The sequence below is a fragment of the Amblyomma americanum genome, chromosome 1 (genome assembly GCF_052857255.1).
Source record: "Amblyomma americanum isolate KBUSLIRL-KWMA chromosome 1, ASM5285725v1, whole genome shotgun sequence".
In the NCBI taxonomy this organism is placed as follows: Eukaryota; Metazoa; Arthropoda; class Arachnida; order Ixodida; family Ixodidae; genus Amblyomma; species Amblyomma americanum.
This window is the reverse complement of record NC_135497.1, coordinates 235,455,214-235,527,302: the sequence shown is the minus strand read 5'-3', so window position 1 is coordinate 235,527,302 and position 72,089 is coordinate 235,455,214. Positions and strand designations below refer to the sequence as shown.

Below are 72,089 nucleotides of genomic sequence, written 5' to 3'. Positions count from 1 at the left end.
ATATCCGATCCAACGGGAAAGTTCACCACGAAGCACAAGTTTGGCAGAAGAAAGAAGCGATCTCATTCCAGAAGCGTGCCATTCCTTTAGAGGGCATCGAGAACAGTCCGCCGCCACCGGCAAGCGATGCCGAAGACGCGGACAGTGCTGAAGTAGGCCTAGCCAGCTCGTCGGCGAGTTCAAGTGTTGCGAACAGCGGCCGCATTCGGCATGACACTGCAATGTTGCAGCGTGCGGATTTGGTGCAGAGAGAATTTGAAACACAAGAAAGACTTCAAGTTCTTGCTTCAACGCCCCCAACAACGCGAAAGCTGGATTTTTTCACTCGCGCTGACGACGATGCGGTCGCGCCAGTTGACATCGAGCCGGGCTTCGTTATCGTCAGCTTGAACTCCGTGAACGCGATGATGTGCGTAAAGTGCAAAGCGTGCGGCGGTAGCGTCACTGCAGGCAGAGGCGAACGTGAATATGGCCTCGCCATAAAGATTGCTATCAGGTGTGCTTGCTGCGGTGATGTTGCGTCGGCGTGGAGTTCCCCCCGCGTTAACGGCAACCAGAAGGCCAACCCTTTCGTTGTGAACATTCTTGCTGCGCGCGCAATGCAAGCCACTAGGAATTGGCAAACGGCGCTAAACGACGTTTTTGCCGCGATGAACATTTCACACCGCGACCTTCACACCAAAACATGGCAGAGGTGTGTGAAGACGAAGTTGGCGCCCGCGGCGGCTCTTGCTGCCGAGAAGCAGACGACGCAGTGCGCGCAATCATTTCGGGAGCTGTACGACGACTTGAAGCTTGGGAATCCCGGAAACACTGCCGTGTCATGCGATGGTTCCTGGATGACGCGCGGCCACTCGTCGCACATTGGCGTCGGCACGGTCATCGAGCTCTTCACGGGGCTAGTTCTCGATTTTGTTGTGCTCAGCAACTTCTGTGCTGGTTGTGAGCATGGGCAAAAGGAAGATGATCCGACTTACAAGGCTTGGAAGGAGAGCCACGCCTGCCAGAAAAACACCACTAAGAAGGCCGGTGAAATGCAAGTTGAAGCCGCCCTCATCCTTTTCCAGAGGTCACTACAACGACATAACCTGAGGTACACCACCCTACTCTCAGACGGTGACAGCCGTGCTTTCCTTGCGCTGCAGGAAGCCAAAGTGTATGGGTATATTTCGGTAGAAAAAGAAGACTGTACCAACCACATACAGAAACGGCTGGGCACAAGCTTGCGAAACCTCATCACAAAACATAAAGGACATGGATTAGAGATCCTTGGCAGTAAAGGCAAACTGACCGCTGACCTAGTTGCAAAGCTGACGCGGTACCATGGCTGGGCCCTGAAGACTCACAAGGGTGACGTGCCAGGAATGAAGAAAGCAGTGATGGCCACTTATCACACAATTTCAAATGACCTGGTGTCAGACCACAGCCACTGCCCACCAGGACCGAGCTCATGGTGGCACCAAAATGCAGCAAGCGCTAAGGGCAAGACAGCTCCTAAGCACCGCTACAGCCTGCCTCCATACATTTGTGAGGCCCTGTTGCCCATTTATGAACGCCTTTCCGACGAGAGACTTCTTGAGCGAAGCCAAAGGAGCAGTACTCAGAACAGCAATGAGTCCCTTCACTCCTTGATATGGGCATTGGCTCCGAAGGAAAAGCATGCCTCCCTGTTCACTGTACAAGCTGCAGTGGCTGAGGCTGTGATGAAATTCAATGCTGGCTTTGAGAGGACAACCGCAGCAATACTGAAAGAGCTGCACCTCAACCCTGGAGCACTGAGCACGAAGCGAATGGCGGAGGAAGACCACCGCCGAGCAGTGGCATCTGCAAAGAAGCGCAAAACCACTTTGGACATGCAGCATACTTTCAAAAAGCGTCATTTGGGTGGCTGTAGTCAGACTGACTACATTCCTGGTGGCTTTTAGCTACATAGGATGCAATATATGGCACTATTTTTTCTGGTTTATGGGGGTTTAACGTCTCAAAGCGACTCAGGCTATGAGAGACGCCGTAGTGAAGGGCTCCAGAAATTTCGACCACCTGGGGTTCTTTAACGTGCACTAACATCGCACAGTACACGGGCCTCTAGAATTTCGCCTCCATCGAAATTCAACCGCCGCGGCCGGGATCGAAACTATTTTTTCTGCATTTTTGATTAAAAGTGGTTTACTTCTATTTTTCTCGTTTTCTCAAAACGCACATTTTTGACTTCTTGCTCATTTGCGGAAGTGATATCTCGGCCTTCAAGGCAGGTAGAACCATAATTTTTGTTGTGGAATATAGCTAAGAGTGCAGAGCACACAATGTTAGGAGCAGATTTTGGAATTTGGGTTCTAAAATTTAGCAGTTCTGCTCTCTCAGACAATAGGGTACCCACGTTTTGAACAGTGAACTTAGGATTGCTCTAGCATCGGTAATATTTGTTACATCAAAAAAGTACTGCTAACATTGTATTCCCTATACTTTCTAGTACCTAGCCATATGTTATTATCAATTTCTGTAGTGCGGTTATATTTTCATTGTTTCTGCAAATTATGAACCCTTAATTTCATATATCTTCATAAGTAATTGACCTATTGAGAAACAAATTATATATTTGAAATCAGTGCAAGAAACTGAATTAGACTGGCAAGTTTAATCAAATTTGGCAAGAAAATAAAAAAATAGCTTTAAGAGCCATGTCCCCCTTAAACTCCTATGGGGTTTTCACGGGGAATGAAGAATACTTCGTTGTGGCGAAAATTTCGCTGAAGCGGGATTCGTTGTGCCGGGATTCAACTGTATTCTTCAATGTGAGGCTTGTTATAAATGTATGAAGCTCTCTTCATTCAAATGAAATTTCCACTTGGAGCCCCTTAGTACACTGGAGTGTAACAACGTTGCAATCACATGACAGTCAGCCTGGTGGAGCCAGTTTCTTTTAGTGCCTGTAGATGACACCAGCATGCAACAACAGTAAGTGATTCAAACAAATAATTGGTTTGGGCAATTCAAACAATCAGAAGATTAGAAGACTGCATTTCCTAAAGGTCTTTTTTTGCTCGTTTAATTCGGATCAAGCGAAAGCAAAAAGCTGTTATGCCATAATCAATATTACATCAAATCTTCCATTTTACATTTTATTATAGCAACTGCATGCTCACTGAAATGAAACATGGTCCAGCCAAATCTTGCATTAAGTCTGTTTTACCCAGTAATTCGCTGTATTAATGCTTGTTATGAGATTCAACTGTGTTGTTAGCATCTACCTAGCATACACAAGCACATACTTCATTTCATACTGTCAGGTGCTGCCAGGTGCACAACGCACAAAACACACCCCCCTGCCGCAGTCATTCCAGATCTGGATGGTTTCTTAGCGTACAAAAGACAATTACGCAATAAGGCTACAGCTAGAAAAACTATACCCTTTCTGGTTTTCTCTTGCTGCTCTACAACTATGTAACTGAAACTTCTAAATATCCCTAGGGGTTTGTTAGCCAAATAAAATTAAGTGCAAATTTAAGAATACTCTAGCTTGCTCTAAATGTGTAGCAGTTTTCCTCAAAATAATAAGCTCATGTGTACATGTCTGGCACTGTGCTTAACCATACTGAGCTGCTGTTGTCACTACCAGTTCCAACTGCATAAGACACATTAAGTAAAATAAACATTTTGGCACCACACAAGGTTTGTACTTGAAGTAACGAGCAACAATTCTGTACACCCAGGTTTGCAAAAGCATCGGATGAGCATTTGGTGGCATCAATTGTCAACTGACATCAACTGTCTAGTAAACAAAATGCAAAACAGCTGTCCATGACATCAAATTTCATTAACATATGGTCACACAATTCCACATCAAAGAGAAAATGCATCAAGACTTCTTCACGTCAATGGGTGTGACCAGTGTCAGAAGCATAGAACCCAAAGTACAGAATCCCCAGCTGTACTCGTTGTGGGAGATTGTACCAATATCGCGAATGAAGAGCCACATTCGTCCAGCCTGTTATGGTGCTCCCACCAACAAGTTATGGCCGGCAATTGCATAGCTTGCAATTTTCAACACTAGATGGCGTTAGTTGTCCACGAAAAACTGTGATGCATTTAGCGGATTTTAAGCCTGCGTGTTTCAAGCATGATTAATGTTAACTCTTCTTGCAAAACAAGTGATAGACCCACTCACTTCTGTTCACAGTAAGCTCCAAATTATGACTGTTGGGATAAATTATACTGTAGTGTTTCAGGCATTATCACATCGTTAAGGGGGGACACTACCCTAATGAGTGAAATTTTGAACCGCTTGCTCGATTTAACTGAAACTTGCAGGGCTGGTTTATATTACTGCTGGGACCATCTGTGCCAAATTTCATTACTCTGGAATAAGTATGAAGCAAGTTATGCAACCTCTATGACAAGGATGACTATGCTTGCTTAGGAAAACTATCGTTTGGAAAATAAGTGTAATCTTACAAATTTTTTCCGTTACGCAGCTTTAGGAATGACCACAGCACACAACTGTGAAATTATTTTGCTTAATTTTGCTATATTTCAAAAGAATGCTGCCTCATAAAAAATGGCATTTATTTTTCATCTCCGCCACTTCTTTCAAACTAGGTTTTTTGACATAAAAAAAATGAAAAAATAGGCAAATTGAGCACACAGTTGTGTTCCTCAAAAAACTTCAATGCAGAAAGTCTGCTACAATATTAATATTATCAAGTAATACTGGAACGATAGTTTTCCTAAGCTGGCAGTTTACTGAAAAAAACAGGAAATGAGAAAAATGGATTCAAAGATTGAAAATCACCCCACTGTATTTCCAAACCTCTAATGTTCAAGAAAACCCTCCAGCAGCATATGTAGGTCTCTCTTCTTTAGCTCTATGCTGCTCAGCAGCAGTGGCTTCAAGTTTGCGCTTTTTTCTGGCCACCTTAGAGCTCTGAAGTGCTCTTGCTCGTGCCCGCAACAGGCACAATTTGGAGTTCTCCTCGATGACCTTGGTAGTGTGCTTGCCACAGGTGATGTCCAACTTGTCTAAGACTCTTTTCAGTCCCATCGGTCCTTCATTGAAGTTTAGAACAGCTAGTGCTGCAGCTGTCTCGATAGTTCTGAGAGATGCAAACTCTGTCTTTGGACACCGCTTCCACACCAACGAGTTGAACGACTCGTTGGCATTCAGAGTCTGCATGCACGAGCAGCGCACAAGTAGGTCTGCTTTGGCCAGCCTGCTATACAGGGGCACAAGCTCCTTAGCGATGTCCCTGCTGAATGCTGGGCGGTGCGCGTGAGCCACTGACGGCTTGCCCGCGGCAAGCAAGGCCTGGTGCCTTCTGTAATGGCACCAGGAGTCCTCGCCATGTGGACAGGCAAAATGTAGTGGCTTATCATCAGTAGAGTAAGAATGAAAAAGGGTGGCCATAACCCCTTTCTGCATCTTCTTCACGTTGAGAGCATTTTCTTTCAATGCAGATGCATAGTATGCCGTCAGTTTCTTGGAGATGACCTTTGTGAGTTTTCCTTTGCCTCCCAGGCCCCTCTTCTCCTTCTTGAGCTTTTTAATTCCAGCAAACATACGTTTGGCGACATGATTTACACAGTCTTCTTTGATTATTTCTTATCATAGAGACCAAGCTTAAACACATGTAAAAAAGCCTTACTGTCTCCACCACTTAGCCCTGTTGTATATTGCATGTTGTGCAGCACTTTGGACCTGCTGAATACAATGCCGGCAGCCTCCACCTCCATGGCATTTGAGGAGCCAGAAAAGTTTTTCTGACAGAGTTCCTTGTGTGCCTTGGCCCATCCTTCATGACTCGCATCACCAGGCTTGGGTCCCAAGCTGCACACATGGCAGTAGTTACTCTGGACAGAAAAGTCGAGCACGAGGCCAGAGTCCACTCCAATCGCAGCACTAAGCCCAAAGTGGGAAGTGTAGCCTCGTTTGTGCCAGGTTCCGTCGTAGCTGAAACAAACATCGAGCAACTCATCGTCTTGGGCTGCCTTTTTTTCCCTAACGGCCTGCGCGGCATCGTGCATGGCGTCGCGTGCAGTGTCCATCGCGGCGCTGTGTATCTGTTCTCCTAGCAGCTGGTAGGTCTTCAGATGCATTGGTGGAGGACTATTCATGCTCGTGAACAAATTCTTCAACTTCATGAAGTAATTTCTGCAGTTCTGGGCAGCCAGTGCGAGACGCACGGGCAGCTCCGGCTGACGGCTCGATCCCACGATGGGAGAATGCGGGATTCTGACGATGTTTCCACACCCACTGCACAAAACAACAAACTGAAGGTTCGCGCCTGCACCACTTTCTGTTAAATCAAGCGACTGCTCGCTGCACATGGGACACAACAGGGTGCCGATCATTGTTCTTACCGCTGCTACATCGACAAAACGGTAGCCAGTCAGCACTTGGGGCCCGCCGCTGACGTCGGGCGTCGCATGTTCAGTTGAGCCGTCGTGGTCGTCGTATTCTTGAAGGAGTGCGGCCTTCCTTTCAAATGCAGTCAGCACATCCTCGTCATCGGGGCTTAACTAAGATGCTTCGGTCCCTGGCGATTGAACGGAGATAGGCGATATCGGTCGTTCCAGCGCTCTCGGTCGGCCTTTGCTGGCTCGGCCTCTCGCTTTCGTGAAGCGGCTTCATTTACCGAAGCTATTCCACGACGCGAACTTCATAGCTGGCATTCTTCCAACAAAAATATATGTTTGAAAAAACCAGAGGAGCAGACAGACTAGATTCAGCGTGGGATGCAATCAAGCGTGGTCTGACAAAGGCCTCGCATAGCGCGAAACGACATTTAAAGCGTCACATGCTGCGTTTGCGGCAATCACAGCTCAAGTTCCGGTTTGCTAGCCAATCAGGGCTTGCTTTTTTCAGATTTTTGCGTTTGCTTTTTTTAACTTTGCTGACGTTTTGCTCTACTCTCGACAGGAGCGCGCGCTCACTGGAAAGAGGAAGAAACAACGCTTCTCCCAAGGGTACTCGCCGCTCGCTAGGCCTAATAGACGCTCCGCGCACGCACTTTGAAAATGGTGATTGCGGGCCATTTTCCTCGACCCGGAACGACACACGGGCGCCGCCGACTTTTCAATAAACGAGAATTTCTGCGTTTCTAGACCACGACCGTGAATAAAATTTTGCCGAGAGCTTCTTTATTAGTCCGGGAATCGAAAACGAGGATAATCCAAAAATGGACTTTTTGGCCCAAAATTGCGGTTTTTTGCACCGTGTCCCCCCTTAAATGGCTTTCATTTCTTATCATCATATGATGTAGCATGCATTAACAGCTCACCTGAAAACGTGCATGAGTGACAAGAGAGGAGTTCCTCAGCCACCCCACTTTTGTTGTTCCTTGGCATTCCATGACAAACCGAGCATCTCCCCTGGAGAGCAGATCTCCTCTGCAAGAGAAAAAAAAATTGCTACAAATAAAAATAAAAAAGAAAGGCTGAGCAGACAGAGAAAATACAATCAAACCCATTTACAAAAATATTGAAGTGCCAAGGAAATACTGTTATAACCTGGTTACGCAAAAGAAAAAGAAAATAAGCAAACTTCAGGCATTTAAAGGAGTATAGACACCTAACTTTTGGGTGCACGTTTTCTTGTTTGCAATGATGCATAAGCCATTATTATACATGGATTACCACGTAGTATTTTCCTACGAGCGCTAAATAAGTTATAATCGAATTTCTTTCTCGTGCTGTTTCGGTTTGAGTTACAACAGCCGAACTATGACTCTGATGTCAAAGTGTGATTACAGGTTACGTGAGGCATGAAAAACCACAAAATAATCCCTGCTTCTACATTCATTGTCATTGCAGCTCTTGAAGAAGGCCAGCTTCAGCATACTAGTGAATTAAAACGATGAAGCAGCGATTCTTTTGGACACTTTTTCATTGCTCACGTGACATTTAACCACACTGTGATGTCACATCATTGTTCGGCTGCAGAAACCGAAACCGAAACAGTGTGACAGAAAACTTCGCTTATAAAGTAATAGCTGTCGTAGGTGAATACCACATGGTGATTCATGCATAGTAGTGTCTCCCGCATCATTGTAGAAAAGAAAACATGCCATAAAAATTAAGTGTCTATACTCCTTTAATGACAGAAAAGTGGCTTTATACACTGACTGCTTTCTAACAATCTTGTCCACATCTCTCTGTAGGATGCCTAAATGCTGCACATAGATGAGTTGGGAGATCTTTAGCAAAAATGAAGCCCCGGAGGAACTCCACTCCTCGTAAGGCCTCTTGATATAACACAAATTTTATAGGTTCCTGTTCGTCGTTGTCCGTGCCAGTGACAGCTGCAATGATCATCTCGTCAGTGAAGTCTTAATTTGTAACAACCGTGTGCAAGAATCGTTTAACTCTCAACATGCCGTGATCACCATCGTTTACCGATGACCAAAGCCCTGTCACCTCTAATTCGGCAGGAGCTTCGCGAGCCTCTGCGTCACTGGCATCCTGAGCGAAGCCCGCTTTCCGGAAGCAATTCTTTATAGGAAATCCTAGAAGCTTGCAGGACTGAGGGAACTGTGACAAAGGACAGGAGGAAGAGGAAAACCACACACGCAAGACGTGTGCACCTCAGTGACTGATTCAGAGTATGTACGGCACACATGGTCAATGCAGCGATGCAACAGCTCACCTGCCCTAAGAACAGCGGGAGGCATGGTAGGAGAGGGCAGGGTAGCACATGTGCTCTCACTGCAAGCCCCCGCGTGTAAAAGAAAGAAAAAGAACTTCTGCCGGAGCAATTTTTTACAAACGGCGCGCCCTCAGAAAAGTTAGTAATGGACTGCTCCATGGAAATAGGCCCCTCCTCTGCCTTGGCGCAAAGGAAAGTGTCTTTTCTCCTCTGCATCACCGTGGCATGCAAGCATCCCGACAGGGCACGTGCCTCCCAGTGCGCGGTCATGAGCTCTTTTCGCTTTCATTGCACCAGCACAATCTGCCGGCTGGCTCCACACGCACTTTTACTTTGTAAGCGTGGTTTGGCTGGTGTGGTCGTAGTGCTTCAGTGGTCTTGTTCCATGCAAAGTTGGCTGTCAGTGACTACATTTAATTGTTATAACCGGTAATGTCCTATGACACCACTGTAATAAACGGCTTATTTTACCATAGAACACATGGTAAACTGGTCACTGCCGCGGTTGTCCACTGTTATATCCAATACCAGGTGTCCCACCTAACTTGAATCAAGGGTTAAAAAATAAACTATTAGAAACAGACGAGCGAAAACAGTTACATATTGGTGACAGCCATCTTGCGCACCACAGGCAATTTTTTGTTTTGCAATTAACTAATAGTTCAACGAAGTTTAATCTAAATTAACAAATACTGACTTTAGACAACAATTTGCATTTGAAGAGTTGTCGAGCACCTTCAGAAACCCCCATTCCATCATTTACAATAAGGAAACCCTCTTTTTTTTCCAGCTCCAAAGAAAGCCCGCGAAATACAAAATAAACCACGTGACTAACGCATTTGCACGCCACGATCGTGCTGCTCTCAAGCGTGGTTCGAGCAAAAGAAACCACCCGCAGCTTTGACTCTACGGCCCAGCACCAGTGGCAGGCTTTAAAATGATTTAAAAACCATTTTGTAAAATACCACACAATGTCTAGGTTATTTAAAGAGCTGCTAGTAGTAGTAATAGTAATGTGAGCAAAAATACTGAAGCTCTGAACTCCAAGCATACTGTTATGTGTGCAATATGATGATATGATGACACACCTCACAACAAAGATAGCATAATCAGAAAAAAATCCAATAGAAGGCCACATAAAATAATATAACATACGTTTGTTTCCATTACACTTCACACATCAGCAATTTTCATACGTAGAATCAGTCAGGTGTTCAAGAGTTTTGCGATTCCCTTCAAATATGCCACAGCTCTTTTTGACTATCAATGCTGGTTGCAGTGATTTTAAAGTTTAGCAAACAGGGTCATTCATGAAGGTAAGGTTCATTTAATGTTTACGACACAGCCCTAGGCAGGAACAGCAGACTGGTGATGTCAAAATGTTCTACCACCAGCCATAACAAAACCAAGGGACTGGAGATTAATAGCCTTGACAACCCACCTTGTGGCCCGTCCTTCCTGCCAAGTCACCATTCTTGCCTGCCCCCAGGCGGTCACTGGTGCCAACTTCGTCATCAGAGTCGCTTTCAGACCTGCTTTCATCGCACGGCAGCTGGTAGAGACGACCCACACGCAACAAGTGGCCAGCCGAGACCGCACGTTTGATGGCCAATCGCAAACGTATGCCAGGGTCCATCCGCAGTGCCTGCCGCACAAACTTGACAATAGCCGGGAAGGTTGAGCCACCTTTCTCCCCCAAGGCACGCACAGCCTCCACTGCAGAGTGCATAAGGTCTTTGCGCCGATGGATGCCTGCGCCAATGGCGGCAGCAGCTGCCACAGCTGCAGCACGAGCCCGTCCGCCACCGGCCGCCGTCGATGACACAAGAGAGGTAGCAGCACATTTTTTCTTGACTGCAAGCTTCAGCGTCTCAGCATCCTTGTACGAGCATTGGCCTTTGTTCATTACCTGCCGGGCAGCAATAAAATGCGAAAAGCCCATCACTGCTTTGCCAACAGGATAGGACCAACATCTCTGCTTCAGTGGAGTTTGAAGGCACAATACTTAAGGAAACACCACAAAACTGCCACAATTCTCACCACTGTCCTCAATGAGATGAAACAATAATAAAGCAGCAACACAAGCTAAATGTTTTCAACAAGACGTGCTTAGCACAGTCACAACTGGTGCTCTCGAGCAGCTGTTACACCGTTTGAATTATGTCATAATGAAGAAAAAAACAAATATGCAAATAAGGCATGCTTCCAGATATAAAATAAACAAAAATGGTAAAACTACTAAACTATTTCTGGACAATGGGAAAAATCGTATTTTTTTTAGGTTCTCTATCATTTTTGACTAAAACATTATTAGTTACATTACCATGCAGCATATCAAAATCAGGCTAAATAAATTTATTATTTTACAGCATGCATTTCAAGTATAAATATTAGGCAGTAATCTAAAATTTTATTAGTCTAACATTAGGCCTTTAATACTAAAGAAAAAATTGGCGGTGGTTTAGCTCTGGTTAAACGTGGAGTGATGCGATAGCTACAGCTGGCCGATTGGAACTTGCTCATATGAATTGCAAAGTCAGTCTTCCGCCGCTCCGTTTCGCTGGGCGTTCCTTCTTCATCTTCGTCCCACTTGACACGGCGCATGCACACAGCTGTAGCAGCTCGGTTTCGTCAGCACACCGCCATGCCGAAGGCTCGAAATGCTACCGTAATGTAGCTATCGCTACAAAAATATTCTCCAAATTCTGAAATATACAAAATGTTGCTTGTTTTGCTGCACAAAGAACCTGAAAGTCTCAATGTTTTGGTTGACAAATACCTTGAGCTACAAAAAATGTTTGCTTTTTCGGAGGCGTTACAAAAGCAATTTTTTCTCCAAATATTTAAACTTATGACATGTGCCCGTGCTTTGTAACACAAGCACACCTAATGACATCTATACTCTCCTGAGTGATAAGATGTTTGAAAAGTAAATACGCAACTGCAGTCCACAAGAAAAACTGTCAAATGGAGAAATCTGGTGATGACAACAAAACTGAGAAAGAAATGCAAATATCATGAAAAAAAACATTGCCTAACATTGGCATGTATCTTGTGCACAAAAATGTTTCGTATTAAAGTAACAAAAGGTTAGGCATAAAAATATAGAGCTGCATCTCAATAACGTTTCCAGCTAAAAAAGAAAATCTTCACTTAGATATTCGCCAAACTAAAACCGGACTATTTGATATCATTTTGTAGTTCACTCCTACTACTAGTATCAAATAAATTTTTGCGACAAAAAGAATGACAAAACTGAAGTGGTTTGCAAGACAGTCCGGATATCCAGGAGTTTTCCATGCTAAGAAAAGCTGCACACCCCGCTCTTCAGTCTCGCGCCAAAATGCACCGCTTTGTAGCGCTACATATTAATTTGAAACTCAAAGTTGATTTTTTGAACTATATAACTAGAGGTTGGACTTTCCAGTTATTTTAGAAAATTTGGTGGTCTTTTTTCTGTTTTTATTTCAAGATGCTACTTTCATTTTATTTCCAAATATTATTTTCAAGGAATGAAACAGACTTTTACCGGTGATTTAATGTAGCAATTCTGGGTGGTCTAAGGTCATTTAAAGTCTATCTCGGCATTTTTGTCATCTTGAACAATTTATTTACCAGTAATTAAAACGCAAATGGTAGTACAGTTAAACCTGGATGTAATAAACCTTGATATAGTGAATTCCTCGATATTACAAAGTTTCTAAATTCCCCAACACTACCCCATTGAAGCGCATGTATTTGAGACCTCCATGTAATGAAGGTGTTGCAGCGGTTGACCTTGATATAACGAACTGGCTACGCCATCTATCTGTTAGCTAGTACCGAGTTACTTGAAATTTGGCTCGTGAAAACTGCATGCAACAAAAACCTGGCTGTAACGAGAAATCTCGGACTTTTTCCAATTTCGTTATAACTTGGAGCTGTGCTTGTAGAAAAAAATTGTTACCCTCATTAAAAGAGTAACTCAAGTTAAATGAAGACAAAACAGAAGTGGAACCTTCCTTCCAAGAACTACGCTGACATGTTATTGTCAGGTTGTCATGCTGCGCACAGCGCGAGGGCAGGGCATCACGTGGTCTGCGTTTTGACTGTAGCGATGGAACTGCCGCTTAATCGTCGTGGTAGCCAAAACATACTTTTTCATGACGCCCATTTGCGGTTTCGAGTCAATGTCCCACATGCATTTGATTAACTTAATTAACCAACTAACTGCTCTAAGCAGGTTATAATAGTGAAGAAACAGTGCTTAGCTAGAAGACAGAAAGGAGGTGATGCTTCCCGGTCTGCAGAGGTATGTAAGCTAGCGAAGCAATACCTAAAATCACCCAACTGCACTGCTTATCCTACAATACCATTGTCTCACCATGCCCCTGGCTTCTCTATACTTAATTTTCAGCTTTAAGTGTGTGTAACTTGCATTTAGAATTTTGCTATCTATACCTTGCAAGCCAAATAAACTGATCTTTTTCAGTTAAAACCGAATTTCAGAAAGTGAATTCGGCGTAATTTTATCGTTTTCTTTTGTTTAAACTGAAAAGTCCAACCCCGTTGTATAACTCAATGCATAACAAATCAGAGAAAGCTCATTAGTACCCTTAAAGGGCCTCAGAAAGGGGCTCTCAATAAAGATGCGATATGTCTGAAATGTTAAAGGACGCTGCTTCACAAGCAACCTCCAGCAAAAATTTTTTTCAATGCATTTTGTGGAAGACAAGTTATATGCAGTCAAAATAAGACCTTCCACATCTTCGCGCCTATCCCCTTCCTCTCGTCAATTTTCCCACGCCAAAACAGCGGCGCTCCTCCGCCGGCACCACCCATTAGACCTTTCCCCTATCTTTTCCGGCTGCCGATGCGTGCAGGGTGGCTATGGCCGTGGTAGCTGCGTGACGTCTGAAAGAATTTGGCATGGGGAACCAATGATAACCCCCAGCTGGAAATGTCATTTGCAGGACATGAAATGAAACTAGAATGCACACTACAAAACACAACTCCAGTAGTAACTGCACAGGAAAAAAAATTCAGGAACTACTGTTAGCAGCAAAAAAAATTGCATCTGATAGCACTGCCAACAGATCAGTGATAAATCTGATGGTTCAGCTGCAATCGTGTGATTCCTCAATGCCTTCCAAATGAGATGCTGCCTCTTTTTCATTAGCAAGGCAGCAGTTGAGTTCACTTCTGCAAGCATTTTTTACGAGCTCTTCCAGCATATTTTTCACAGAGACGACACAGAGCCAAAGATATCAGAAAGGAAATAGCTAATTTCCTTACCCTATTAATCACCCCGGCAACACAGCAGTAACTGCGTCATTTGGTGATATATTGGCCTCCACTGCTCTCAACAAATAGATGTGTGACAGTAAAACGTGGGAGAGCCAAAACGATAACAGAGATGAAAAGCCAAACAGAACATGAAAATCCTCAGCATTTAGAGCAGTTGCATCTTCATTGTAATAGGCTCTGTTACTGCCCCCTGGCTGGATAACAGTTTAATATTCAGGCGAAACAATGTGAGGCATTCCCGAGGGTTTGTGCACCTACAATGTGACACCAAAGAGGCTGTGCATCCTAGCATCTCAATGCTGCTTTCAATAGACCCACTGTGTTTGGTTTATGGGAGTTTAACGTCCCAAAGCGACTCAGGCTATGAGGGACGCCGTAGTGAAGGGCTCTGGAAATTTCGACCACCTGGGGTTTTTTAACGTGCACTGACATCGCACATTACACGGGCCTCTAGAATTTCGCCTACATCGAAATTCGACCGCCGCGGCCGGGATCGAACCCGCGTCTTTCAGGTCAGCAGCCGGGCACCATAACCACCGAAGTGGCAGACTCACTGTGCGTGTGTGTGCGTGTGTGCACATGCGTGAAGGGGGGGGGGGAGAGGGGCTGCCACTCCTCTCTTACATAGGAGGAGCCAGGCATCTGTGGCCACACCACATTTCTGCTGATTTTCTTCATCCACTTACTCCAACTGCTGATTTGCTGCTTCATCCACTTTGTCCAACTGCTGACAGGCATGCATGTGTTGGTGGTTGCTAGTTCAGTTATATGTGTGTGTGTGCTGTTGGGGGATTTATGAAATGGATATGTATGTTAAATCCTGTGATACTACATTCTTTGTTTTTAGCATCAAGATCTCTGCTCCTCCCTTACTTCATCTTTAAAAGAAAGGAGAAATAAGAAAAATGAGTCAAAAGTACTATATTCTGATTGAGGTTATAGTGTTGGCTTGTGAGGCATAGCTTTTACCATTTATTTAAAGGAGGACCGTGTGGCTATTGAATGCTATGGAGAGCTGTTTTCTAATGTGGAATTATATTCACTAGGCATTATTCGTAAGTACATGTGCTGCTTCTTGTTATACATTGCGAGACTCTTGTGGTTTAAACAGTTTCATACAGGCTGCCCAGATGTTAATACAGGCGTTAGAAAACACAGCAACGGTCTTTTGGTAAATGATCCAGACAAGAAACAGAGGTTTCAAATCTCAGGTATGGCTAATAATAAAAAAAACAATAAGGGCTACTGCCTCAGTTTTTAGGGCTGTATAATGAAAAAAAAAAAACTATTAAAGCAGAACAGTAGTTCCCCTTGAACATTTCCATACTCTCTTCCTTAATTACTATTGCTTTTATATATAACAACAAGATATACTGAAAAATAGCATATTTGGCTCTTTTAAGTTTTTATCAACTATAGTGGCCCAAAAAAGTAAAAAACTTTGTTGCAGGAAGTTTGCCTGTTAGTACTAACTTTAAAAAAAATGGAAGAGGTAGGTTATAGCATGTTTTCTAAAATTTCTGGTCTCAAAACAGCACTTCATGCACCTCGTGTTTTGAGACCTTGTGGTCTCAAGACAGCACCAGTCAGGTGAAAGGGTCACCTATGATCTGTCAGGTGACGTGTTACGCCAGTGTCGATGACTAGGCCGATAATTACGACAAGGAATGAAGGAACAGGCACATAAGAGTTGCACTCTAAAACTTTCTACTGCACGGTGATTGCCCAAAGGTATGCATGCCACTAGAGTTCGTCTCTCCATTTTGTGGTGTCAACAGGTTAGGTTTGGCTTATGGGGTTTAACGTCCCAAAGCCACTCAGGCTATGAGGGACACTGTAGTGAAGCGCTTCGGATAATTTCAACCACGTAGGGTCCTTTAATGTGCACCGATATTGCACAGTACACAGGCCTCTAGCATTTCGCCTCCATCGAAATACAACCGCCATGGCTGGGATCGAACCTGCACCTTTCAGCTCAGCAGCCCAATGCTCGTGCATATTCACAGGTCAGAAACCTAACGCTACAGTGAGCACACCAGAGCTATTGCTGCTCAGAGAATTGATAACACAATCAGGAGCCAGCTTGTGGGACAAAAAGGAGGCCGGGATGCAGCCAAGGGCATTCAAAAACGTGTTTGGTCGCCTTGGCATTGTGTTTATTGCACAATGGATAGCTAGGCCATGTATCAACACAGGGTGAACTTCAAGTGAATTATATCCTGAAAGCCCAGCTATGTGCTTATAGAGTGCCTCTCACAGAGCAGCCCACCACCTTCAGTTTTGTCATGAAGCACCTATTTGCCAATGCTAATCTTGCACATATCAGGTACTGAAAGGCCTGTTTGGTCGGTGGCATATATTTGTATTCAAGCATTGTAGCTGTACACACTTGTTGCAATTCCAGTTACGAAACTATATGCACATACATGCACACCTCCTGAAAGTGCAGAAGACTTATGTAATGTAGGGTTCAATGCCCTGGAAGGACACATGGGCTATGAGGAACGACGTAAAAGAGGGCTCTGGATTGATTTAAACCCCTTGGGAATTTTTAAAAAAGCTTGCAGTGGCATCGCACAACACATGGGTGTGTTTGTATTCCATCTGCTTCAAAATGTGGCCACCACAGCTGGGATTCAATCCAGCATCCTCAGGCTCAGTGGCTAATGCCAAAGCCACTGAGCTAAGCTGTGTGCAAAGTGTAGACCAAGCACACTAAATTGCAAATCCTCAAAATAAATTTAAATTGTACTTCTTATTTCATTTCGGCACTTCAGCAGATTAGTTCCTTGTAGACACATGTTCTCAAAACACTGAACTGGTTCCTCCCTCACCATGCCTCTACTTACTGAAGCAATGATGTACACTTTTAAAATTAGCTGCCACCCTTCAATAGCTTCAGACAAATAATCATGAAGGGCCCTCTTCACCTGCGACAGGGGAACAGATAAAGTAAGCATTTCAAAATTCAGGCCCGTCACACCAAAAATGAAAACCGAGTAGCCAGCATCAGTGGCTTAAAAGGTGTGCTTTTAATTAAATTTTCAAGGGTTATTTTTGGGCAGAAAATCCAGAATGGAATCAATGATTGTGGTCAGACTTGGCCCATTCTAGACATTCCAAAGGCATGTGTTCAAAGTAAAGATGGAAGAACAGTACTCTGTATCCACTGCAGTAGCTGAGCGGTTATGGCGCTCGGCTGTTGACCTGAAAGACACGGGTTCAATCCTGGCCGCAGCGGTCGAATTTTTGATGGAGGTGAAATTCTAGAGGCCCATGTACTGTGCGATGTCAGTAGATATTAAGAACCCCAGGTGGTCGAAATTTCCGGAGCTCTTCACTACGGTGTCTTTCATTGCCCGAGTCACTTTGGGACGTTAAACCCCATAAACCAACCAACCAGTATTTGTGTAATGTGCATCTTTGAAACCTATGATCCCTAGGGTGTTAATTTCATAAATCCTGGTGTTTTAATATTGGTTTCCATCTCTTCTGACAGTTTCTAAGGAATTTTGTACATGAGTGTAAAAAATTAATTGGCCTTCTAGAGATAAATGATGCCACTATTAATATTGCTTCTTTGATGTATTCATGGTTTTAAAAGGTTTACATGGCCATACAGCTAAGGAACTAAACTGAACACATTCCCTGACATGCACTTTCATAAGATCCATGAAATGCTTCATGCACTGGAAGCTAAGATGTCCCCTGGTAAAACTGAAGAGCATATGCCATGACTGCTACAGTAATCAAACTATCCTAAACAAAGACACTCATACACACAGCAATAAAGTAACTTCAGATTCATCACTTCATAAGCTGGCGTCACGTTGACACCACTCTTTTTAAACAAGCATTCACAATATAACCTTTAAGCTTGGTGAATTCTAAATTTGCACCAGATGCTGCTTTGAGAACAGAAAGTTTAGAAAACATGCTATAACCTACCTCTTCCATTTTTTTTTTTAGTTAGTACCAACAGGCAAACCTCCTGCAAAAATTTTTTTACTGTTCTGGCCCACTATAGTTAACAAAAACTTAAACGAGCCCAATATGCTACTTCCCAATATATCGTCTTATTACATATAAAAACAATAGTAATTAAGGAAGAGAGTTTGGAATTGTTCAAGGGGACCTACTGCCCAGCTTGAATATTTTTTTTTTCATTATACAGCCATAAAAACTGAAAGCAGTAGCTCTTATTGTTTTTTTCTTAATAGCCATATCTGAGATTTGAAACCTCTGTTTCTTGTCTGGATCATTTACCAAAAGACTACTGCTGTGTTTTCTACCCCTGTATTAACACCAGGGCAGCCTGTACGTAACTGTTCAAACCACAAGAGTCTCACAATGCATAACAAGAAGCAGCATATGAACTTAGGAATAATGCCCAGTGAATATAATTCCACATTAGAAAACAGCTTTCAATAGCATTCAATAGCCACATGGTTCTCCTTTAAATAAATGGTAAAAAATATGCCTCACAAGCCAACTCAAGCACCTCAATGAGAATACTGTACTTTGGCTCATTTTTCTTATTTCTCCATTCTTTTAGAAGAGAAATAAGGGAAGAGCAGACATCTTGATGCTAAAAACACAGAATGTAGTACCACAGGATTTCCAAAATTTCACAAACATATCCATTTCACAAATCCCCCTACAACACACGCACGTAACTGAACTAGCAACCACTGCAACATACGTGCCTGTGTGACAGTAACACCAGACTGGTCTGGGAAGAGGTTACATATGGCTATGACAACAAGCGAAGTAACAAACGACAAGATAACCAATCGTAAGCAGTTAAGAACTGAAAAAATGAAGGTTTCATTATGCTAAGTCATGAAAATGACAAAAAAAATCAATGGCACCAGGGAAAGCACAGGTAACCTTTCCCTTTCGAATTTTGGCAACAGTGTTGACAGAGGCTAGCCTTCCTCACATGGGCTATGAGGAAGACAAGGTGTTAAGAGATTAATTAACAAAGCTTTTGTAATGCAAGCATGCCAGCATTACTAACACCAATGAATGCAAATATAAATCACTTTGAACTTTCACTCACCTTCAATATGCAGAATATACTTCAGTAATATTTGCATATTTTTACTCATGGCCAATGTGAATGACAGGCAAGCAAGCACTTGCAACAGAGGTGTGAATTACCAAAAAATGGTCTTTTGTGTAGCTACAGTTCGTGTATTTAAGTAAACATGAGACATAAGAGCATGGACACCATACACAAGCATTTGCATTACTGTTTTTCTGTTTCTGTGCCAAAACATCACAGAAATAACAAGGAGCACCAGATTTGTCCCATATCTGTACTTTCACAAAAGACTCAAATGTGGCTGCTGGAGATGACCAGAAAAGGCCAGAACCATATATTTTTAAAGCCACTGTACACTAAGATCACAAACAGCAAACTCATGCTAAAGAAAACTAACGAGAAAGGCTTTCTGTGAGAAAGGTCATGCCACAAGCCAGCATGCGTGACCTTACTGCACTACTGAAAGCCCTGGGTTACCGTGTCATAGTTAATGCGAAAAAGCCTACAAAGCTTTCCACAAGGGCCGATGCTTTGTAAGTTTGCCCAAAAGTATTTGGTTTTTATGCGACTGCTGCTTGGCAACATCACTGGAAGGCATTACAAATATTATCACTGAATTCACTCCACTCGCATTATCATAAACTCTTCTTAGTAAATTTTAGCCAGGGCAAATTTTCAGACAAGCAGGCGCTTGCTTAAATTGGCCAATCCCACGAGACCTCATAAAGAAAGACCTATCATAAATTTACACAAGCATTTCTTTTGAGTTAGAAAGCCCCAGTTAATATTCCGGTCAATATTCCTTCATACCTTGGTTGTCCCCAGTTACAACTATGCAAAAGTCAGGAAAGCCCAACCACAATAGCGAGTGGGTGAAAAACTTCAAATGCAAACCATAGCAGAGGTAAGAATGCTAACCTTGAGGATGAAACCCCTGGTGATGGCCTGCTCCAGCTGGCGGTCAACCAGGTCAGCCCGGAGGCCCACGACATGGCTGATGCGCTCAAGGGAGGGTCGCTGCTTCTGGCTCTTTATCTTGCGGATGGCCTCAACCAGCCGCCGGGCCTGGCCCAAGGACAGGCCGGCCACGTCCTGTTGCTCCCTCATGGCCGCCACTCAGTTCGCGTACACCGCATGACCCAAAGGCGCCAGGCCCGGCGAGATGCGTTCCTTCGCCACCTTAACTCTAGCCAAACTCCATGCCCCAAGTCAGGGGCTCACACTGCATCAGTGCCCCAACAAAAGATCAAATCAGGGCCCATACTGCACATAAAACACATACCACCCTCAAAAGGAATACAGGGTTCTCTAAAACAGGTCAAAAGCAGTTATGGTGCAGCTAAGATAACCGGAATTCACCTTCATCCAAGACGGCACCAGAAAATGCACTACTACTTTTCCTAGGAACCTATGTGGACCACAAGGCCTTCCGTGACACGCTCAGTGGCACGTGTACACCGCAGAGAGAGATTAAAAATTTAATTACCGATAATTAACCCACATGAACTGTAGTACCTTAGCTATCCCGCACAGAGCTTTTTGACCCCTACTTGACAGGTATTTTATAGATGAGATGCACTGCCACCATTTATGTTTCAGCAATAAGCAATAAACAAGCAAGCATGTTATCAAGATGATCAAATAATGCTCTTGAGTCCGTGTAAATTTCACACACAGCAGTGTGCATAATTTTGTTACGTGGCAGGTTTGTTAAGGCAATAAAATTTGGTTGGCTCATGGCAACGAATCCAGCTGTCATAAGGGTAAAGAAACACAACTGCAGCATTTATTATAACCAGCACAGCTCCAGCTCTACAATGTGTCGGCAGGCCACATTATCTTCACAATTTATTCCAAATTTATCCCCCCCATCACATCCCAAATTGTGGTGACGTGAGGCTGGTTCAATAACCTGAAGTTGTACATGGGTTAGAAGGGTTACTATAGAGGAAGGCTCTCGGTTACCACCTAGGATTGTTTAAAACATTAACAACACATTTGCATTTTGCCCCATTGGAATGCAGCTGCTGCGGATACTTCAAAATGTAAAACTGAACTCGAGTAATACCTTCTGGAGTCTATACCACATAATTTGCCTTAGTGCTAGAGCAGGTGCTATGCGGAGGTTCAGTAATGCGCACATTTCTGCACTTAAGCAAAGCAATCCCTCATGAAGCAGCAGTTTTTAATATGTCTATTTTACAGCAATTAAGAATATCAAACCCAGTCTACATTTATATGTATGCACATGAGTTCAAATGCACTGCCTGCATTCACTCAACTCTCGAATGCAGTGCAACCTTACCACTGTGAGAAGTACCATAACTGGACACAATTTAGCTCGACAAATAAAAACTCCTTTATCCATTAACAAACGTCGAAAACTGTGTACACACAGTATAATCAAGAATTAGAAAAGTCCCAAAGGCAATGAAACGACCAAGGCATGCAATAAAAGACACCAAAGCATCACTCAGTAAACTTTACATGGCACTTGAGCAAGGAAAGAATTAACTGACAGCACCAATTTTGTTATTATTGGTTAATAAGTGATAAAAAAACACTTGTGCATGCACCACCACAAAGAGCATGCAGCACATGATTGGTATTTGTGCAAACCTAGCTGCAAAAGCATTACTTTCGCAACTACAAAACTGATTCCCATAAAATGCGAGAAAGGCATGCGTGGCTCGGTGCACGAATGTACAATAAGTCAGCGGTTCTAACCTCTTCTTGTATATTCTAAGTGTCCTAGGCAATAAGCACAAGCATTCCGTCAGGTCTTAGCTAGTGTTTTTAAGTCACACAGCATTCGAAGATTGCCAGACAATCAAACTACACAATACCACATTTTCCTCAAAAGTTTAAAGCGATGGCGTATCAAAACAAAGCGCAAAAACCAGCCAGATGCGTTCGTGTGATGAAATTACAGGAAGTGAACTTTGGCAAGATTCAACTGCGCAAAAGCCTCCAGCGAGACGGGAAACGTGCCTAACTTTCACGATAGCCGAAAACTGCGAAGCGAAGGCCGCACGATAGGGACACTGAGTGCGCCTTAGCTTGAACGTCAAACGCAAAAACATCCACGGCACGGCGGGAGCACACCACATAGCTGTCGGAGCTGTCGGCAACTCTTTCCCGCGTACATGACGTGTTTTCGACGTTAGCGGCCAAATGTACCCCAACAATATGGCCTTTATGACGACTTCTAACCCGGGGAAACACCAAGCGCTCTGATGACTATGCAGTTGCGGCGCACAGACGGGCCAACACCGTTTCGTACCGACGAGACAAAAGCGCTCGTCGAGAACAGTTTCAATCTGTGATACATTTCGAAACCGCCAGCGGACAAATCGATCCGTCCGCACGAAAGCGAGCGCAAAGGTCCCAGGCGGACCACGAGAAGCCGCGCTTGCTTTCGACAGGCAACACCCCGAGACTCGAAACACCAGATTCCATCGCGGATTCCGAGTGCATGCAGACCGCGAATTGATGACAGGTCACGCTAGCAACCGGCAGCAAATGCGCGCCACTACCACCTGCCCTTCAGCAGACGGCCACCGCTCCGCTGGTATTTCAACGAACCTGCGCGTCAACCACACGAGAATGAAGGAGTCGCATTTCTCCGTCGACGTCTCGAAACCTAGTCACTCAGGCCACACATTTCCGTCCACGCCACAAACCGAAGATGGACGACAAGCGACCCACAGCGACGCACAATTTCAATGACACGAAACGTCGCTTCTTCGCTCACTTTTATTTTTTCCTATCGTTCTTGCGCTGCTCGCTGCGAAAAGCTGAAAAACAGCGCAACAACGAATAGGCTTAATTTGAGTAACGGCAGAGAAAGCGCCAACCATTTTCTTTCCGGCGAAGGCCAACCTCAGAACCATGCCATGGACAATCATGTTTGCCACAGATATGAAAGCGGACCTGGGCACCACTCTACAGATTCCAGCGCTCCATTTTCTTCGCTAACAAGTCGCACACACAATTTCGCAGTGCCCACAGCGGCTTAAAACAAGAAAATGGCGGACAAAGAACAGACAGCGGTAACAGTCATGCGAGAGGATGAATGTTAGATGGCGGCAACAAGGCTCCAGTTCAACAAAATATTTGTCACAGGCTCACCCGAAAAACCCGGCTGAGCTGCAGTGAAATCCTCTACATCAGGTGCCTTCACGACAACACATTATGTCATAAAAGCCGCGAACATCGACCCGCGAGCGCAGGGGACCGGATCGTGTCGCCTACGTTTGCCAGTTATTTTTAGGGTGTTCCTCGCAGCGCACGCAAAACCAACAACGGTGGGCTTACCTCCGATGATTCCTGAACTCAAGCGCAAATGTAGCACAGTACAGATACGCGCAAATCAATTACACTTCAAGAAAAAACACAGCTAATGTAACTACGGCTGATGAGAAATCAAAACGAGGCCATTGATGTTCCTTTCCTGCCACCAGGGAAAAGTTAGCGCTGCCGTATTTTCTCGCGCGCTTGGACGGTTTGCCGCTTGCTGGGTTGCCCATTTCGCCCGAAATTATCGCTGCCGGTGATATGGCTTCTCAGAACTAGAAAGCTATTTGGTAAGATGTAATACCAAGTGGCTGTTTTGTAAGCGTTAAGGATGTTAATCTCGAGAGTTGTAGTGAAATGTTGGAACGAAGTGCGTACCGTGCGTTGGGTCTCGGTGAAAGCAGGTGGGCTCGTTGGTGTCTGCTGCTGGTGTCGCTGGCTCCGTCTTTTTCGCGTTGTTTCTCGTGCCGTTGAAAACGCCGTTTTCCTGGATGTGTAGCTGAATTGTTTGCTCGTTTTTTAACAAGTTTTAATGTGCCGTTATGTTGTGGCAAAAGGTTAAAAAATGTCGATTATTCTAAGCACAATTTTGCCAGGAAAAAGTGCCCCTGTGGTACCCTGTTCCTTCAATTAAAGTGCACCTTACACGCTGAAAACGTTACCAAGTGTTAGGAGTGATACTTGGCGCAGTGCACGTAGCACATGTGTTAAGATTTGCGAAAGTGGTGAACGACGCAGGGAGGAGAGAACCGCAACAGAACGCCTTTCTTTAGCGCTTGGCCTTCGAGGCGGCTATTTCCATTCAGGCAGGACGTGTGCCCTTCACGAACAGTCGCAATTCATTATTACGTTTCATGATCCTGGAACAGCTTTACCAGTGCATGCAGCAAAAACTTTTTTTAGCAGCGAAGAAGCTGATGGCACGTTGTTCCTTTCTACCTGAAAATTACGATTAGAAGGTACGGAGATGCGTTGAGCTTCATGATGTCGCTGCTTATAAATTTTGGTTTTGAGTAAAGTACTTTTCTTTTGTAGACTGGAGGGGTTTTTGCTAAACTGGAAACTAGTTTGGATCATTTAGTGTTGCAATCTGCCAAGCTTCCATTTGGCTAAAATTCAGACGTGTATTGTGCACTTTCTTTTGCAGAGGTTTTTGCAAAAATGACAGGAGGAGGATGACGCTGAAGGCAGGGACAGCTTTAGCCTTGCAAAGCCATTCCAGATTTCATCGCACCTAGGCAGCAGCATTTCTGTGTGTTACTTGCCGAGTGCAGTTGCATATCACGTGTTGGAGCACATAACTGTAGCATGACCCCATTCGATCAGTTCAGATGAGCATCTACTCGGTAGAAGAAAAGCCATGTGCCATCAGCCTTCATATTTTGCTTCAGAGCAGTGAAACAGTCTGTGTACCCTTTTGCTAACTTGCAGGAACTTTATTTATTCTGAAGAAAGGAGACAGTGGTGAAAAAGCTGAACATTGCTGTTCATTGCAGCTTTGGACACCTGTAGCGTGGTGGAAAGTGCAGTGTGTTTGCAATGCCAGGAGGGCATAATCTTGTCCACTGATATAAGCCAGAGTGGTCAATTAAGATACATCATTACAATTTTGCAACTAGATGGATTAATTTCGACCACCCGAGGTTTTTTAATGCGCACTGGCATTACAAAGAACACGGGTTTTTTTTTTATTTTGCCTCCATTGAAATGCGGTCACTGCACGGGGATTCAATCCTACATCCTTGGTTTTGGCAGCCGAATGCCAGTCATTAAGCCACCATAGTAGGTCCAAACAAACGCACATTGATCAGAAAAGTAAACTATTGAGAAAAAAATTTTTTCTGTATAAAATAATGGTCTGGGTGCTGATAAAATGAAAAATGCAGTAAATAAACATGCAGCTCAATAAAAAATTAAATCTTCAGAAAAGTGAAACTTGGAATAAAATGAAAAACACGAGATATGAAAACAATTAGGTATATGTGATGGGTTAGTAGGTAATAAAGTGGTCCAATGTGAAATGCATTAAAAATGTGTGCGTCGGCTTCTCGGCCTTTATGAGGAGTGAGGAATATAGCGTAGTGATTCAGGAGTGTTGTTACCTTGAGCAATAATGACTGGTTCCAGCACTTAAGCCTGCACGGAGCAGCAGTGTTTTAGCCAGGGAAACTGTTTTCTTGTGCTGTATGAATAACGTTCCATGTAAATTAAACAAACAGAATGAGTGGTAAGTGGAAATAAAAATACCGAGTGAATGTTTTGTGAATGTTGGTTGTTTTTTATTGAGAAATAGTGAGATCCATAAGCAGCGTGCAAAAAAAACTATCAATTGGATGAAGAGCACGTTTTTGGCTTATAGATGTGAATATTTTGCAGACGTAGTACCTTATGCTATGTGGCAGTAATCCAGTATACGTAGGGTCATATACAAAAGTTTACAGGATGCAGGATCACGGAAAAAAATTATTTCTGGACGGTCATGCAAAGCAAGTCAATGAAAAGCATAGGAGCATGAGCAGAAATTTGTGCTCCATCCGATAGAAAAAAATACCAACTGACTGGATAGCGAGGCAATACAGGAATAAATTATTTTCCACAAATTCGCATCCAGTAAACTTTTGTCCATGACTGTTCATAATCATCATGGATTACAAGACGTGTTTGAGCATGGTAGGATGGGTAAATGCCTAATTAGCAACCTGGCGACTCACTTTAATTCATCACAAATGCTTTCAACGCCCCATTTTCACACCAACATCATTGAATTCTTTTCGGTGCCTTAATAGATTTGATTTCATCATTATCAAGGCAAAATGTTAACATTACTTGTACACATCTATGCTTGCAGTAATATGTAGCCTGTATACCACCCCCCCCCCCCTCATTTATGTTTCACAACTTCTTTAATGCTTACTCCTTGAGCAATTTTCCACTTGCATAAGTACTACTGGGTGCAAAAGTAACTGACCCCCCCTCCAAGTTCCGAACCCTGTGCTTCACTGAATGCGGCCACCTCCTGACAAGACCAGGAGTGCATTGTCAGGTGGCTCCCGCATGCATTGCAGCACGCTTCAGAACTTGCAAGGCAGCTCAGTTACTTTGAACCCCTATAGTACGTACAGCATATGCCAGAGAGACTATTCGTTTGGCTTTACAGCCCCACAAAAAGTTTTCTCATCAGCATAGCTAACTCACTTCATGTTGGCTACAATAAAAATATTCTATTTTGATGAACAAAAGAAGTCCTAGTATTGTGCTTTGAAGGACTCCTGCAGTGATCACTAGATCTGTGTTAATGTTACAGACACTGACTAAAAAGCTATGGCGGTGAAGGCTTGAATGCAATGAGTCATTCAAATTGCTATGCAGATTACACTGTTCAAATTTAGTTGAGGTTTCATGGTGCACCCTTTTGTGAAATTATGAAACTGCATAAGTCAAGTTCTTTGCCATCAAAGTTGCCAATAGATTTTGCAGTAGGAGAGCCTCTCCCGGACATGGGTTGTTAATGTTTTTTCTCTCTCTCTTCTGCAGGCTTTTCTAGGTAACTGTACTGAGCTGTTGAAATGAGGGAGTGCTCATTTAAAAGCATATGGCCTCACATGCATAATTTTTGATAGCACTAGGAAAATTAAAGTGGCCTAAAGTTAACATAATATTTATCGTCTTCCTTACGAGTCTCAACTACTTTCATTGCATGCATTTTCCATGATAAACAGCTGTTCTCAAGGAATATATTACGTATTGTTGGTATAAACACTGTTAACAGGTCTAATTTGCATGTCATTGGCATCAAGTAGTCTGGAATTCTAAACATATTGAATATATTTCCTTCATTGTCTGAAAAAGTTATGTACTTGCTGAACACATTTGTTTTTTTTTAAGCAGTGTGTATTGTTTCAGGGCATAAAAGGCGGGTGGTTATATGAATGAACGAAGGATTCCTGATCTAATGAGGTCCAAAAGATACACATGACGCATTCACTGCATCCAAGCAACATAGGTACCGAATTGTAGTTGATTTCAATACTAGGCAGACTACTACAGGCAAACTAGGCAGACCCACACCAGGTGGTGGATGTAAGCTTCGGCTTCTCGGGTTAGGCATACAGGACACACACAATGAAACGGTTACTGAGCACATCTTGAAAGCTTCTTACAGTAATTGTTCAAGTGCTTTAGCAGAAGAGCATAATTATTGCCTGTGCAAAGAAAGTAAGCAGAAAACCCTTCTTCCTTTGCAATGCATATAATTGGTATTCAAGCCGTTTTAAAAATAAATTGTTGCTTCTAATGAAACGCTTGTTAGGTTAGAAGCCAGCTCAAATCAGATGAATAGCAAACAGGCACGCTGGGATGAAGGAGGCGAATCTCTGGAGACTCGCGCAAGCCTTTGTAATCAGTAGGATAGTGTACGTGGCACCCCACCTCAATCTCAACAGAATGGAACGGAACAAGCTTGAAGTAATTATCAGGAAAAGTGTCAAGGTAGCGCTCGAACTCCTCCCGACCACGTCTACTGACAGATTTTTGAACGGGTCTCGAACACTCTTGCGGAGCTGATTGAGGCTGCCGTTATCGCTCAGCATCAAAGACTACTCGGATCTAAAATGAAAATTTTAGGGTGATTGGGAGCATGTGCGCTCAGGAGATATACCATGACAAATCAGGGACAAGATTAAAATCCCCTCGCTGCCCAGAAACGTGTGCCCTGCCTTTCACGAAGCGAGACGTAAAGACGGGGTAGAAGCATTACAAGCTAGGCATACAGGATGTCCTATATACGGATGCTGCAGTATACGAGAGCAAAGCAGCACACGTAGCACAGCATGCCACCGGGGTTCTGTCTTCCCTAACCGCCACAGCCGCTTGTGCCGCTTTGCACTCATATACTGCAGTGTCCGTGGCAATTAGGGAAGACGGAACCCCAATGGCATGCTGCACAGTCCATGGCATCGAGACGGTAGAAGCTGAGAAAGTAGCCATAGCCTTGGCCGTCAGCCAAGGGGAGGGTCAAGATTTTTATCAGTGACTCAAAAAACGCTTTAAGAAATTATGAATCGGGGAGGGTGACAGAGACTGTCATCCGTATATTAAACAGGGAAGGAGGACCCAGAGAACTGGTTCTGCTCTTTTGGGCACCAGCTCACCAAGGACTTGGAGGAAACGAGGAGGCTCATTCAGTCACCCGAGGTCTCACGTGCCGGTCGACACCTGGAACCTCCCAAGTCACCGAAACTATAAACAGAAGAGAGGATATGCACACATACCAGGAGATCACACTGTACCACAGACTAAATCGACAAATTTATCTGCCAGCGGACAGAACACTCAATAAAAAAGAGGAGGTTATGTGGATAAAATTACAGGCAAGGGTTTTTCCCTACCCAGTACTCTTAGCAAGTGGCATCCTGAAGTCGTCAGGTCAAAGCGCAAAATGAAATGAATGGCAGCGCAAACAAGGACACTAACAAGGAAGAGACACTGCATGCACTCACTGCCAACTGTTTATTGCAGGAAAAGTGGCATATTTAAATATTCAGCTCAAGCATGAGACTCATCGCATTATCACTCCGAACCCAGCATGTGGAAAAAAAAGCAGGAACATCAGGATAACGAACAATAAAATTTAAGCCCTGCAGATAAAGTAGCAGATTCTGATAAAAGGAATTAAAAAAACTAAAATGAGGAAGCCATCTCTTAGCAAAAGCAGTGTCAAACAATCGTAGCAATAGCAGAGTCATACATGAGAAGCAAAAGCAGTCAGAAAGTAAATAACAATCGTAGCAAAACCAGAGTAAAAAAAATGAAGCAAAAGCAGTCAGAAACCAAAAAAGCAGTCAAAATCAGCAAAAGCAGTCAGAATTTGCCTCTGCGTTTCGCTATGATTGTTATTTGTTATTGGTTATTACCATAAAACACAACACACTTTCTGACTGCTTTTGCTTCTCATGTATGACTCTGCTATTGCTACGATTGTTTGACACTGCTTTTGCTAAGAGATGGCTTCCTCCTTTTAGTTTTTTCAATTCCTTTTATCAGATTCTGTTACTTTATCTGTAGGGGCTAAATTTTCTTGTTCGTTATCCTGTTGTTGCTGCTTTTTTTTCCACGTGCTGGGTTCGGAGCGATAATGCGATGAGTCTCATGCTTGAGCTGAATGTTTAAATATGCCACTTTTCCATGCAATAAACAGTTGGGAGTGTGCGCATGTGGTGTCTCTTTATTGTTAGTGACCTTGTTTGCGCAGCCGTTCATTTCATCATGCACCAACTCTTCCCTCAGGCCGTTATTCAAAGTGCACATTTTGTGACGAGGCACCAACTTTGGTACACATGGTGTGGACATGTCCGACTACGTGTGATAGCTCACGCACTCTAGAATCATGGGAGGCTTTGCTCTGCAGCCTAGACCCTAACGTCCAGCAGGACATCATCTGTCAAGCCGTTGCTGCTGCTGTGTCAAAAGGGATTCCGGCCAATGGCTAGGGGTGACAGGGGAGATGACTTCTCTCCTGGCGTTAATTGATTGGTGTTTCAGTAAAGTTGTTCCCCTCTCTCTCTATCTCTCCTACTCTGGTCACTTTTGCTGTAATGCCAGATATATCTTTGTCTCATTTGGCCGAGGGAGTAACTGCTTGCCTATATTTTCTGCGATTTATTTGCTTATACGTACTACAAAAAGCTTTCTTTATGTCACACGACTGCCAGTAAGTTCATACATTATTCACATCAGTTTTCTTGCAAGGATGCAACCTCAGTCACGAGTTTTACTATTGTTTCAGAATGCTTTCTGTTGAGTGCTTATATTTCTTATAATACTTGAACAACTGCAGCTCACATTTCGTTGCTGTTCCATTTTCAGTGAACACAAAAAATACATGATCTGCCACTTGCAGTAGAGCTGCTACAACGGAAAATTTTCTTGGTTTGTGATAAACAGAATAATTGTTAGGCTAGCAGTAGTGCGTATGAAACCATTTGAGCTCGGTATCAGTGATGGGTTAGCTTTGAGGTTTGTATTGTTCAAACGAAGTGACAAGTTTAGGCAATAAGTTTGAAGCATTCTTTGAGGAAGAGCCAGAAAGTACACAGGTTGGCAATAAGCAGGCAGCCAACAATAGAAAAATGCTGGAATCACTGTAAACTGCCAGTTCCTCACATGCGGCATGCGAATTTCTAAGCTCGGTCCCAATGTGCACATTTACTCCAACCTTTGCCAACAGTAGCACACAACCATTGGTGCAGGTTTAAAGCAAAAATGATAATGCTAACATGATGGTGTCAAATGGAACATGCACTAAGCATGAATAATTGGACCCTAACAGTGTTTACTTGGAGAGAGAAGCTGGTATCAGATGTCAAACTGTTTTAGACTAGAATTACAGACATCGGAACAGTGCACAGAACTGATTTTTTTTATTGGTGGTGTGCACCCTACTGAAGAATGATTCTTGTGACATTATTCAATCTCTGTCACAGTGTGTGGGCAAATTGTCTCCTTAAGGTACAAGGATTAAACCCACCTTTGGTCAAGCATATTTCCACCTGCTTTTTATTTCTTTTGCTACAATGGTAGCAGGAAGCTGCTTGCTTTTATGCATCAGATGCTTGTCTGCAAATGCAGCTTTCAAAGTTCTGTTGCCTAGAAAGGTACTCGGTCTTACTGTTTTGGCAAGGAAATAATTCCATACCTTCACAAATGGACTAAGTGGGAAATTTTGTTGCAGAGTTCATTTTGCTGTAGAAACGCTTCAGACATCTACGTGCATCCAAAACTGGTTCAGCAAACACTTCACCTACCTTGATTAACACATATCAATTTGCTTGGAACACCTTAAATCTTGATATTAGCATGCAAGTGTTGCCCCAGTTTGGCACCTTGCTGTGCTTGCTTATGGTTGGTTCATAGGGTTCAACATACTAAAACAACTCTATGAGGGACACTGTATTGGAGAGCTGCGGATTGTTTCAACCACCTGCGGTTCTTTTACATGCACCTACATAGCATGGCACATGGGTCTCAAGTATTTCACCTCCATCAAAATGCAACCGCAGCGGCTGGGAGGGAATGTGCTTGAATATGGTTTGTTTTTTTGAGCAAGCCATATTCAAGCACTTCATTAGGTCTTTTGTCTTAATCTTTAGTCATCATGCCACATGAATCATTGCAGCATTAGATTTTTCTTCCAGGAATGAAACTTGGTAGAGACTCCCTTGCTGAAGTCGTCTAGCCTTCGTTGAAATGATAACAGTTAATGCTTGTTGCCCATTTCATCTGTGCCTTTCTTATGTTTCAATCAGGCATTTGGAAGCTGTACAAAACATGCTTTCAAAGAAGGCAGTAGAGCAGCTCTGTTCAGTAGCAGTGCAAGAAGGGACCCAAGTAGGAGCACAAAAATAGCGAAATCCTCTGAAGGCGCTAGGTAACCAGGTTGACACATGCATGAAGAGCATCAATGCTGAACCATTCTACACTGCAGTCTTGCTAGATAAGCTAGCATACAAATAACTGGCACAAACTTTGTTAATCGCAACTCTCCTTCAAAATGCAATCCAGAATGGTTGACTATAAGTTTTGCTTTAACTGGTAGTTACAGCGATTTGAATGCAGAGCGATTATGTTTAGCGCAAGTGGCTAGCTAATGTATTTTAAGGGTGCCACTGTTTTGGCAAAGAAAGGCCCTCTGATCCATATATGCTGTGTGAAAGGCTTGACCAATGTTCACCTTCTAGCTTTGCCTTTTCAGCAAAACAAATTGGAACTATGTGGGTAGGGGAAAAAAAATAATGTACTATCGCGAGAAAAGTAAGACCTCTGCCAGCACGTGCCGAACTGTGCCAGACTGCATGTGGGCATCACACTTGACGCATGCGTGCACCAGTCTTGACAATGGGAGTGCTGCATCAAGTGTGACACCCATATGCAGTCTGGCACGGTTCGGCATGCACTTGCAGAGGTCCCACAATAGTACACCACAAAACAGCAACATTGTTCCTGTGAGCAGCCCATTAGTCAAAGGTTTCTTTGCAATGAAAATAATGACACAGAAAGGTTCACTCCAAAGTATTGTGAATCAACCTTTATTCTTGACACAACTTCATTTCGCAAACTGTTTTCTCAGTTGTATGCTTTAAAAAAAAAAGTCAATCTACAGGTAAGAGCATTTAATCATTTTTTCAGCATCCGTCACAAGGCAACGACAAGCTATAAATCAGCACACAACTAGCTTCTATTATATGTCGAGGAGTACTGGTTTTTTCAACTTTGCACACTTCCATGCCGAGTTAATCAGCTTCACAAATCCTGTATCTTTGGGCTTTTCAAGGCCACGGTGAAGGCGTTCTTTCATCACCGAAACAAACTCTTTGTTGCTCAGCTGACCATCCACTGCAATGAAAGCAATAACATTTCTTACTGAACTATTGCACAGATTCAACTTCAAGATTTGTGGTTTAATATGCCTAGCCCAATTCTCAAAATTCTAAGCTTGCAGTATTCAGCACTGAACTGCAATAATTTGTGCACTGCTATGTATGTGTCATGCATGCATGCATGCTGTAACATTACAATGCTTCAAACTGAACTAGTTACAGTGGCACTTCATGCTTAATATAAGGGACAAAAATGAACATTAAAACACCTCAGTGCTTCTGCTGCTGTGGCTGACAGCACTTGGTGGCAAGATACACTGATGCATCAGACAAGGTAGTGATGGATACATCTCAAAAGAAGCAACAAAACTGAATAAACACTTACTGTTTTCATCAAATAATGTGAAGATGACATCAATGACATAGTCCCTGAGATCCACATGAGCAACAGTCCTGGCCACGTGTTTCAGTGTTGCTAAGAAGCAAAATACAGAGCAGTAACTTTTTGTTCACCAAATAAATGAAGCACAAAACTTATCTAAAGCCTTAAACTTCTGGTTAAGATTTACTGCCTGGTGCAAAGAAGTTGATGAAACTGTGGCAATGTGTACCTTCTGGGTTACCATATTTATGCATGCTCTGAGCTGTGTTGTGCACAGAGTCTGCATCAATAAACACACTAGTTTGAAACGAACACTGAAGGCACCAGCAAAAAGAAAACAAGAGGGTGGATTGACACTGAATGCATAAGCTAGAAATTAACAATGCTGTGAGCATGGATAAAGTTGATATAGAGAGTATGCACCTATGCCACAGTAGCTGCCATTTTGTGGTGTATGTAGCAGGGCAGAAAGCTGCACGCATATCTAATCAGCTTATCACCACCTGCTGGGGCTTGCACTGCTGACGCTGCATGCTGTATCACAAAATGGTGCCCATGGTGTCACGTGAATACCTCCTATGGCAGAAGCCCAGAAATTCATTGAACTAAGAAGATACCCTTGAAATTTTGCAGAGCAATATGATGAAATCATGAAATGCACCATTAGGCAGTAAACTCACAGCAACCAACCCTTACTATGGTGGCAAAATTACAGACCCCTATTTTAGCAATAAAAGGCAACAGTTTCTGCTCAAGCAGAATTTAGCAAATCTATACACACCTTCATCTATGGAAGCTCCAGCGATATGATAGAATGTCAGTGCTGTGTCAACTTCTGTGATGTTGCTCAGGAAGTGGAAGAACTGCAGGTAGTCTTCAAGGCTAATACCCTGATTTAAAGTGAAGAGAAGCATACGTATCCAGACCATTACATGATCCTCCAAGAAGAAAACCTTATTGAAGACATCATATAAGCATATCCATTGCACACCTACTGCACACCGTTTTCATTTCTTGAAACAACATGATTCGGTTGTGCAGTCACGCCTGGCAAATACAAAGCTCCAATGTCCTTTAGCACAGGCTGCCATTCAGTGTTTAGTTTTTATTTTGGTGTATTATAATTTCATGTACTTTTCAAGTAAAAAGACAGATACTGTGCTGTTTTGCATGGCATGGCAGCAAGAGGCAGCTTCATCTTACAGTATTCTCACTAAATTTTGGGCCTAAGTACTGCAAGTGAAATCACTCTGCCAACAGTTTAATATATGTTTATGTTGCATGGAGTGCCAGTACAAATGAGACGAAAGGAAAAAAATTAATTAGGATAAAAACATCAAGGGTCTGCAAAATAAGCTGCCAGTTCATACCACCCCTATCAGAAATGCCAGAAACCTTCCTTCTGACCTGTATAAACTGCACAAAAGCTTGGCCCTCCTGCTTCTTTGATATTGTCCAACTAAACCTTCGGCACCTTGTCCTCCTCCCTTCTATACTGCGTGAAAATACTGTGGCCTGGCACAGCTTGGAAGGCAAACTTGACTGCATTTTTTCTATGTCGACAACGGAACAAATGCAGTCCTGACTCTCTTTAGGCCACCAATATGCCAGCCATTATAGTACATGTCTATGGACGGAAGCTTTGCCAGAGAGCAGATTTTTTTTTTAGTATTTAGTAATGTTTTTATTCCAACCATATACACGGTGTTCCAGCTAAATGTAACTAAGGTTTTAAAGAGACTGAACATCCTATGCAACTGTGATTAACAGAGTGCTGTTGGGAGTGGCCTGGCATAGTCTGCAGTATTTTTTCATTCTGCCTAGTTAGGTAACTACCAAAACTTCTTAGCTATTGTTAAAAATTTTGGCTTCAGAAACAAAGTGTGAATTGTAATGTTGCAGGTCATTTTGAAAAACAGCTGGCTAGGGTGACTACAACAAAGTGCTCTTTACATAGCTCCTTTGACCAGTCTTGAAAGAAATTACCATGTGATAGTATCATTGTTTCAGCCCCCCAGACGCGCTGTTTAACTGAACGATCCAATCTTGGATGCGCTGCCCCTAGCAAGCCTTGGCATTTCTGGTGGCTGCAAGATGTGTGCCAGCAACTCCTGATGTGCCGTGCACTGCTTTTGACGGCAGTAATTTGTGAATGTGAACAAAAGGAACAACAGCGTTTGTCTGCATGCAAAACATTTATTGTGAACATTTTCTCAGGCCCCAGCCTTTTTTTTTCTGCTTTATGTGTCATGTATTCCAGCTTGACTTCATGAGCAGGGCATACCTTCAAAAGGAATGACATGTTTTATGCCATGCTATGCAAAAGCACGAAGCACCGTCATCACTCTGCACCCAACAGTGACGTGATATGTGCACTCAACAGCTGCTGGTCACACCTTGCAGCCACCACAAATGCCAGGGCCCGTTGGGTAGAGCGCTTCTGAGATGAAAAAGATTTTTTCAAAAGCACTCTGCGAGCACTGAAACAGTGACGGCGCCAAATGGCAATTTTTACATTTTGCACGCTTTCTCTTAAAGCCAGTAAAACATACCTATTTTAACGGTACCTTGCTGCAAGCTTAACAGCTTTTTCAAGACAATGTATAATATTCTAGTTTAAATTTTGATCCTTAAGTCAAAATTCCAAGAGTTAGCTAATTAATCTAAGCTAATTATCTATGCACAAAAAACATATTGTGGACTACGCCAAGCAACTCTCAAACAACTAAGTTAATTTCACTTGCGTGGATTGCTCCATTGAAGGCTCAGTCTTCTTTAAAATCTTGGTTACTTTTACCTGGGATGCCCAGGCTTGAGTGCATAATATTTTCTGCACATCTCTTTTCTTTTGAGCCCCTGGCTAGGCATAGTCAGACAGGTTGTATTAATGAGTCAATTTTACACAGTAGCTTGCTGTAATGTAATATAAAGCTTGCTGTATTGCACTGATGAGTGCTGCATAACTAAATGGAGGAAGACAAACCTCTGACTGGTTCTTGAACTTTTTCTTGATACGTTTGATCATACGAGACTTCTTTTTGTCATTAAGTCCAGCGTAAGTTAAGAGGAGGTCAGCAAAGTCCCATTCTTTGATCATGCCATGTTCATCAGGTTCTTTGCGCATGAACTGAAAGAAAGTTGTCACAGCAACAGGAAAGTCAATGGCAAATTTTCCAAGCGACTACAGGCAGTAGGTCAAGCCATTCACAGTTAAGGAACACATGCACACATAAAAACAAAAGCAAATGAAACGCTTGATTCCTTAATTTTTCCAAGGGAAATTCCTTTTTTAGCACGACACATGAACGGGACAAAACAGGCGCTAACTGTGACGTTTCCATATGTGGTTGATGTTTTGCCTTGCTTTCCTGGTAGCATAGGGCCCACAGCCAGTCATAAAATAAGCGTACCTGTCGCCAAAGCTCAGATCGAACGATGCGACACACTTGCTTGACGTGGCCGCAGAATGGCCGGACATCTCCGCAAAGGGCACTGATTTCAACAGGCACAGAAGAATACGCGAAATACGGCAACTGGCATCGGAAACCACTGAGTTCTTCTGGCGAGGGATGTAAACGCACCTGCTGCACGCAAGGCAAGAGAAGACATCAACCATACATGAAAAAGTCACGGTTAGAGCCTGTCTTGTTTCGTTTATGTGTCGCACTAAAGAATTTCCCTTGGAAGAAACATGAACCAACTAGCCCCCAAGCAAATGCTGTTGATTCCTTATATACCTATGTCAAAAAAAAAAAAAAGCACAAATCACCGGTGCATGCATTCCATTTAATGGAAGTTCACATTTGGCATTGCACAAGCAACAGTCTGTGCAGAACTGTACGCACCTGGATGTACCTTCCTTGAGCTTCACTCAGTGTACCCAGTGAGCTGCACCCAGTGCAGCTCAAGGAAGTTGTGCTGTGCCTCAAGTGCAATAGCAGAATCATAAGCAGTAGAAGTTCATCTACACTCCCTTTCAGCCTGCTAAATACAATGAAAGGCTCACAAGGCTCATCAAGACAAATTTTGTGAAGTGCAACTCGTGAGGCAAGTAACGTGAACTTAGGATTACAAGCAATTTGGGTAAACTGTGCCAAAAGGCTGATTCAAGTTAGCAGACTCTATTCTAGTCTGCCAATAAAAGCCAATATGGTATAATCGTTTGCTTTGAAAGCTATCCAATAAGGCGTGCTTGAGATACGAGATCAGTTTGCTACAATTTTCGCACTAGGTAATGCATTTCCTACAACTAACACGTAACCTACAAGCAGTATAAATACAATATCAACTTACAAAGGAAATTCACTACCTCTGATTGCTACAGACTGCAATCTAGACTTGCATTGCTGTTTAGACTACACGCTGAAAATCATAATGAATGTTAGTGCACTGTACTGTGCTACACTCCTATGTAGCGCATGTAGTTGTGCACATATTGTATGCCAGTGAACACCAAAGAGGCCAATGTAGAAAGCTATCATGTACCTACCTCGAGAGTGAGGATTTCAGTCTGTAGTTGTCGCTGGAAATTCAGGAACTTCTCAACTGTGAGCTTCTTGTCAAGCTTGGGACCAAAGAAGTAGTTGCACAAGGCACTGCTCACACCCCTGTAGATGCTGCCCGTGTTCTGATGGTCTCTATGCCTCATGCCAAAGCTAGTCTGGTGCCTGATGATTGTCTGCACCTGTGGTTGTGTACAGTGCAACCACCCCACATGTTCAGCAGACCAAAAGAGTACCCACTTAGCAGCAGTCACCGCACCAAAAGAGCTTATAAACAGCAGCACTCCCTTCGTTAATTTGCACAGTGGCGACTGCAAATCTAACAATGGTCCAACAGGACTAGAAACTTTCTGAGGCCTCTTCATGGAAGTTGCTAACTACAGAAATAAAACTTGTTTCGAACTGTAACTGTAAGAGGAAAAGGCACATACTGCAATGATATACCAAGCACCTCCCCCTCCCTTTCCTTTCCATTCTCTACCGATCAATTGAAGGTCATTTCTTCCCAGCAATGCCAACTCAGCTCATGTTGACAAACATGCCCACTCCAGCAGGTGCCCAGCAAGTTCACATGGGGCATTTTCTGTTACAACACACTAGAATGCCGATGCCATTTACCCAGTAGAAAGTCCCCCATACAGCTATAACTGCAAGAATTTGCCCTGATGCATACATACAGTTTAACATACAAATCAAATACTGAAGTTAATATCAACGAACAAATCGAACAAACCGCAGTTCATGACTTTACCTTTTCAAACTCATCATAGTCTACATTGCCATCTCCATTCAGGTCAAACATCCGAAACGCAATCTCGAACTGACGTTTTGACGCTGAAAAGTAAACGTGATTAGGCATACAAATCTCAAGTTGATAAAGAGCAACTGCTCTAGAATACCTTAATTTTAGGGTCGGGAAGAGCATAGACACATGAAGAAAAAAGAGATTGTTCATGCATGACACTTTCTGCAGGTCTTTATGTATGTGAATACTGAAAAATTCAAATGTTTAAAACTGCTACTGTTTTCACATCTCGGAAAGCGTCTAAATATAAACACTTTGAATACATTACAATAACCAGACCGAATGGGTGGTGGCAGGAACCTCACTGCAACATACCATGCACCAGTACTAACATAAGAAGACAGAAAAAAAATGGCCTATACAGTTACACGACTTCATGATTTCATTGGCTTCATGCTCAACTCTCAAGTTTGCAAGTGCAAATTTGATGATGTACCCCTTTTGCCAAAAGTAACCGAGCAACAGGGTTTGCTTCTTGACTGTACGAGTACAATGGAGCCCTTACGGCACCCCAAAGACCGAAAGGTATCGAAAGATGAGGACAAAGGTCCTGCTTACCCTAAAAAAAGGGGGGAAGGGGGGGGGGGGGGGGGGGGGGGGGGTTAGCAGGATTAAAACAGCTTCTCCCATGCTCATACTTTGAATAAAAGCCAAGTGCTGGGGGACACTTGTATACATACTCATTCTTACTAGAATGCATCAGCAAGGGATCTCAAACCAACAACTTTCAAAAGGCAACATGGCATTTAAGTCATTAAGCCACGAGTGACAATACCTACTCTCCTGCCACACTTTATATCATAAAGCACAGCAAAAGCAGCAGCAAAAAAAACAGCAGCAGGTGGCGACTTATTCAGGGTTGACCTGTTTAACATGTATTTAACCTGTCTTTCTTCGATTAGATTTCGTCTTATCCAGTTAACTCTTTCTGCATTTCTCATTCATGCAAACAAGACGACACTTTGACAAAGAAAGCAGTGTGAACTGCTTCCATGTATGTGCAAACATTCTACCAAGTACATTCCACCAGCCAACAGAGCTCACTAGACGACCTTTTATGAATGCATTTCATACCTGAGAGAATGGTTAGCAGAAAAATGTAATCCGAAAAGCTGATCAAGCCAGATGAACTCAGCTTGTAAAAAATGCTGTCTTCGCTAAGGCCTGAAAATACCTTTTCATCCTGAAATAAAAGGTGCAGTAAGTCAATCACCTTTAGCCCATAAAATATCAAATACATCTATAGGGCAAACCAAAATCTAGATACAGCAAAGCAGTAACAATGGTTGGTGCTTAAAAAGCATCTAAGACTTTGTTATACTATCATGCTGCACTGTACCATATAAATGCTTTCTGTAAAATACAGAATGCATTAAAAGGCACAATGTGCTGTATAATCCTTTAGCCCTTTTGCTCGCCACTATTGTTTTCCTTACCTTGCCATGAACCAACTGAAATAAACTAGCCAGTTGACTTGGTTTACCAGCCACACTTCCTAACATAGAACGTGGTCTCTTTTTGAGTTCAAGTGGTCACACAATGCAACAGTTGATGAACCCCTCAAACCGTAACGTCCCAGCTCAAGTATTTCGCCTTGACAACAATTGTAGGGCTTTTTCAGGCCAAACATAGCCACAATTGTGTTGACAACATCTCTTTACAGGTAATGGCTCCTGGTGGAAACCTGTATTGTCTGTGTGCAGAATACCAGAGCACTAATGAATTTTTCTGATGCAAAAGCCACTACTACACTATTTCCATTTGGCTCTCACAAGCTTCAGTTTCAAAAGCAATGGAGACACTACACTCATGTTTATTGCTCAGCAACACGGAAAAAAAACAACCTCATAGCTCTGTGACAGCTTAACAAGAATTGTACTTGACAAACATGCACAACATTTCAACCACCAGCACCAAAGGGTGTGCAATGCACACGTCAAAGAGATACACTTTTTACAACATTGTTTTGGGGGTACACTTCCAAGGCAGGTAAGCTTTCACTTTGCCTAAGCAGATTAGCAGGTAAGCAGATTAGGCCAGCTTGAAATATTCACAAAAATTCCCATTTTCTGCTAGCTTCTCAAATAACTAAATTTAAGCCACCTAGAAGCTGCCCTACTAAATTTGTTTCAAGCTCAAAATTACTTTATTTGTAAGTACCACTAAGTGGCACTTTGAGAAGTTAAGAGGAAGTAACAACATGTGCCTTTATGTCTGTCTCACTTTAATTTCACATTTTGCTCCATCTTTAAATCTGAAAAAAGTTTGCTGCTTGACTCTGTATCAGCAATGACTGGCTCAGTGTCAAAGCGTTTACCACTTGATGAACAAGTTAAATCAGACAGACCATTACAAAGGGACAAAAAGGGGGGTGGGTGAAGAGGTTTTTCATTGTTCTTCTAAGGTCAATATGGATTTCAAAACAAATTCAGACTAAGCAATTATATAAAATTAGATGTGGGACGCTTGGCAGGAAACAGCCACCTGGATGCCATTGTCTATATGCCTAAAAGCATAGAAGTGCCCACACAAGTCTGAAAGTTACAGATGGCACTAGTTATAAACTAAGCACGAGTCATGGAGCAGCTCCAGCAAGTGGCAGCATGCACTTGTAACTTTGCTGTGTTCAGCACACAGCTGTAACACTGCTTTTAAGTTACCTCTGCAGTGCTGTTCATTTGGCAGTCCACATGAAAAAGTACTCTGCAGTAGTGCTTACATTTGTTGGCCACAAATTGGCTGCAGTTATTCTGTAGCAACACTGACACCCTCCAACACAGAAAACGAGAGAGTGTTCTTTGATGCTTACTTCCTTAACAGCACCTTGATGGGACCGACGCCTGCATCAGGTGCCAACCACCACTGAGCTTCAGAAAAGCATGTCAAACATGGTGTGCTTTATGTGTAAACAAGTGTGGAAAAGGTGAGCGTTTGGGTGGCAATACACTACAGTATATAAAAAAAAAAGAAGAAACTAAGATATGTCACCTGCTATTTGCTCCCACGCTAGTCAAGCTGCTTTAGACTCACTGAATGGAGTGGATGTACGGAGAAGGTCATGAATCTCCCCATTTCATCAGTGCCTTGCTGTATGCACCCTTGTGCAATAAATACATAAGCCAGTTAATGACTAAAGTAAAAGACCTTCTTTCAGCCCCACTTCAGAAGAAATAGGATGTAGTGACGATTCACAGGACAAACCTGTTCTAGGCACACATACTATATAGCAGTGACACATCGGAACAGTGAGCAGTTATTTAATGACACTGTTCACAGAAATACATGCAACAACCCAAAAAGCATAAAAGCTGACTACAACAGATTCAAAGCAGGGGCTGCATTCTGACTTTAACAAACACGAGGACTGACCCTTGGCAATGTGCACAATCATTGGCCAAAGCAGCGGAAGTAGGTAGTTATGTCGGTTTTGTTCCGGTAACAAGCGCAATACAATGCTCGCAATTATTTCCACTTGCAGCACAATGTTGAAGTGCACTAAAGTCACTTAAAACGACTTTTTTTTTTAACTAAAAGCAAAATGCAAAGTAAAACCAGATTACCTGTCACAGAAAGTTATTGTGGTTTATAAGCAAAAGGAAACAATTTCGCAGCCATCACTTGCAGGCGGAGCTACAATGCTATTGATGTTGCCACTGCATAACTGCAGACACCAAGCACATTAACCTCCATTACAACATATTCAAGTAAAGTAGCAATTCTTTCAACAGTAGTGCAACTCTGGAAGCATCACTGCGCCAGCCATCAAGAGAGCAATGACATGAATATTCCAGCCAAGACACACTTGACATGGCGATTCTACTGCTCCCCTTATGGCCTCAGAAAGAGCTAGCAAGTGTAGTTCTACTCGCAGTCTCGAAGGTCATGGAGCGAGCAACAGAGTTTTGTGGAGCACACTCCAACAGAAGCATGCATGTGGTATTGTTAATGGCTGGTTTAACAATGCTTTCTTTTTGCAAATGAACTGTCAGAACCACTTTCGTTTCTCCATCTAGTCAGTGTAAGTTGCTGCTTAGGGTCAATCCTTGCACGGAAAAAAGACAGGATATGAGCGCAGAAAAGACAATGAAGACAGAACAAAGAGTGATGGGCAGCTAAGTGCAAGTCACAATTACAAACAGCATATGCATAGTAAATTAAGCTGAGGCTGTAGTGCTAAATGTGCTTTATTTTGACAAACTGTGTCTGACTGTTTCGATACCAAAATACACAAGGCTGCGCTATCTCCATGCAGCACATAGTATTACTATCAATACTGGCTAGCAGCTAAGCAAAAGACTTCCCCTGATGAACAAATTAACAAGACAAGGAGACCATTATAACAAGGAGACCATTATACTATACTCTAGCATGATTTTTACACGAGTTGCATTACAGGCGAAAGCCAAAAATGATAACCGTTTCGTAAATAGAGGACTTGCTTGAAGGAAATGAAAATTTTCAGGGCTGGGGTCGCACGCTTATGCAGCCACTGGCTATTTTTCACTATGTTTGCGTGACCGCTGTGGCCCCTCGTTTGTAATACTAACGTAACAGTATGCATTGTTAATAGCAATTAATGTGAGTGGGGTAATCAAAAAACGTACTGCATAAAATACTACTCCTATCGACTTGCCTACTTGTACGAAGTTTTTTTTTTTAATAACCACACCAAAAAGAGGGCTGCTTCTGCAGTGTTTATAAGAAATAACCTCAGTAAATGATGAGCAGTTTTTAGCTTCAGGGTATAATAATTTAGAACTGCCATTCTAAAGAAGACCCAAAATGACAAAAATGATACATATCAGCAGTTCAACAGCTTTTAGCCTAATCGACTCATCAATGCTTTTTTTGACAAAACATAAGAGCATTATGCATATTTGTGGATTGTGCATAATCCGTTCAGTACACGAAATTTCTTGCAGCTGCATTTAGTAGCTGTTTATTTTTTGTTGTTCAAAGTAAACTGTCACCACAAAAATGCAAGCCACTGGTGCCTTGGCACTGTATGCCCAGATGTTCATGGGTCATGTTTTCGTGGTGACAGCAAACTTCGAACAGAAATACTAACTGCAACTCAACAAAATTTTCCGTTCCTAACAAGATATGCTTGATCCACAACTGTGCTAATAGTCTTGCATTTTATCATTAGACCGGCAGCCATTAAGCCTCTAATTTGCATCATTTTTGTCATTTCTGGTTTTCTTACAGTGCCGCTTCTGAATAACTATATCCTAGAGCCATAAACTGCTCAGCATTTACCAAGATAAACATTTCATCTAAACACTCCAGAAGCAGCCCTCTTTTTGGTGCAGTAGTTTTTCTAAAAAATTTCACAGAAGCAGGTAAGATGTTTTTGAAGCGAAAGCTTCACTACGCTCGGTTTTCAAGAGGGCAGCATCAGTGCAGTCATGTGACAGGTGTCACGTGGTGTCATGTGGCAGGTCATGTGACTTACTGACATCATCAAAAGCTGCCCACCGTGGCAGGTGGCAACTGCCCCATTGGGCATCGGGCATTTCATCGATGCTTTACAGACAATCTGTTCGGCAGTGTGTGTGGCATTTGAGAACATAGCCATGCAAAGGAAACTTTCGCTTCTGACCAGGGTTAACCAAAGTCTAAACTACAGCTAATTTTTTTGCTAACTGCACTCATACCAGCATTAATTGCTAAACAACGAATAGCACTGAAAAGTAAATACATCTCTCTTTCTAATGTGCTAAAACTTGTTTTTCTACCATAAGTGGGAAGGCCACAACGATCATGCGAACATTCTGGAAAATAGCCAGGGGCTGCACAAGCATGGGATCCCAGCCATAAGGGTTCCAACTTTTCTGGCTCAATGAAAAGCTTGGCATTTGAAGTGTGGAGCTGAGAAGTAATTATATCTGAAGCACGACAAAACAGATTTAATTTTTCGTTACGTATCCCAATGCTGGAAACCGCAAAAATAAGCATCACAATGACTGCATGCAATACCATGGCCACCGCTCCAGGTGCCACTGACCGTAGCAATGCCTCTGTATATGATATATCACAATAACAATCGTAAATTGGCTATGAGTAACAACTCACACAAGCTCATGCCTATTTGCGCTGGCATATGTTTGAGTGCTCCTGCTAGCATGAAAAGAATGCTCCCAGTAAGTGTCCTGACAACCCCATGCTCAGTAAGGGTGCCATGCTGGCAGACAGGGGCACATATCAGTTTAGCGGGGCCAGGAGGAGCATCCTTTTTAATCGCCAATATCTTCGGTGTTATTGAAGCTAGCTTGAAAATTTTTGGTGTGCGGTAACAAGAGACGGAATACTGATCACTTATGCACTTTTCCTAGCCTTAGTAATAACATTTCATGGTCCCTTTAAGCCACTTCTGTGCCTAGCATTTGTTCGTGAATGAATCCAAATGAATTATTTAACCTGCCCAAGTTGCTGGTTTCCTTTCTTTTTTCTTCCTGGAAAGGCTAAATTATTGCTGTGTGCTATGTGCACGCAAATAGAAAATTTAGCAAATAAATATGTTGCTAAAAATGCAAAAACAAAAAAATTGTCTTTCAGCATGGGTAGACATAACAAAAAGAATTGGTTACATTACGAATTTACACAAGTTCAGTGACCATCAGCTCAAGTACAAAAAACAAGATGCACAAAGGCCAACTTTTTGAAAGAGCCACAAAAGAAAGCAGGTAATTAAACATAAAGCGTTGAATGCACAATGATTTCCCATGAGCACAACTTGACTGCAAAAGAACGATGACTAGCTTGTCACCAATTAAAGTGGCCTGGCTAATCAAATTACACACCCACATGCAGAGTTCAGCATGCAAACATGACATGATTATGAAGTTGTTGAAAGCTACACTTTAAGGCACAGAAACACAGCCTAAAAAATAAAAAATTCTATCACTCTCATACTACCTTCACCCTTCCATTAGTCAGTATACCGTACATCATTGTGCAAGCACTTGCGCTCTTCTAAATGAATGAAATCTAAGACCTCCCACACTCTGGTCTGATCGATGTGACACCATCACAGGCAACTATGAAAATGATGGACAGCCACTTTCTACGACTTACAAAAGAAACAAACTTTCCCACTTCCTCCTCATGTCCATGTAAAAACACTTGCAGACATAATACTTTTCTCGGTGTCTTGGTGCTCTCCTTCAGAAACTAACTGCACTTGTCAGCACTACAGCCACTGCGCGTACCATGCACTGCGGTTGGCTAAACATGCTACACAGTAAACAACCATAATACCACGAATTCACTGACCAGAATCTAGCTTCAGTTTTGAGACTTACAAAGTAGTAAGTGCCCATCACTCACTGTAAAGAAAGCAATGAGAAAGGAAAGGGAAAGAGGCCAAACACACCATGTCAGCAGACACCTTGTAACCATTTCCAGAAGCATTATCGGTCTAAGCAGCAAGCAAAGAGAAAAGAATAAGAACAGTTAGTAAAGCAGCCACACACACTATTGTTAAACTAGTTTACACAGAGAGCAGGCTAGTAGCAGAAGAGCTACAAGGACAGCCACAAAAAAGTTGCTGCTTAAGCTACAGCCTCCTAAAAACCTACTCACACGTATGTCGATTCTCTTGTACTGGTCAAGTCCAAAGCCTGCCATGAATAATAAAAAAAAAGACAGTTTCAATGTTTCCTAGCAATGTACAATTTTAAGGATCACAGTAAATAAATCACAAGTTTTTCAACCTGAAAGCCATCTCAGCAAGCAGAAGCAAAAACAGAGGATGCTCACACAACGATAACCCTGAAAGATGCATAAATATACACGATCATGAATGCCTGCAAATAACTGCCAAAAAAACATGGTTGAACCTGCAAGAGACAAGAAAGTTTTTTTTCAAAGGAAATGAGTTTGGGCAAGTTGGTGATCTATAGTCAAGATGAACACATTGTGCATAAAAACAAAGAAGAAACAACAGACAAGCGACGACGAACAAGCATTAAGTTTTTTTAATGGCTAGCAGCCCATGCCTGCACAAAAAATGAAAAAAAGCAGGGTTTGGCCTGCTTCCTTCACCTGATCTTGTTGATGGAAAAATGCATAGACCAACAACAATCTGTGATGCAAGCAAGATGAGATGGCGCTGCTATTGCTATCGCTATCGCTGCTATCGCGGGGGTTATGCCCCACAGGAAGACATGTAAATAAAAGTTTTAAAGGCCATTTACCGATTTCACAGAGTATCTATAAGGTCACCCTTTTGTGAACAAAATCTGAGTACATCCTAGAACTGCACGTGAAAGTATGAAATGTAATTTCAAAGGCAGCATATTTTTAATACACCCCAATACTTGCTTGAGCAAGTCACTCTTGGGTGGAGGTATCAGGCAGGAGCGTGACCCATCGAAACACGTGCGAAGAAACCTTTCCGCAATAGTATTCTCTTTTGACACTCTTCCTATGAAGTAGGCCATTCGTTAACAGCTGGCAAGCGCTTTTAAAAGAGCATAAAAAGCATCCAATGTTATTTCAAAGCTGATCTTTTTTCGTTATGATGCCGGACATATCTCCCTCACCACCTAGGTGCTCAATGAATTGAGCGTTTCTTTGAATCTGAAAACCTACTTGTGTACTCCGCCATGCTGCTGCGTGTGCCGCATTTGCTCCCAAATACAGTCATTCAAACTAGACAGCCTAAACAGCTCTAAATGGAAGGCAGTTCTCAAACAGCATGATAGGCGAACCATGCACCATAGCAGATGATAGCACCGCTGATACACTCTGCAACCTTTGGCATCGCGAATGCACCTTATGTTTGCAAATATGGTGTAGGTCTATAGCTTCTCTGCACCTCATTAAGTGCAGTAAAGAAATCAAGCAGCTTCCCATGCAGTAAAGCTCAAACATAAAGGCAGGGATTGTCATATAACCAAATAGAAAGAGTGGCCAATTTTTACATGCCTAAAATATTACTCTGGGCTACAAAGAGCTAATCGATGTACTCCCACACTGCTACAGACAAACAGAGCCTGAGGTTAAAGGCATAACTCTTTCAAAGAGCAACTGATGGTGTCGTTGAAGACCCATGTGCCAGTCACTCCTAATTACAAGCATGATGCTACCTTTACCATGAGGCCAGCATAAATGCACTTTCCCAAGCCGTCATTCTGGGCAACACAAGTAAGGACAAGGTAATTAGCAAGAAAGATTTCCTAATAATATTGAAGTCGTAGAAATAGCACTAGCCAACCAGCCTAATCGCTCAAGTTAGACAAAATAAGCATATTCAGATGTGCAAGAATATATCTACCCTGGTAGGTGCTACCAAAAACTGAGCTTACTCACCTTCAGGTTGCTTAGTGCCTGGTGTTATAGAACGAAGGAAGTCCTGAGGTGACATAAAAATCTCAGAGTCACCAGCCTCATTGTAGACTCTCATTGTTGCAAAGTAACGGAATATTTTGTCAGGAGTAGAATAGGCTCGAATCCTGTTTTCGTATTCAATAATCTGTATTCAAGAAATGCAATGAGAAAACCAAATTGAACACACATATCAGAACTGCCCTTTTTTCACAAATAGGCATGCTTGTTTTTTGTTAACAAAAAGGCCCTCACTCACAAAAAAATGTTTGGTGTCAAACATCTCCACCGTCTAGTCTTCATATGCTATAGAACATTAGTCAGTCACATTAAGCATTCCACGGAATGCTACTCATTGGTTTTAATAAAACAACCAGACCTTTATGAAACAACTCAGACCAGATTTTTGGACATGCAGTTAAAACTTTACTAGAAGGGTTGCTAAAATCACGCTATTATAGATACTGTGCTTATATCCATGAAAATTTTGTTACACTGCACTTGAAGCGAAATTATGTTTTCTTCAATACAGGTAATTTTTGTAGCAATAGCTACATTAAGGTAGCATTTCGAGCCTTCAGTGTGGCGGCGCCACCACCTCGTGGCTGCGCTGCCACGTTGTCATGCGGTTGGTCACGTGGCGTGGAGTAGCTGCCGGCAGCACAGCGCCGTGGCTGATCACGTGGTTCGTCGCCTGGTTGCTCACATGACCAGCCACGTGGTGCAGAACAGCTGCGGCTGCCGGTGGCTCGGCGCTCCAACGAAACCGAGCTGCCACAGCTGTGCGCATGCGCCGTGCCAAGTGGGACGAAGATGAAGAAGGAATGCCCAGCGAAACGGAGCGGCAAAAGACGGACTTTGTAATTGAACTGAGCAAGTTCCACTCAGCCAGCTGTAGCTATCGCGTCACTCCAGGTTTAACCAGAGATAAACCACTGCCAATTCTTTTTTTTTAATTAAACAGCAAGATACACTGCAGAACCATAATCTTATGATCAAAATCAAATTAGCTTTATGAATGTCACAATCCAGAAATTTGCAAAATTCACTGCGCCAATAAACACAGCACTGCTTTCAAAACGCTACATTCAAAATGCAGTACTATAGTCGGACACACCTTAAGTCCGCATTGAAGCTCCATCCACATTCAGAACTGCCACACAGAATTCCTCACGCAAAAAAAGTAGTCCGTCATTAAAGCTTTTCTTTTTTTAAACAGGAGGCTAATAACAAACCGAAATTATAACCTCAATAATTCTGATGCCTCTGCTTTGCTTGATATAGTCAAACATAAAAAAGCTGATTTCGGTTTACTCCTGCGATTGCTCAGTGGAGTAATACAGGACACCGTAGAGCATGGCCTACTGTAACAAACTGCTGTGTTTGAAGTTGTATCCTACTACAGCATAGTAAACTGTATTACCTTCCCACACACCAATGTTATCTTGAATGATAAATACCCTTGCACTAACAACAAATTATGGGCAAGAAATAGCCAGACAATAAACAATCAACAATAAAAGGAGACGGCGATTTAAAAACGAAATTAAAAGGAAAACATACTGAGAATGTCAGAACACCAAGTAAGGTTTCATTTAGTATGTAGTGGATGCTCTGTTTGGTATGTCACAACGGCGCCTTTTGTTCTCTCGTCACCCTGGCACCACTGCACTTCAAATTCATTAATTTACCTAAATCAGTTACTCTCAAAATGATTCTATAACACACTACATTATATAGTCTCCCATGAATAAAATTATGACTTTGCTACAAAGCAACCAAGAAAGCTCTCGTTTTACATTTAAAGAAGCTCAACTTTACCTGGTCTCAAAGCCGCAGTGAAGGACTCCGGAAATTTCAACCACCTGTGGTTCTTTAACGTGCACTGACAACGCATTGTACACGAGACTCTTGAATTTCACCTCCATCGAAATTCGAAAACCGCAGCCGGGATCGAACCCACATCTTTTGGGTCAGCAGCCAAGCGCCTTAACAACTGAGCCACTGCGGCTGCACACACAGCATGGTGTGAAGCGCAACGTGTAATGGAGGTGCGAAGTCAGTTTGCACTGAAGTGCATCCCTGAACTGCATTACCCTGGAACCGTCACCAGGAACCCGGGAACTGCATTAAACTGCATCACCCAGGAACAAACATTTTCATGGAAAGCAAGCCTGTGCACGCGTACACTTCTCTGTGTGACATTGTGTTTCTTCTGTGTGTTTACACATTCTGAACGTTAAGTTCGTGACTTTCAACAAAGCCAAGAAAAACAAGGACAGCAAAGGTGTAAACAAGAAGGACGAGCGAGAAGCAGTGTGTGTGCAGATTGGTCGAGTGAGTGAACGAGGGGAAGGCTGTATGACACAGCGCAGCGCATAGAACATGCCAAAGCATACATGAACTGGGACAAAAACTAAAAACCTTGTTTTTGTGGGCTTGTATGCATGTGCGAAAACGAAAGGGGCGACAAAAAGCACGTACGCAATAAGCAGACGATGCGACACCTTGACTACACTGGCCTTTCAGCCATCAGTCAGAACGACGGACCAGTGGAATGCCTTTCGCGAAGATTTAGCAGATATCATCCACAAGGCTCAAGATGCGAGCCAGCGGATGAAGAGGTTGGCTTCTTGAAAGGAAAAGTGAACAGGCTTTGATTTGAAGATTTTCGAGGCGCACATGGCTCTAGTATTTGGCAGAGGTTTATCTTCGATGCCTTATCTATGCACTAGGCTTGTTTGTCCAAATGTCCAGACCCCTGGTCAGTGGCCCTTTAAAGAGTTTGAAGGAACATAAATTTCTGGCTTTGTTGCATTAGGGAAATTTGAGATGTAGAAAGAAGCAAATCATGAGTGGACTGAGGTTTCAGCAACACAAGCAAACTGCACTGACGGGTACAGGGGGATAGTATGCCATTTATGTTGAACAGTTACATGAATGGTAGGCTGATTTCCAACCAATGTTGGACTATATCTGGAATGCTGAAGAGAGAGAGAGAGAGAGAGAGTGTGTGTGTGTGTGCGCGCATGCGTGCGTGCGTGTGTGTGTGCGCATGCGTGCGTGCGTGCGTGTGTGTGTGTGTGTGTGTGTGTGTGTGTGTGTGTGTGTGTGTGTGTGTGTGTGTGTGTGTGTGTGCGCGCGCGCGTGCGTGCGTGTGTGTGTGTGTGCGCGCATGCGTGCGTGTGTGTGTGCGCGCGCGCATTCGTGTGTGTGTGTGTGTGCGCGCGCGCAAGATCGGTCATTGAGGTCCCATGCAAGTTTCTTATTTTGACTGAAATTTTAATATCTGATGGACAAAAGTATCAACACAAAGAAATGGTACTTGTTACTTAATTTTATAAAAGCTCTATAGTTCAGAAAAAAAAATCTTATATCATACAAGGTGGGAAATGTCGCTTTTGCAGTTTCACAAAATTGCTTGCAGAAAGAAAAATTAATTTTAGTGGCACCTTAATATTTTATCAATATTTGTATGAAAACTTTTCAGTTAGAACAATGCAAAATTATTTTTTGACTCCTATAATTTCGCAGTAAAAAAAATCCCATTGCTGAAAATGTAATGCATTCTAATAAGGGCAGTTTTTAGGGCACTAATGGGGCAAAGAGGAATAAGAACTTGAGGCTGAAATTTTTTTCTCAGTATTAATCCGCACCTTTTGCTATTGCCACAGTACTTTGGGACCGGTCTGGTGATTTTTAATTAGGCGTTGAAATCATTTGGAATTTGAAAAATTTAAAAAAAGGCAAACTTTGACAGAAATTTTAAAAGATAAGCATCGTAGCTGATTTTCTTTAAAATTTCACTGAAAGACATTCGCTACCTGGTAGTTCTAGATAAAGGAAAAAGTGCGGAATTATATTGTTTTAAACTACAAAATTGAATGTTTAATGCAGACCGTACTTCGTTAGGTTACCACTGCTGGATATTATCAGTCAGAAAGAGTAAAGGTCGTGAATTCAACTTAAAACTGAGTGCATGAGATTGTGTTTTAGTTACTACATTGGCAAAATCTCAGAAAATATCTTGGAAGCAAGTTCTTGCTTGTAAGATTGTTTCAATAAGTCAAAACACGAATGCATATGCTTCTTAACATGGTTTCTATACATCTGGCTAATGGGAGTCAGAATTTTGCTATACTTCAAAAGTATTTCATGGCAATTTGGCTTGGCATCAGATTTATAAAATGCCTAGCTCAAACTTTCACAGCTTTTAGATCAAGCATAGCTCCTTAGCTCCTGCAATTAAACTTAAACAAAAGGTGCATGACATAGTATAGCTGTGTTTTGTGCTTGTGGTACTCTAAAATGTAGCACGGAAACCCCTTAATCCCAGAAATATGAAGGTTCTATGCATGTCAGCTAACTAGTGACACCTGGCCTTCGACACGGGTAAGTGCTGCCGAAGGGATGCAACTTTCGCCACAAAAAATTTGACTTTGGTAGTGAGCACCAAAAACTAACGACAACTTGGGAGTCTAATGAGATGGTTAAATAGCTGGTACTTCTTTATTGCTATTGAAGTAACTTTCAAGAAATGCTATCGAATTACTCCTCACAAATACACAAAATCTATTCCAGCAGGATTTATGCATGAAAAAAGGCAGACTCTAAGCTGAAAATATTGTTTTCCATTTTCGCTTTGTCAAGTACTAAACAGTTGGATTTGAAATGTAGTCAGAGCATAACACTGGGAAAAAAAAAACGTGATCGTTTTTCATATCCGTGTCCACCCCAAAAAACTGGGTGTAGAGGTTCACTATCATTTTCGGCCAAATGTCCGACGAGCCGGCACATGCGTGCCTGGTTCCGTCAAAATCAAGACATACCACGCATAAACACGACATGTCCATCTATATGACAAGGCAACTTTTGCGAATGACAGAACTTCCACTTAATGTAAGTGCAAATATTAGTTTCATGAGCTCCAACACAAGGAACATCAAATAACAAAACTGAAGTTCCTGGCCACAGGGCATAGCAAAAGTGCATGCAACAGCTAGTGGGCCAATTAACAAATGGTACACGCCTTGATCTCGATTGGAAATGAGGGCATAGAAAGAGCCAATGGTTTTGTAGGCATACTCAAGGTAAAGATAAATGATATCAGCATTCAAGACCTTCGACATAGTCAGCTTGCCGACGTTTAGGACAGGATGGAAGAGTGGCAGAGGGCAGAGAAAGTACACGATAGCCACATGGATCGAATATAAAGATATCTAAGCCAATGAGCAATGCTTAGGTGGCCTATACCACTGTTTTGGAGTGGAATCAGTTCTATACTAATTTACAGTCTTGTATGGGGCCACTCTTTGTGGGGATAGCAACAAAAACAATTCCCCTTTACAATATTTCACTTGTGTTTTCATCTGAATTCACTAATGAAGCCATGCAAGAATTTTCCGCAGGCCGCCACAGTGGCTCAGTGGTTATGGTGCTCGGCTGCTGACCAGAAATACGCGGGTTCGATCCCGGCCGCGGTTGTCAAATTTCGATGGAGCCAAAACTGTAGAGGCCCGTGTACCGTGCGATGTCAGTGCACGCTTAAAGAACCCCAGGTGGTCGAAATTTCTGGAACCCTTCACTAGAGCGTCCCTCATAGCCTGCGTCACTTTGGGACACTAAATGCCCACAAATTAGTGAATTCCCCTTTATTTCATAATACAGATTATGAAAACGGAGTCATGTGCCTGAAAGAACTTTATGCTTGGAGATTTTCGTGCTTCGGCTAAGACATTAAAATTGAAACTAGTGCAGGATACATTTTGTTGACAGACCTTGACATGTAGGACCATCATAACCCTAAAACGGCACATATGCAAGAGACTAGAGCATTACTGGGCTAGTTCTCACGCTGCCAATGTCTTGTGTACAGAAAGTCCATGGAGTAATACCTTGAACCCACTCCGGCTTGTACCTCAGCCCAAATTAACCAGCCGAATCAAAGATCCTTTTCACATCATGGTACTGATGTTTACATTAAAAAAAAGTCTGCAGTCCTAAACCCCTAATAAAAAGTTCTATGGGCAGTCAGCAGTCATATAAAATTAATGAAAAGACAATAAATAAATAAAAATGGACAATACACTAGCCAAGCAATAAAATAATATTCAAGTTATGAAAGACAGAAACACTTGTTTTTGTTGGCATTAGCAAGAGCTGGAGAGATAATGCGAAATAGAAGGCTTATATTAACCACTGAACATGATTAAAACTGGGTGAACAAGCAAACCAGTGCTTACAAGGCATTTTCTAAGATCATGCCAATATCCCAACTAAAATGCAACCAGATGTACTCAGGTATAACTCAAATCAGTGATCTCTGCTCTTTTTAATAGATAATATTCAGCAATAGTAAGTGAACAAAATATGGTCTGCATTAAGCCTTTAATTTTAGTTTAAAATAACATAATGCAACACTTTTGTATTGATCTAGCCTTGCCAGGTACTAAAGGTCTTTCAGGAAAACGTTTAAGAAAATCGGCAACAATATCTTTAAAAAATCTCTGTTGAAGTTTGCCATTTTTCAGTTTTATTCAAATTCAGATATCAACGCCTAATTAAAAATACACTAACCGGTCTTGAAGTACAAATTTTGTCCGAAGATGGTGAAAAGCACAGATCAATACTGACAAAAAAATTTCAGCCCAAAGTTCTTACCCCTGCTTGTCCCATTATTGGCTTAAAACTGCTTTTATTAGAATCCATTACTTTTTTGACAATGTTTGCAATTGTTTTACTGCGAAATTACAGGAGCCAAAAAATGCTTGTTTACTGCTTCCAGTAGACAAGTATGCATACAATTACTGAAAAAATATTCAGGTCCCACAAAATTTTATTTTTCTCTCTGCAGAGAAAGAAACTAGTGATTTTGCAAAATCGCAAAAGCAACATTTTGCAGCTCTTCTGATACACGATTTTTTCGAAAAAAACTACAGCACTTCTTGCGGAACTAAGTACTATTCCTTTGTGCAAACACATTTGCCCATCAGATATAAAAATTTCACCAAGAACATAAAATGGTCAGGGAACCTCAATTACCATCCTTATCTGAACGCTCCCATATATATGTGCATGTGTGCATAACACACACACAAAAGGAAGCCAACTTTCACCGAAACCAAGCAGCATAGGAAAACGTTTTTTTTTTTACTTGGTGGTCAACACCACAAATAAAAAAATTGAAACATTTCCCTAACACATTTTTTCACTGCTAATAATTAGCTCTGTGTAGCATAGAGGAATTTCCACTACATATGGTTTCCATGGTATTTGCTACAGTATTTCTGGCTTACACACTCATTTGTAGCTTATTTCATGTCATGTACCTTATGGAAAAAGTAACATGGGGAGAATGTGTTTTGAATACCTTGAAGGAGGTGTGTAGGTTTTATTTTCTTTTAATGTTTCGGTTTTTTCTAATTTGTGGTCAACACCACAAATTAAAAAAAAGACACATTCCCTATGCTCCTTGGTTTCAATGACCGTTGGTTTCCTTTATATGCATGTTACAACACCCCCCCCACTGAGTGCCTCATTTCTCTTCCATATATATATATATATATATATATATATATATATATATATATATATATATATATATATATATATATATATATATATATATATATATATATATATATATATATCTGACAAGGTAAAGGAAATGAGGGGCTCGTTTGACAAACATATTAAGGAAGCCAACAGTCACCGAAACCAAGGTGCATAGGTGAATGTTTTTTATTTATTTTTTATTTGTAGTGCCAATCAATCGGTTTAAAGAAAATTACTTATAAAGCAGCAGAAAAAGACAACCATGCCGCCGGTGGGATCCGAACCCACGACCTCCGAATATCGCGACCGGTGCTCTTACCAACTGAGCTACGGTGACGGCTGTCCAATCTGCTGCTTTTGTGGGTATTTATGTTTACTGGGTGTAAGCGAACCTTGAGAGTGTTCACCAGCGCCACCCTCAACCATAGCGGAGGACGTAGCACGTCCTGTAATACTGCGAGTGTGACGTAGAACGTCACCTAACGGCGAGGGCGGAAACTGTGCGAGAGCCCTCTTATGCTACCTATGGCAACAAGACTGCCAGAACCGAGACCCCATTAAGCTATTAGCAGACAAGGTAAAGGAAATGAGGGGCTCGTTTGACAAACATATTAAGCAACCCAACAGTCACCGAAACCAAGGTGCATAGGGGAATTTTTTATTTTTTTTTAATTTGTAGTGCCAATCAATCGGTTTAAAGAAAATTACTTTTAAAGCAGCAGAACCGATTGATTGGAACTACAAATTAAAAAAAAAAACATCCCCCTATGCACTTTGGTTTCGGTGACTGTTGGCTTCCTTAATATATATTATATAATGTGTATGTGCATGCGCATGTGTGCACGCGTGCGTGTGTTAGAATAAAAAAGAATAAATACCCACCTCTTGCAAGGTATTCGAAACTCCCCGTTACATTCTTCACAAGGTACTCAACATTACGAAATAAGCTGCAAACCAGCATGCAAGCCAGATATACTTTATCAAGTACCATGGAAACCAAAGCAACAGAAATTCCACAGTGCTACGCACCGATTATTACAGTGCAGAACTGCTGTTCACCATTGCGTTACCCATGTATGCCTAGTGTCCTACATGTATGATGCTGTTTTTTTGCAAAGTAGGACGCTACTTTTTTGCGTAGTAGCTCTAAAAGTTTATCATGTAGAAGCTTGTGCCCTGTGGCATAGGTTCAAGAGGCTCTAAGCATTCCTTGTGCAAATGTTGTGGTGTGTGCGTTCATTTTTGTGCGTTTTGTGCATCCAGAAAGATCGGCCAGTCTTCTCTGGACGCCATTTTCAACCTTTACCCCTTCAACTAAGTTGCAATTCTGCAAAAATAATTTTAAAAAATTTTTGAGCATCACCACAAGAAAACCAATGTGCGTGATCAGAAACGTGATTTTGAAGTGAATGTAAAATGTTTGAAGCTTTACCACACATAACAGGCAGCAAATCTGCCTAGTATCCAACATTGTAGGATGGCTCAAAGTCTGTGTTGGGAAAAATATTTCCACCAATAAAAGGACAATCCTGAAGTGAAATAAACACCTCATATCAAAAAATATTTTAATCTTTTCAAATTTCTGAAGATTCGGCATATATGGGTTAACTTGTCTCTCAACTCACTTTCCGGTCACGGAAACCAGGCTTGTCTTTCTTTTTCTTTCCTTTGCCTTTTCCTTTTGCTTCTTCAACGTCAGCGTCTTCGTCCTCACTCTCACTAGGGTGCGAAACACTGCTTTCTGAGGATACCCGAAAGTATTTTTTGAGTGCCTCGATTCCATCTCCAGTCTTGTCAGCCACCCTGAAAATGTACAATTTCAAGTTGAAAAATGTCTTGCACGTCGCAGCACACACATTTAATGCAGTTGTATGGAAAGATATAACATGCAACGACTGCCAAATCGACGCTCCGTTTAAACTCTAGTCGGATACAACTCAAGAACGAAGCGGCTTTTCCCCTACTAAGGGCCCCGTCACAGCCAATGGCGTCGGTTGATTCTCATGAACCTGCTAGCATGACAATGTAGGGAACAGTGTGGTAATACAGGGAGGGGACTATCCTCTCCCCACGGAGAGAGGGTACTATCCCCTTTCAACTGTTACGCCCTGCACTGTCACGTTTAAACTCTAGTCGGATACAACTCAAGAATGAAGCGGCTTTTCCCCTACTAAGGGCCCCGTCACAGCCAATGGCGTCGGTTGATTCTCATGAACCTGCTAGCATGACAATGTAGGGAACAGTGTGGTAATACAGGGAGGGGACTATCCTCTCCCCACGGAGGGAGGGTACTATCCCCTTTCAACTGTTACGCCCTGCACTGTCACGCTAGCAGGTTTACGAGAATCAGCTGACACCACTGGCTGGAAGAGGGTCCTTTGATGGTGAAAAGCCACTTCGTTCTTGAGTTGTACCAACTATTGCTATAACTAAATAACTGAAACTTAAAATGCTTTAATCACTGAAAGCATGCATTCCTTAATAAGCCCCGTAATATTTAAATGAACAGCATAAAACCTTTCTGTCACAGCATTTGTAAATTATGGTGCTTTCTGCAGCATGCAATTCTTTAGAATGGTCTAGACCATGGTGCGCACTGTGTATCCATCTCTTTCTGTAGCCGCGTTTACATGAATGCAACAGAAGTCCCCTTTTTGAGGGGAAGTGCGAAAGTGTCGAGGAAGAGAGTAGAGGTCGAGTCATGCCTCCCTTCTTCAAAACCTGCTCGTTCCCTCAAAGGGGGAACTGGAGTCAACTTCTGTCGCATTCATGTAAACGCGGCTTGTATCTGTCTTTTTCAGCACTTTCACAATCTAAACATGGTTAACTAACTAGCCCAAACGCGCCGCTGTTGCCTTACAGTAGTGACAAAAGATGCCCTTAGTAACGCCCAGTCTTTTTGAAACTCTCTCGGACTAGTGAAAAATATATAAGGCTAGGCATGTGCAACGTGAAAGTATACATCACAAATGTTGCTGTGTACTGCCTGTTTGCACTGCAAAGTTACTTTCTCGTCTCTACAGTTGAGCCTTTTTCTCTTGTCCTTCCACACAATAAGCGTTTGAACGCTACGCTGCAGCTTCAAACAATGATCTGCGTCTTCATAAATGAAATGCGTCACACCGTGTACGCGCCAAGCAGCCATAAAAATAGCGCAACATTCATCCGACAGCACCCGAGTTCTCTACGGTGTTATTGAATGCTCTTGAGAAAATATCACGCGTTCCGTGGCTTAGACGCAGATATATGAACACGCAGAAGAAAAAAAAAAAAAAGACCTGAACTGATGCACGTATACAACATTCTGGCAGGCGGCCTGTTCCAACACTTCGTGTGAATATTTGACTCAACACTTCTGAAATGCCAGTGTACACAAGCGCGCTCTTAGTTTAAAAAACAATGCGTTAAAATGTCAGCAAAAACAGCCCGCAATGAAGTAGTTAACGGTGCACTTACCAATCGAAATCAATGAAAAGGCCAAACGACATCAGGATGAGGACGGCGAAGAGCGCTTTCTCATGTGAAGGGGTGTCCCTCTTTTTATGCCCAAAATTATAGTGGGTTCTAAGGCTGCTTCGCTCGACGGAGGTGTTCACAGCAAGAATACGCTGAGCACCGAACACGTAACGAGACGAATGGCAACACCGCAGCCTCACAGCTATCTGAAGGCTCCTGCGAAGCAGCGGCCACATATTCAGCTCTCAGGGCAAACCTGGTTATTTAAAGATCGTCAGCAGTCGCTGATACGCGCGCATAATGGTTCAGTCGAACCTAAGTTCTGCGATTTCCAAAAACCGAGACTGCAAGCAGTTGAAGCTGCAGCTCGACACATTGCCCCACAAGGGCGACTTCGTAGTCAGGCTTCACACCTGAGCCGCTGAGACAATGCCTCCTGAAGAACATGCCTGAAGCGTCAGGAGTTTTTCTGCCCGCCGTAGAGCGCGCGTCCGCCGTATAGCGGCGCTGTCAGATGACTTAGGGGAACTAGGTTGGAGGTTGCAGGACAATCTATTTTCATTGACACAGTGTATAGAAATTGCGGAAAAGGAACACAGGCCCTTATGGCTAGCATTTCTGGATATTAGGGGAGCCTATGACAACGTTACTCAGGAGCATTTGTGGGACATACTGAGCACATTGAATGTGGAAAATGGAGTAATTAATCTTTTAAAATATATATATAGAGGTAACAGAGTGCTCATAAAATGGGAAAAAATGTATCAGGGCCTGTAGAGATACAGCGGGGGCTTAGGCAAGGATGTCCTCTGTCCCCTTTGTTGTTCATGTTGTACCTGCAAGGGTCGGAGACCAAGCTAGAGGGGAGCGGACTAGGCTTCAACCTATCTTTTTTCAACCAAGGGAGTGAGTGAGTGAGTGAAAACTTTTATTGATACAGTCAAGAGATTCGCGGATTCGAAAGCTCCGTCGTCTTCGTTCTTGGCGCTGGCGATCGGAGTCTTCTCTTCAGCATGGGTGGGCCCCTATTCCAGGGCTCCACTGAGCCGTGCTGCATCGCCCGCGTGCCTCACTAAGGCCCGTTGGGCCGTGAGCTCGCTGCTGGTGAGACGACTCTCCCATTGCTCCGCACTCGGGTGTTCGTGTTTGTGGAATGCTTTGTTGCGTTAGCACTCCCAAGTAATGTGATAAAGTGTGGGTGTGGCTCTGCACCACGGGCAGGTGGCCCTGTATTGTGATGGGAACATTTTGTTGAGTATTTGTAGGTTGGAGAAGGTGTTTGTCTGTAGTCTACGCCAGATGGTGGCCTCCTCCTTTGTCAGAGCTTTGTGTGGTGGTGGATATTGGATTAAACAGACATTACCGGGACTAATATACGCGGACGATATAGTGATAATGGCTGACAACAAGGAAGACCTGCAGAAGTTGTTAGACATATGCAGTACAGAGGGAGATAGATTAGGCTTCAAGTATAGTAAGGAAAAATCTGCAGTCATGATATTTAATGAAGAGGGCGGCGAGCATAGAATACAGGAGTTCGTGCTAAAAGTAGTGAATGAGCACAAGTATCTTGGGATGTGGATAAATTACAGTGCTGAGTATCTGATAGAGCATGAAAAATATGTAATGAATAAAGCCAGTAGGAATGCAGCTGTCATGAAAAATAGGGCACTGTGAATTACAATAGGTATGAGGTGGTAAGAGGGATCTGGAATGGGGTGATGGTCCCTAGCCTGACCTTCGGTAATGCGGTCCTTTGTATGAGGCCAGATGTTCAAGCAAGGCTAGAAATTAAACAACGGGGAGTAGGGAGGTTAGCTTTGGGAGCACATGGCAATACACCAAATCAGGGGGTACAGGGTGATATGCGATGGGCGTCTTTCGAGAGCAGAGAGGCTAGCAGTAAGATATCATTTGAGGAACGATTGAGAAAGATAGAGGAAAAGCAGTGGGCTAGGAAAGTTTTCAAATACCTGTATATGAAGAATGTTGACACGAAATGGAGAAAGCGAACGAGAAAATTGACAAGCAAATAACTGGACAGCAGTAAGGGGGCAAATCAGCAATTATCGGCTAAGAAAAAGGTTAAAGAAACAGAGAGAGCTCTGTGGAAAACAGGGATGCTGACGAAATCGGCACTGGGAACATACCGGACCTTTAAACAGGAGATTGTCAAAGAAAATATCTATGATAATTGTAGGGGAAGCTCTTTGTTGTTTGAGGCCAGGATTGGAGTTTTGCGGACTAAGACGTATAGAGTCAGGCACCAGGAGATAGACACTTTGTGCATTGCGTGCGGAGAGGAGGAGGAAACGGCTGAACACTTGATACTTTTCTGTAAGGGCTTCACCCTACAGCGGAAAGCAGCGAGGCTGACTTACCCAAGGCATTGGGGTTAGGGATAGTGAAGGGAAAGTGGATTTTAAGAGGTTAGAAGTAACCAAGACCAAGCGAAGGTTATACGATTGGTAGCTAAAAGCAAGACAAGAGTAAACTTTCACAAGACATGGCTAGGTGGCTTGAGCCACCGCCTGATTTAAAGGGTTCAGCCGTATCCATCCATCCTAGATGGCGCTGTCAGATGACATGGGGTGACACATGTGCTGTGTGTGGTAAATCTGAAGAAACAATAGAACACTTCATCCTAAAATGCGATGGTATCCATCCCGATGTCGATGCAGGAACAGTCACTCTTCCTGAGGCCTTAGAGTTTAGAGATAACAATAGTCATGTAAATAAATCTGCCTGCGGTGGAAATTAGCAAAAAGCGATTGGAGGTTTGGTGGCACAAAAGCAGAGAGGTGACATAAGTTTTAAAGTGTAGGAAGACGTTTTTTTTTTAAAGGAAATGGCGAAATGTATTAACAACTTACAGCAGAGTAAACAAAAATAAAGGAAAAAAAATTGAGCATAGTGGCAACAACCACTGCCCGTTTCAAAGGGGATGCTCCTACCTTCCATCCATCCATCCATCCGGAAGGAATTAAGAGTACAACTGTCCAGATACACAAAGGATTAAGGCAAGGTTGTCCTCTATCACCGCTGCTGTTCATGCTTTATATGATAAGTATGGAAAGAAGGCTACAAGGAAGCAATCTAGGTTATGATATGTCATACACATTAGGCGGAAAGGTTGGTGAGCAACGACTACCGGGGTTAATGTATGCGGACGATATTGTACTGTTAGCAGATAGCCAGGAAGATTTGCAAACTTTGGTGAATTGCTGTGGAGACGAAGGAGGCAGTCTAGGTTTCAGTTTTAGCGCAACTAAGTCAGGTGTGATGGTTTTCAACGGCACAACTGATCAGGAGCTTACAATACAAGGCCATGAAATACCCCGAGTGGCCGAATACAAATATCTCAGTGTATGGGTAAACAACGGGCATATGTACACGGAAAAGCACGAACAGTCTCTCATAGCAAAAGGGCGAAGAGATGCCGGCATAATGAAACATAGGGCATTGGGGGGGGTACAACAGGTATGAAGTCCTCAGAGGTATTTGGAAAGGAATAATGGTACCGGGGCTTACTTTCGGGAATGCGGTTCTATGCTTAAGGGCTGAAGTTCAGTCGCGATTAGAAGTAAATCAGAGAACTGTCGGAAGATTAGCACTAGGTGCCCACGGGAAAACCACAAACGAGGCAGTACAGGGGGATATGGGCTGGGCAACGTTCGAAGCACGAGAAGCTCAGAGTAAAGTACTATACGGAGAGCGCCTGAGGAAATTGGATGATAACCGGTGGGCAGCTAAGGTATTTAAATACCTGTACAGAAAGAGCGTTGACACACAGTGGCGGAAACGAACTAGAAAGCTGGCCAGTAAGTTTGCCAGAGACTATGAAGGAGAAAGAAAGAGCATTAAACGACATGTTAAAAACGTCGAAGGTAAAAATTGGATAGATTCAATGGAAAAGAAGCATAGTGTAGAACTATATCGATGCTGGAAAAGGCAGATCAGGAAGGAAACGTTTTATGATAATTCAAGAGGCAGCGCCCTACTCTTTGAAGCTAGGTCAGGGTGTCTTAGAACGCGCAACTACAGAAAAAAATTTAACGAAGAAGGTAGGTAGGTAAACTCTTTTATTGCGCCCAAAAACAGGGGACCAGTCAAAGGACCGGTTGCGCTGACTTAGAGGAGGTCGGCGGGGATCCTTTGGGATGCCGCGGCCTCCACCGCGCGCTGGATAAGCCAGCGTTGGTCTGCTGGCTTGGAAGTACACAGGAGAGACTCCCACGTCTCTGGGGTGTTTGCGTTGTCTCTGTTGTAATGTGGACATGTCCACACCATGTGTATGAGTGTGGCCGGAGTTGAGCAGTGTTTACACATGGGGGCTATCTGTTCCGGAAATATCTTGCTGTATAAGAGGGGGTGTGGGAAGCTGCCAGTTTGTAGTTTGCGCCATTGGACGGCCTCGCGCCTTGTTAGATCGCGGTGTGCGGGAGGATATGTGCACCTTTGGAGTCTGTAGTGCTGGAGTATGTCCGTGTAAGTGGTGAGTAGAGATAGTGAAGCGCGTGGGATATTAGTGTCAGCGGAAGCAGGGTGGCTGATCACACTCTCGGCTCGGCAGCTGAGATCTCGAGCGAGTGTGTGTGCCTGGGCGTTTCCGCTGAGCGACTCGTGGGCTGGAGCCCAAAGAAGTAAGCGAGATGTGGAAGAGGGTGCTGTAGAACGTAGAATGTGTAACGCCTGGCAAGAGATACGGCCAGCATCGTAATTGCGAATAGCCTGTTGAGAGTCACTGATGACGACTTTGGTATTAGGGTCGGCTAGCGCGAGCGCAATGGCAACCTCCTCAGCTGCGGTGACTGTTTCTGTATTGCGAATGCTGCAGGCTGTGTACCAGCTGCGGTGAGGGGCGAGAGCTACCGCCACCATCGCTGGCCTCGATGGATGGTAAGAGGCGTCCGTATACGTGACGTCCGGACGTCCGCTGAAGCGTTTCTCGAACTGACGAGCCCGGTCGGCCCGTCTCTCGGCGTGGTGTTCCGGGTGCATCCGTTTGGGAATGGGAGGAATGCGGAGATTTAGGCGATATTCCGATGGAAGTTCAGCGTAACTTGGGGCCGATCTCGGCGGGGAGATCCCAACTTGCTGCAGTACCGCTCGGCCAGCGTGTGTGAGTGAGAGCCGCTCATACTGGGCGGTGAGGGTTGCTTCGATCAGTTCGCTCACGGTATTGGAGATTCCGAGAGCCATGAGCTTATGGGTAGCTGTGGACATGGGAAGACCTAGGGCCGTCTTGTATGCTTTTCGAAGTGACGCGTCTAGCCGTTCGCTTTCGGCACGAGTGAGACGTAAGTAGGGTCCAGAGTAAGTAATGCGGGAGCAGACGAAAGCTTGAACGAGGCGCAGGAGGTTGGACTCTCGCATGCCATGATGCTTGTTGGAGATTCGCTTAAGGAGGCGTCCGATATGCACAACCGACTGGTCGATGCGTTGGATCGTGATGTTGTTGCTGCCGTTGGACTGTAGATGCAAGCCCAGGATCCTGATGTTGTCTGTTCGAGGAATCGGGTTTCCTTGCACCTGGAGGTTGATGTCCGGAAGTATCTTTGAAGGGCGTCGTCCCGGGGAAGGAATGATGATATACTCGGACTTTGTCGCCGAGCACGTGAGGCCAACTGTACTTAGATAATCTCCGATCCGTTCGATCGCGGTCTGTAAAGTCTCTTCAATCTGGCCGTCACTGCCGCGCGTGATCCAAAGTGTGAGGTCGTCAGCATAAATGCTGTGATGCAGGTGGGGGATGTCGGCCAGTAGCTTCGGCAGGCCTATCAGTGCGACGTTAAAAAGCATCGGCGAAAGTACGGCGCCTTGCGGCGTGCCACGGTTTCCCGGAGAGATGATGGAAGGATCTCCCGTGCCGGCTTTAAGTTGCACTGTGCAACGAAGAAGATGACACATGTGCTGTGTGTGGTAAATCTGTAGAAACAATAGAACACCTCATCCTAAAATGCGATGGTATCCATCCCGATGTCGATGCAGGCACAGTCACTCTTCCTGAGGCTTTAGGGTTTAGAGATAATAGTCATGTAAATAAATCTGCGGTGGAAATTAGCAAAAAGCGATTGGAGGATTGGTGGTACAAAAGCAGAGAGGTGACATAAGTTTTAAAGTGTAGGAAGACGTTTTTTTAAAGGAAATGGCGAATTGTATTAACAACTTACAGCAGAGTAAACAAAAATAAAGAACAAAACTGAGCATAGTGGCAACAACCACTGCCCCGTTTCAAAGGGGATGCTTCTACCTTCCATCCATTTCATCCTAACAGACGACACGCAGGCAGCACGGAATTTTCTTGTGATTGCCGTTGCAGCAAAAAGTATGCTTTCAGGTGCGCTGCATCTTATATTGTTTGTGTGGTGTGTTTAGTGTTACCGTTTGACAAGTGACACGTCGATGACTGCAGTTGCTGGAGGGAGTAGCGAGTGAAACTGCATTGCTGTTGCATTCAGTTTTGTACAGTATTGTGCGTTTTTATCGTGAAGACTTTCAAAAGTTTCCCCGCCTCAACCGCTGGCTCATTTGCGATGAAACTGCACACAGAGCTTGCGTATTATGGTAACTTTTGTATCGTAGATAGTTTGACAATGGTACTTGCTTAGTTGAGCCGTGCATGATGCGAAAACGTAATCGTCTACGTAGAGATCGGAGAACCAAAACATAATAATTGGTTTTTGGGTAAAGGAAATGGCGCAGTATCTGTCTCATATATCGTTGGACACCTGAACCGCGCCGTAAGGGAAGGGATAAAGGAGGGAGTGAAAGAAGAAAGAGGTGCCGTAGTGGAGGGCTCCGGAGTAATTTCGACCACCTGGGGATCTTTAACGTGCACTGACATCGCACAGCACACGGGCGCCTTAACGTTTTTCCTCCATAAAAACGCAGCTGCCGCGGTCGGGTTCGAACCCGGGAACTCCGGATCAGTTGGCAATCGACGTTTTTTCGCTGAATGTTGGCAGTGGCGCCATCGTTTTCGGCAGGCGAAAGCGTCACGACAAGGCCAACGTTGACAAGGTCGCCGAGGCGAGCGTTGCAAGAAGCGCGGGCCCTTTGTATGTGCCATTCCGGCCGTTTCGTCTGCTTCAACTGAAGCTCTTACAAGACTTTCGGCTAATTGAGCGGAAAAAAATCAGAACAACTGATTCAACGAGGCCTTACCTTTCAAAGAATATTGTTTGCAATGCTCCATTCGGAAGCCTTGTCGTGACGCTTTGAACTGCCGAAAACAGATAGCGCCACTGCCGCCCTTCAGCGAAAAAACGTCGTCTGCGTGTTTTGGTTCGCCCATCTCTACGTAGACGATTACGTTTTCGCATCATGGACGGCTCAATTCAGTAAGTACCGTTGTCAAACTTGCTGCGATACAAAAGTTACTATAATACGCAAGCTCTGTGAGCAGTTTCACCGCAAATGAGCCAGCGGTTGAGATGGGGAAATTTTTGAGTCTTCACGATAAAAACGCACAATACTGTATGTACAGTCAGCGAAACAAGAATCCCTGCGTTTCGTTCCATAAAATTCCTGCCGACTTAGAACTCCGGGAAAGACGGTTCAAGGTATCTAGAGGAAAAAACTGGCAGCCAAACACAACATCAAATTATTCTGCAGTTTGTAGCTTGCATTTCCAGCCAAGGAAATGCTACTGTAGACAGTTTGACTGCATGCCCACCAAGACAGGGGTGGACTCTTTTACCCGACGTCAGCACTCCTAAGAGTGTTACAGTGTTTCAAGAAGTTCGTCGATATCATGCTCAAAGACTGAATTCATCTTCGAATGCCACTCCATGGCTTGCTCTACAAGTAGTGTAAATGTAAAAATCGCGGGTTTGCTGGTCCTGACCTGTGAGAACAAGCATAGCGGCCACAGGGAAGCACTACTGCATATTATATGCAAGAAGTTCATCAAACCGTTGCTAACAAACCATGCACTTGACATAACAGACAATTAAGAATTAACGCAGTTGCGAAGATGTACAACAACAAACCTCTTTCCAGAAAATTCTTGAAACTGCAGTAAGAAACCATTTCCGCCGCCTTCATCGCACCGACTCATGCCATTTTTTCTTGTAAGTGCGCACATGTCTTTGCCTTCCAGCGCAGTTTTTTTTTTAATATTCAGAAGTCGCTCGCCATGTCTGATGCTCGATCCCCTTGTTCCAGTTGTCATTTCATCAACGCACGTGCTTGTCATTTGAAGAAAAATATTCACCTGAAAAACTCTCTGTGACCCCCAATTCCGGTCAATCCCCTTATAATTATCTGGGCATGTGCCATTGTATGAGGGTAGCAACAACAATCCGGTCAATCAAGCCTGAGTTGTTACTCCCAAAGTCACCGTTTGCGTGTGCATCACACAGGGAACCTAGTGAGCTGTGTTTCTTGCGAAAAGAATAGAAAAGAGGGGCATGGGTTTATTTGAAATTTGTCAACGTTATTTAAGGAGGTACCGTTCGGTGAAAGCTCGTCGGAAAAATGACTTGAAACAGAGCAGGCTGCCCTCCAAGATCTGTTTCACCCGATCCAAACATCTCTCGCAATGCTCCGCAGCAAAATTGTAACAGACGCGCGCTTCGCAAAGTACTAAGAACATTAGATATAAGGGATGTGCCCCCTGCGAGCCAACGTCTCCCCAGGCAAGTTACCGCAACGTCTCCGGCTTCCATCCATTGAGCGCCATGCAGTCCTCCTTTCCCACGGGTCACCTGGCTACAGTTGAGAGCTCAGGTAATACCGAACTTCCTCCTGTCCTTATTCTATTTCATGGATTATTTTCCCTTTTTGCTTGTCCCAAGTAGTTGATTTCTTCCCATTGGCAACAGTACAATACAGACGTGCATCATGCAGTGTAAATACTAATTTTGCGACATTTCAAGCCACTTCAAGCACTTGTTGTAATACGGATGTTTCGAAAATGTTTCTTTTGTTGTAAACCGTACAAAAGTTATTGGTTATGCAGCAGACAAAAGGTCCTAACGGCATGATAGAATGGCGTGCACAGCACGTTTTTAGATTTCGAAATGGAAACTGATGATCTTCTTTCAGTTTTATGTGGAAGTCAGCTCAGGCTTCTTAAGCATTTGCTGCACTCTGAGACATCCATATACATGTTTTTGTCATTAAAACACTAAAAGTTGTTGCTCAAAGCCCGACAAAAGGATAAAACAGCATGATTGGACGCCGCGCATCACAGTCTCCCAGCCATTGAAACCGAAATTGAGGGTAATCTTTTAGCGTCGCCTAGCGGCCAGTCTCCACAATTTTGAGGCGATCTCGGGGCTCATTGAAATCGAGGAGACGCTTCAGGCATGTTCTTCAGTAAAGTCACTGGAACGGGAAAAGTACCGCATTCGTTTTCTCTCGCCGCCGCGTGGATGTTGTTGCTCATGCGCGAGAGCACGAGGTAAAAAAAAAGGAGATTTTAATAGCATATTAATTCTATGGCCTTTGTGGCAATAATACCTTAATAATAGCAGAAATTCCATGAGGTGTTGGGGGGGGGGGGGGGGCGTGGGTGGAGCTTCGGTTTCCCACGTGACCTTGTAGACTGCGCGCTGGATTTGAACGGCGCTGGGGAGTCCGCGAGACGCGGGCGCGAGACATTTAGCGCTACGCTTTAGGCCTCACTACGATTTGGTAACAGTTTGCACTAATTATTTCTCGTAACACAAATGTGCATCCTGAAGTCTGTGACTCGCTGAAAATAATTGTCTAGTATTTGCGTTACATTGCTCCAGGAAGAACTTCGCATTGCTTCTTGCTAGAAACCTGCATGCTCAATGCAGACTATGTAGCTTGCTATTTTAATCATAAAAGGTAGTTAATTGCAATGGACTGTACTCTTGAATACAATTTCCTTGCAGAGTGATCTCAACAGCCAGACGCATGCGATGTTTATACGCCAGGAAGATGCTCGCTTTCAGTAAAAGAGCTTACCTCGACTGAATGCTGCCGTGTTTATGCGTGGCAGTCCTTCCAGTCCAAATGAATAAACACGCGGACTCCCGGACCCGGTTTTCCAGAAAAGCAACGGGAAAGCTATTGAGCCATCTGGAAGAAACGTGGCTGCAAGAATGTCGGAAGCAGCGACGACCATGGCGTCCCCACGTGTTCAAACATGCCATCGGGTCAACAAACCGAGCCTTGTCCTCATTAGCCGCGCTGGGGTTGAAAATTGACAGAGACCTGCGCCTTCGACAGAGGTTCCGCGTTCCTGTCCTCAGACGAGGAAGTGCAAGGACTTTCAACCCCTGCTGGGAAACAGCCTGACATTCCTGTGCCACATGGGTCCGCATTCCTGTGTCACGTACGCGCATTCCTGGACTACATGGGCGCATTCCGGACCCACGTGCGCGCCCACCTGGAGGCTGTGTTGACAACGTGATCGGGTCATCTACCCTTTCCATCGACCGATCTGCGAGAGAACATCAGCGCCGCCCTGCCGTGGGCGGTACCATCAGTGTGGTCGTCTGATTGGACATCATTCTTCGAACTGTATCCCCCAGCCAGGGATTTGGGGAATACGAAAGGTACTTAACGAGCTGCTGGTTTGGGTACCGAGTCCCCTCTTGAGAGAGACTCTTTGCTGGGAGAGACTCCCGACCGCGAAGAAGCTCCCTTCACTGAGAAGCACTCTCAATTGCTGTCACCTGTACAGTATGTAAATAGCCTTTGTATAAAGTTTTCCTTGTTTCTCCCTCCTTAACCACGTCTCCGATGCTCCCCGTCCCTTCTCCGGCCCGACCACGCTACCCCATCCCAACAACTGGTGGCAGCGGTGGGATGGTGCTTCTTGAGATCCAAGAGTATATAGTCCTTCCACATTTTGGACCACCGCATTTTTGTGGTATTGTCGGATAAAACTCAAGATCGAAGCGGCAAATGCCCCTCAAAGGAGCCCCTCCAAACAATGGCGTCGACTGTTTCTCCCCCTTGGCCGGTCCTCCCTCTCTGCCCCTTGGCCGATCCCCTTGGGTCGGGTAGCGTGAAATCATAGGGGGTGGCACATGAATGATGAAAAACCATGGCTTAATCGGATTAATCGCGAGGTCATGAAAATACTCGACCGTAACCGTAACGACCGCAGTCCTCGGCGACTCGCAAATCAAGTACGTCTACGACCACTTTGACCCACAACGCGTAGGCACACTAGCTTTTGTCTGCCAGCCCGGAACCGTTATATCATGTGGAGAAAGTTGAATAATTTGTTAGTGCGCAATATTAATCAGAATCCTATTTCTTCGATTAAAATAAATGATATTGAAATTTACGGGCAGGATTTAGCAGAGACATTTAATAAACACTTCGTTAGCGTCTCTAGCGCTGTTCTTGTTGATAACGACCTAAGTGATGTCACTTGCATGGGTTCGAAATTCAATATTTCTTAACCCTGCGGACGAAGCTCAGGCATGGGCGCTTTTCATGCACTAAACAGCACTACGGCTTGTGGCGTCGACCGAATGCAAATGAAGCCGATTCGATTCATTTTTGACCTTGCGTTGCCATTTGTTACGCTCACAATGAACCTGTGTATCTCAAATGCTCTTTTTCCTCGTGGTATGCAGTGTGCACGTGTGTCTGTCCTTTACAAATCAGGTGATAAAAATCAAGTCAACAATTACAGACCAATATTAATACTTCCAATGTTTCCTAAATTGCTTGAAAAAATTATCTACCAGCAACTTCTTTCTTTTGAATCTGAAAACAATATAATTACGAGCTCACAGCATGGTTTTCCACTGAATCTGCTTTAATGGGCCAGAAAGAACACATACTCAGAAGGAGCTTGAGCAAAATAGAATATTGATTGGTATCTTTATTGATTTTACATAAGCGTTTGATCTTATTGATAACAATTTGCTACTCCAAAAGCTTGAACGATATGGGTTTCATGGGCACACAGTCTCCCTCATAAAATCATGCCTAGAATTTCGCAAACAGGCAGTTACATTGCAAGGCTTCACATTGGTTCACATATGAAATGCAGCCTGTCTGTTCTGGTGTTGCCCATGGAAGTATTCTTGGCCCGGTTTTCTTTAATGTCTACATTAATGACATCGTTCGTGTTTTACCGCTTGCAAAATTCGTTATTTATGCTGATGACACAAATGTATTTATATCTGGGGAAAATTTAGATGATTTGGTAGATAAAGCAAACTGCGTGTTTGAACGATTAGGCCTATTGGCCTTGAAAAACGCACTACAAATTAATATTACAAAGACAAAAGCTGTGATCTTCTGATCTAAAAGCAAATTAGCTCACTCAAGCGAAACTACATGTTTAAGGTGCTGTTCTTTAGAAGTAGTACCAGCGTTCAGAACGTTAGGAGTTATATTGAACCAAATATAAAATCAGTGGCCGCGCATTGCTTGAATAATAGCAAAACGTGCTATAAATCGCGACTGGGCTATTACCCATTCCACACTACCCACGTGTTAGTACGGCTGAAGCAGCTGAAGCGGTGTGACACTTCCTCTTGGTGGCATGCTCAGCCTTACTTCCTGCCTAGTGCTCTGTCGATCCTTCATTTTATTTAGATGTTTTTCGCGCACTTTTCTAAAAGCTTTGTAAATAGTTCATGTAAACAGGGCATAATTTCACTGGAATAAATACCATGTGTAGCAGAAAAAGCTGCAGTGGTCTAGTTAATGGCGTACCCGACCCCTTAGCAACAGGACAGCGGTCGATTCCCACCGCGGGCGCGTAATCTTTTTCTTTCAGCTGTTTATTGGGCTGTGGCCCAATAAATTTTGGCTACTTCGACAAGTTACGTGCACTGGAGGTGTGGTTTTGCCTGCTAACTTTCGAAAGCGCATGTATTTTGGTGTGACGTAGGCGAGATTGGTTAGCCACAGCGCCATGTAGCTGCGTTCTCGAAACTCGAAAACATGATATAGATATTACTTACGGGTGTCTACACGTTTCTCAATAAATAAGGATACTAACAGTAACAGTTAAGAGCTAACGATTCAATATTCAATACAGTATTCAATATTACATACAGTATATATTCAATACATTAAGAGCTAACTATTCAATATTAGTTAACGAGCCTAGTAGTAAGCACGTTTTAACTGTATTGTGATGCGCTGCACCGCTGACAATTATATGCCGAAAAAAAGCACTCTTCTAACTCAAACACCCTATATTTCAAAAAACTGCAGAACATCTTATGTGAAACACCCGGTGTTAAGTGGAAGCCCACAAGGCCGATGGGACCCCCCCCCCCCCCCCCCGCACCTGTTACCAGGAGCGGTCATGCCCGAGGGGGAATCGAGGAATGTACGTCGAGGCGTGACGCCCGCGCTTAGGGTGAAAGGCGGCACTAATCCTTTCTGTCCCGACGCGTGGCAACCGGTGCATCGAATGCGCATGCAGCGAGCTGCGCATTCCACTGGGCTCGCGACAGCCCA

General features: G+C 43.3%; 2 protein-coding genes across 10 annotated transcripts in view; both read right to left on the bottom strand.

Moving 5' to 3' along the window:
• Positions 1 to 23,696, bottom strand: part of LOC144114790 (uncharacterized) — a 126,738-nt gene extending 103,042 nt beyond the window's left edge. For 2 of the 7 annotated variants that reach the window (XM_077648747.1, XM_077648751.1), the window contains exons 1-4: positions 23,103 to 23,252; positions 19,890 to 20,193; positions 10,080 to 10,547; positions 7,275 to 7,383 (exon numbers count right to left, since the gene is read on the bottom strand). In XM_077648747.1, coding sequence (XP_077504873.1) covers positions 7,275 to 7,383; positions 10,080 to 10,547; positions 19,890 to 20,078 — 766 coding nt within the window. In that variant the 5' untranslated portion in view covers positions 20,079 to 20,193; positions 23,103 to 23,252. Of the gene's footprint in view, positions 1 to 7,274; positions 7,384 to 10,079; positions 10,548 to 19,889; positions 20,194 to 22,556; positions 22,702 to 23,102; positions 23,253 to 23,288; positions 23,622 to 23,645 lie in introns of those variants that run through there. The other 5 variants (XM_077648748.1, XM_077648750.1, XM_077648746.1 and 2 more) reach the window with 5 other exon arrangements.
• An 8,634-nt stretch (positions 23,697 to 32,330) lies between these two features.
• MICU1 (Mitochondrial calcium uptake 1) lies at positions 32,331 to 59,113 on the bottom strand. 3 transcript variants are annotated; one of them, XM_077648743.1, is made up of 12 exons: positions 58,671 to 59,105; positions 56,840 to 57,017; positions 47,646 to 47,808; positions 45,915 to 45,952; positions 45,706 to 45,750; positions 39,405 to 39,513; positions 38,277 to 38,359; positions 37,513 to 37,707; positions 36,007 to 36,150; positions 33,805 to 33,913; positions 33,027 to 33,116; positions 32,331 to 32,657 (listed from the first exon to the last, which is right to left on the bottom strand). In XM_077648743.1, exons 1-12 carry the CDS (start codon positions 58,904 to 58,906, stop codon positions 32,503 to 32,505), a joined length of 1,545 nt encoding a protein of 514 aa, XP_077504869.1. In that variant the 5' UTR covers positions 58,907 to 59,105; the 3' UTR covers positions 32,331 to 32,502. The 3 variants fall into 3 exon arrangements, with proteins under 3 accessions (XP_077504869.1, XP_077504870.1, XP_077504871.1); XM_077648744.1 differs by lacking the exon at positions 45,706 to 45,750 and having other exon boundaries at positions 58,671 to 59,113; XM_077648745.1 differs by lacking the exons at positions 32,331 to 32,657; positions 33,027 to 33,116; positions 33,805 to 33,913 and adding an exon at positions 35,308 to 35,503 and having other exon boundaries at positions 58,671 to 59,101.
• Positions 59,114 to 72,089: the final 12,976 nt, after the last annotated feature.

Bases quoted from the DNA above. Each gene is read 5' to 3' on its own strand.
- MICU1 (XM_077648743.1), bottom strand. From the start codon at position 58,906: ATGTGGCCGCTGCTTCGCAGGAGCCTTCAGATAGCTGTGAGGCTGCGG. The intron at 45,953-47,645 runs GTGAGTAAGCTC...TATTCATGGCAG, and splicing joins AGGCACTAAGCAACCTGAAG to GCTTTGGACTTGACCAGTAC. The intron at 32,658-33,026 runs GTAAGTGTTTAT...CTTTCATTGCAG, and splicing joins CACATTATTTGATGAAAACA to TGGATGGTCAGCTGAGCAAC.